We start from the raw sequence: 72,089 nt of genomic DNA on the forward strand, positions 1-72,089 counted from the left end.
AAATTCCTTCACACATACATGTATTTTCTTCTACCCTCATATGAAGATGGCTAAATTCTATTGGAACAACTCAGCTATATCTGAGGTTAGAGAAGAATTTGGCCCATGTTTTCCATGTGCAATTTTTTTTCTTTATAAATCCAGAGGCAATCTAAGCAATTTATTGGCTTCACATTATATATAATTCTGGATTTGTGAATTCTTTAAAAAAACAAAACCTAGGTGAGGAGACAAAACTTTTGTGGGTAACAAACTAGAGAAGCACTCCACTGATTAGCTTTGTGTCTTGGACCTGCCATAGGCTTCCTGTGTGATCCTGAGCAGTTCATATAGGGCCAAATTGTGATCTTATTACTCATATTGAATAAAACCATACATCACAAATGCTCTCACAGAAGTCAATGAACTATCTGTGAATGGCTCATACTACATTTGGTGAACCAGTCTGTCACTTTCATGGAAAGTGAATTCACTCACATTTTTAAGAGGAAAGGGAAACCTCACAGTTTGATGCTTTTGGTAGCTTGGTTGTCTGTTCTATGAGCACTTATAGTGGAAAATGGGTCTCATATTTACTGCTTAGGGTCCCTCACCAGTTTCCTTTGGAGACTCTTTGCAATCTAACATACCTCACTGTTATTAATGATAGCAATATTTTCTAAACATTGACATAGTGCCATCAGTGTGCTCACCAGCTTACAAAATGTAGAATAAGACAGTGGAGCAGTGACTTATTCCTTCTTCATGGTGAGACCGCCATTCCCTCAGTGATTGTGCAGTTCAACCATCCAGTCAAACTCCAAAAGTCTTCTCCTTGAGGTTAAAGGACAAATCTAAAACTGTCACCCCTCTGTGAAGAGACTCACCACCCTCAGTTCAGGGGCTTACAAGTGGTATGTTTACTACTAAGCTTCTTCACACAGCTCATGCCCTCACTAGGTCTCCCAAACAGGCTTTCTATCCCCAATGTCTCTTCATCAACATATTTTCCTCACTTCCTTGGTTGTCTCTCTAGGCATCTTCCCAGACTCTCTGAAATTGACTGATAGCCAACAGTAGGCCATATTTCATCCAGATAGATAGCTCCTCAATAGATCTTGTTTCTTCCCTGGCCAACTTCTTATTTTGGAGCAACGAGCTCATTATTTTGCTACTACACCCTTTCCCAGTGTGCACTCTTTCCAAGCCTACAATTCTCCTAGTCCCTGTGGACTAAAAGTCCCAGTATGCCTTGTCTCGGGTATGAACCAGGAACAGATCTGAACCTTGAACCCCTCTCAAACGGCCAACTCAACCTGTGACACATGGGCATGCTGTGAAGAGGTTACAACCTATGACAGATACGGCAAGATACAAGAAAATGGGTCAAATGGGAGGAAGGTGTGCAGATTTCATTGGTAAAGAAACAAACCACAAGTATTTGTGAAAGGGAGGTTTTAAAGTGAACTTAATTGCGGAGTTTTTCATTAGCAAACAGTGAAGCTGAACACAGGTGAAGCTCAACGAGTGGAACTTTGTTAAACACCATGCACTGTTCTGTCCATGTGGCTCAGTTGCTCCTAACTTAACTCCCCATGTTTCCTGTTTTCCTGGAGTCCCCTCAGTAACATTCCCTCCAGGGAACATGGACCATCTGACTCTAGTTTCTTTGTTCATGTTACAGGGAGAAGGGGCACTTTGAAGAAGACGTTGGAAGTTGTTCCAAGAGTGGCCACCAGCATGAAGGGAGAAGATGCTGTTAAGTTCATGCTATACAAACAGAGAAGTTAGATAAAAACATAAAATAGTATTGCTGGAAGATTGCAGTATATAGCTCCTTTAATTCATAGAATCCAGAACAATAACACACAGTAACCAAACCCTGAGAGAGAGAGAGAGAGAGAGAGAGAGAGAGAGAGAGAGAGAGAGAGAGAGAGCAGGCTGCTCCCTTAGGCAGCGAAGCAGACCCTCACCCCACTCTGTTCTAGGCTGGCTCTTTCCAGGCTGACTCTGATCAAATGCATGCCTGCAGAGCTCTCTAGCCTGCAAGCAGGGATAGGAACCCTCCCCCACCCCTTCTTAAACTGATAGCTTGCAATTCCAGCACAGTCTTAAATACACCATAGGAGAAAAGCTGGAAGATGCATAAGAGAGGAACAGAACAGTGAGAGGATGGGGACGAGCATGAGGGGGAGTGTAAGAAAATAATAGCACAAAAGTAGGCAGTTTGGTGGGATCTTTAGGATGAGGACTTTGAATCTAGAATAGTTAGACACAGGAGGCATGGGAAGGAATTCGCACAAGCTGGCATTGGAAAAGAAGATGACAGAATGTTGAACAACATAGACAGTGGAGGAGTAAGAAGCTGGGAGTCCAGCAAGAAGGTCGGCTAAGCAGGAACCTGCCATTCCTTCCCACTGATCTATGGGCCTCCAGGGAAGACACACAACACATCCCCTTCCCCTGGCCAGTAGGGGCAGAAACACTATGGAATACTACGTCTCAGGAAGTAACCTTACACCTGGAGAAGCAGTAGCCTCATAGCAAATGGAGCGGGAAGAATCTTGAATACAGGGGAGACTGTCAGCGAACCATATGCAGGGCCCAAACCATGCATCAACAGACTATGGCTGTTAAACATCATAACAGCAGTCAGGTCTGTGCAGAACCCATGGTGAAGCAACAGATACTGGTCAAGGAACCAGTGCAGAGGAGCCTCAAGAAGACCCACCACTAGCCTATCCTAACCTGGAAACCTGCAAGCTCCTATTTCTCTCTAGCAGAGGCTGGAGTGGAGAGAGCACCCGAGGCACTCAGCCTGAGGAGTCCTAATCCTCTGCTGGACTGCCTTCCCCAAGGGCCCAAATAGGAACTGTCATTGTTTCACCCCACATGGCAACTACTTAAGTCACCTTCACTTTCTGCCAGCCCTAGTAAAATACTCCTTCATTTAGCCACGTGTCCTTCGGTGCTTGCTCCCACGCCATGGTACTCCTGGTGTCCTGTTAGTACTTTAGATGTCTGGGGTGCCACAGTACTGAGCAGTTGGAATAGCTCCAGATTTTTTTCCTTCCGATTCAGCCTAGATTTTGCTGTTCTCAATGTGTACTGAAAGACACAGTTACAGAATCAGGGCCAGAATCCCAGCTGGTGAAAAGCAGCCAATTATTGCTCCATTTAAAAAAAACACTCACACCATGGAATAACACCAACTTACACCACCTTAGGATCTGACCCACAAACTCTTCAGCTCTGTAGCCCAGCATTACTTTGGAACAATCGTTATCTACTATTTGATTAGCTTACTTTGTGCCGGTAGATGCCATTACATCATGCTGACTCAAAATATTGTCCACTGGCTGTATTAAAAGCTGCTTTTGCAATTCTCTAGCACTTACCAGTTTTGTTGGCGTTAGTATGGGGATAATTAGCATGCCACTCTTTGCCCTTAAGCTTGATAGACCTAATCCAATTTGGGGCAGGGGGTCAGGCAGAAAAGAAAGGCAGCACAACAAGGCAGAATACCCTGGGGTCCTAGACATATCTACTGAGGACGGTGACTGTCTGGGAGCTACAGCTTTACAAGGCTCTGTGACTAGGAAATGAGAGACAGAAATACTATCTCCTGGGTAATGTTGTGAACCAAGCCAAATGAATGCATTTTCCATTTTCTAAATTGTCGTTTTCCCAGATGGGCTTTTAAAGGTACTTTGTAATCCGAAAAAGTAAAAGAGATTCAGTGGACTTCAAAGGTCAATGATATTAAAAAATGCTGAATCCTTTTACACTAATTTCTTAATTGTTTTTATTGCAGGGTTTCCACTCAGACATCAAACTCAATCTCTGCTTTCCCTCTCCTCGGTCACAGATGTTTAATATTCCTGACTCAGACATAACGAACCTTTTTTATTTCTTTCTAATATTTAGTCTCTTTAAAACATGATTAGCTTCATCTTTTATGCAACGGGAGGATGACTAAACATTTTGGTGATGGGTTTCCATTAGGTACATGTTATTACCAAGTCATGCTGAAGAGAAAATTAAACCGGGCTGTATGATTCAATGATCAGAAAGCACTGCCAGCCCACCTGATGTCTTGTGGAGCTCTGTGTAAAGCTTAAAAGCTTGTCTCTCTCACCAACAGCAGTTAGTCCAATAAAAGATATTCCCTCACCCACCTTGTCTCTCTAAAAAGTGTCTCTTTTCCTCATTGTTTGGATTTTTTTTTTTTTGGCTTTTGCTTTGAGAGACTATTCTCCTTCCATTAATAGAGAATATGATTTGCCAATGCCTGGAATTTTATACATTTTCCTTGAAAGCTACCTTCTTTCCAGAGTTGCGAATGTTAGACGACAGCACGTGTTGAAACATAAGAGTGAAGTTTCAGCTAAGGTAACGAGGACGAAGCATCCTGATATTGAGCATTGTTAAAGAGAAGTCTCCAGCCTTTTAGAAGAAGAGAGATGACTGCAACACTGGGGTCGTCCCTCAGCACCCTCAAGGAAAAAGGTAGTACTTGTGCTTTTACAACCACCGCACCGAAAGCATCTGAAGAAGTTCAGTTTTGAAAAGCCCCTCCTTTCTTAGGAATTTTCTACAGCTCAGTTTGCTGCTCTGACGCCCTTTTTTACCACTCACATACACTCAGAAGGATGAAAGCAGACAGGAGAGAGGACAAAAGAAAGAAGAGCAGAGAGATGCTCAACAATCTGAAAATAATTCAGGAGGCAATGAACTACGGATTGCAGAATTCACCAAGTCACACATACCAAGGACACTTATCCCATTTACGCACAGTATTTTGTACTGGCGCTTCTGTTTTCTGGTTGTTTGACATGGCAGACACCGTCCAATCCTCTTGTTCAGGAAATGTTCTCCATGTTGTGCGTTAGCCCTTGAGTCCTGTTACTTTCCCCAGAATGTTCACATTTAGGAGTAGGAGTCCCATTCTCTCACTCAGTATTCCATTTGGCTATGAAAACAGAGCAGGCTTCTGTTCCAAACACACCAATTGTCATAACAAACAGCTACTATCAATTAAAAGAAAATGTCATTAGCAGTACCCAGCTGGAGCCTCTCAATGAGCTTCCTGAAGAGACTCAGAGCATTTGTAACTAAAGCTGAGTTTTTGGTTCATTGGTAATTCTCGTGAAAAACATGCTTTGGGGGGTCAAATTGAAAATGAAAATTTTCAGTGAATCAGAAAGTAAAAATGTGTACCTGGTCAAAGGAAACGTCATTCGACCAAAAAACTAAATCTCCTTTTTCAGTTTCAAGCATTTTTCATGTTTTGATCTTTTAAAAAATGAAATTGAAAGAATTGTTTTTAAACAAAAAGCAGTTTTGAACTGAAATATTGAAACTTTTCATTTTTTCAGAATTGTGTTTTGTTTTCTACATGAACAATTCAGCGAGGCTGACAGACCTGTGAAGTTTTTCAGTCAAAAATGTTTTGCCCAGTTCTATTTCTTACCATCTGATGGTTGTTTAGTGAGGTATGTGGAAGGAGACACTGAACTTAGTGGACATGAGATCGGTTCTGCTACTCCCAATGGAATCTTTCCATTGACTTAATTGGGAGTTGCAATGTGTCTCAAGGACAGGATTTTCCAAAGCACTCAGCACTGGTCTAGCTCTGCTTCCATGGAAGTCAAAAGTAAAACTCCCATTTTATTGACTGAAAAGGAGCAGAATAAAGCCAATATTGATTGGGTTTTTTTTTGAAAAATCCCACCCCATGTCTTCACATCACAGAAACTCCACCACTGTTGGCTCTGTTTTGTACCCTTGTGGACAGTCTCAGCACAAAAGCTAAAATCAAGGGTGCCCAATGGACACTGAATTCTGCCCACTGCACTAAAAATTATGCCTTCTGATCCTGATACAGGCACATGAGCGGGGCAGTTTGGTAGGACTTGAATTTCTACTGGACATGCTGTACATGTTTTGTGAATGAAGAAAGGAATCCAGTCTTTGGGGCTGTCAGGCCAGCATCTTTCATGAGCATTGAATCTGCTTTGAAAAGGAAATAAAAAGGAGAGAGAGAGACAATTTACAAGGTAAAAAGTTACTATTCCTAAAACATATATTGTATTGAAGTTAAAGCACACTGAGCTTGCCAGACAGTCTGGGATTGTGGGGTAGGGCTTGGAGGGCAGTGCACAGTTCCTGCATTGTCCTATTGGTGCCATACTCATCCAATAGATCAGGACCTCTAAGAGGAGGGCTCCCATTGGGTAGTCCTAGTCCCTACAAGTAGCTCTTGAGTTGGATGGCTGAAATCCAACAGAGTCGTTGATAATAGCATGCAAGGTGGAATGTTTGCCCTACACCACATGAAAGAATGAACATGCCCTTCCTTCCAGAACAGAGTCCCACTGAACGTTCATGCATCGCATTTGACACGTGTTAAGTGTCATTAGTACACATTAGTCCTTAATTTATTCACAAAGTGTTTGGAAAATTACTTGCCTGTGTGATGGCCGCCATTTTGCCGGACACCCTGGGGACTGAACAGCGGACCTTTAGAGCAAACAGCATTGAGCTAAAGAGCCAAAATTCTGTAGCTGGTGGCTATAACAACTCACATCCTTTTTTGATCAAAACAGAAGGGGACCTGTACCCCCCTCTCCCCCCCACACCCCCACACACAGTCACACCTGCTCATCAAGGAAGAAAATGGGCTTACTGCTGTGTGGTTCCTTAAAAGGTTTCATGCCATTTGTTTGCTGTACTAACAGTCCTCAAGAGGTTTACGCCATCAGCTATAATAGAGTAACAAAATCTAACTGGGAATCTTTGTTTTGGTTACTTGCCACATATCCATTAATCTGACAAAAGACTGAGGAGTGACTGGCACGGTCTGCGCCAGGCATGGTGTGTCCCAGCTGATACTGCCTAGCAATCCATACACAGCTCTGCTAACACACTTCAGCCTTGAATGGGCAAAATCCTTCTGTCCCCCTCACCTGTCATGGCTGCAGGTTCAGAAAGCTGGAGATGTTATGCAAACAGTGTAATATCATATTTTGCATATAACATGAATATTCATTGCCTTATTTACATAAGCCTCATCATCAGATCCTTCAATTCCTCTCTCTTCCTCCCTGTCAAATCCATTATCTGTCCTCCTCTTGTTTCCCCTATATTCAATTCCCCTTTCCTTGTTTGCTCAGGTTTCCTCCACATCCCCCCATCAAGTTTCTTCTGCCCCCTCCCGGAGTTTGGTTCCTCCCTTTAGTTTCTCCTTGTTTCCTTTTTAAGTTTGCCCTCTTTCCACTTCCACCGGTCTCTCATTTACCTTCTCCCTTTGAGCTTCTCCCCAGGTCTGACCCTCTCTCTGGCATTCTCTCACACCAAGCTTCCCCTGCCCGGAGTATAGTCCCCAACCTTCCTGCAACCGCAGAGCTATAGCTAGCGTGACACCCTACATCACGGTCCTTAGCGTTGTTCTGCTTGTAGCAAAGAAAGACCGACTTGGATCCGGCGGAAGGGTTGATATTAACATAGCGCTAGCTCTTTCAAAAGCCTGTTTTGAGCAATACAGTGCTCAAGCTCATACTGTGTTTCTGCAACACTGTGCAAAAGATGTCAGCGTTCCATATTAAGCTCTGTGGATACTGATCAGATCCAAGGCCACTAACTATCACAGATCACAGAAGGCATAGATGGAAAAGGCCTATTAACTGTTTCAGTCTCTTATTTTCACAATGCAGAATTGTTCCCTACGATTTTGACCAGTCTAATATTTAACATCCCAAGTACTTTCCAGGAAGGCTGTCCTACTGCTAATAAAGATCAGGATGTTTTGCTGATGCTCAGTTTGATTTTTTTCCCTTTTTTTTTAGTTTCATCACATTTCATTCAACAACAAAATTTAACCAGATCCAATTAAGCAGAACTCTGCTATTTGATTGGCTGTTACCCATTCTTAGTCAGGGGACTGGGATTTGCACATTGCATAGATGTTGAGATATATGTACAACCAGAAAACTGCAACCATACTGCAGTGGATTGGGTAACTAGAGGCTTGGCTTTGCCCCCACTGAAATCAATAGGAGTTTTGACATCAACTTCAGCTGGAACAGGATTAGATCCAAGGGTGAGGAAAAACTGTACCGCTATGCTTTAGCAAATCCACAGCACCCAACAGTCTAAGAAGCTGAGAATTGCATTTCTGCATATTCCTAGTCACATAACCTCTGGTAATATCCTAAATAATTCCTCTCCCTCTTGGTGTTTGCAATCTGCAGACAGTTGTAGCCTGTTATCTGCATTGATAAGTTTTAGAGTAGGGCACAATGAATAACAACAGGCCAAGGCTCACACATTTGCATACCTGGGTGCCTAAAGTGAAGCACCTAACTCCACATTTAGGAGCCTCAACACATGGCCCAATTTTGAGAACACCGGCACTTCTCATTAGAGTTAAATAAATGGGAGCTGTGAATAGAAGTCAGGCCAGGAACTGTTTATATTTGTACATCACCTCGCACAACGGGGGCCCCTGTTTGTGGTCTTTAGATGCTGGTGCTATATAAATGTTTATTAATACAAATCATTATCAACGTTAACACCGATCTCTAAGGTTTATCTACACTGGCGGTAGCATCTAGGGTATGTGTTGCTACACATGGCAGTGAAAAGCAAGCTGTGTCCACACTGCAGCATGTAGCTACATGCGGCAGTGAAAGGCTCCAGCAGGAGGGAGGCAGCAGGGAAAGGCTTCAGCAGAGGGGAAGCTCGCCTCTGCCAGGGTCTGTGGCCGGGGTGCACAGCACGACCCTGCTAAAAACAGCAGTGTAGATGGGGAAGGCGCTGCTTGGGTGTGTAGAGAGCCAAGTAAGGTACATACCCTAAGGCAAGGGTCTCAAAGGCCCACGGACTTATTTCCTGCGGTCCACCATAGGCGCTGTCTCCACCGTAAGCCAAGGTCCCCTCACCCCCGCCCTACTGCCTCTCCCCTGCAGCGTGCCGCGTCCCCACTCCTCCGCCTACCTCCCAGCACTTCCCGCCGCCAAATAGCTGTTTGGTGGCACTTAGGACTTTCCAGGAGGGAGGGGGGAAGAGGCGGGGAAGAGGCGGGGCCGGGGCAGGGATTTGGGGAAGGGGTTGGAATAGGGGCATGGAGGGGGAGGAGTTGGGGCAGGGACTTTAGCAAAGGGGTCGGAATGGGGGTGGGGAAGGAAGAGGCGGTACAGAGGTGGGGCCTCATGGAAGGGATGGAGTGGGGGCGGGGCTGGGGGCAGAGGCGGGGGCTTTTGTTTCTGTGTACAAAAAGGTGTCAGTGATGTGGCCCTTGGGCCAATGTACTAGTCCTCATGTCACCCACGTGGTGATTTGAGTTTGAGATCTCTGCCCTTAGGGTTCAGGAATGTTTTTACTCTACTCACCCAAGCAGTGCCTCACCGTCTCCACTTCTATCTATATCTGTGCAAGGGGCATGCAGTGTATGTACTCTGCATGCCGCTCTACGTGTCAATATAGCTAAAAGTAAAGACTCTAGGATTTGACCCTCTGCATTTTCACATGATATCTGTGTATGTCGATTAATCTTGAATTAACCTACTGTAACATTTGGGGCACCTATAGAAATGAATAAGATGAGGCTAGTGAGCACATGTTCCATTTTTCTGAATGTGCAAAAACACTAGACCCAGGTAGTGATAATAGGCCATGCGGATTTTGGTATATATGGTGAAAGTTATAAAATCCTCTATTCCCAATGGGAAAAAAATGTTTTCATTCCTTGCATTTCTTTCAATACGTTATGTGGCTTTTATTCCAGGTCAGTTTCCTTATTTTAAAAGATATTTGAGCTTCTTTTTCATATTAGATGCTCTTTTGTTGGTGGTATTTTTGACAATTGTTAGAGAATAACCTAATTCAGGTACTAGCCCAGCTCAGCTGTGTGCTTGTAACCCTTCTGCCCGTCAGAGTTGGCAGCAACAAGGGCCGGGTTCAATATCTAGGGGTTCCATTCCAATAACACAATGCAAACCGGCTCGAGCCCCCACCCAGTGACCTGGGACAAATATATACCACCCCCGCTGGGCGCCTCCAAGAGGCAATACTTCCCCTCTCGCAAGCACAGAGTCTGAGTGTAGCAAAAGTCTTTTAATAACAGAGAGAAACAATGTGGCATTATGTTGGGGAAACACCACCAACCGGATTCATAACACAACCCATGAGCAAAAACAACCCCACCCCAGGCAAATTGGGGCATGCCCTTTTCCCTTTGGTTCTTGAGTCCAGCAACCCCAAAAGTCCAATGCCCCAAAAGTCTCTGTCCCTGGTCAGGGCAGCCCCAGAGTTCGAAAGTTTATCGGTGGAGCTTTACCTCCCAACCTGGGTGGAAATGGGACGGGGGTAAGAGGCACCTTACGTGATCTGAAGCTGACCGCCCCATAGCTCCATAGCGGCGCTCCGCTCCGCCAGCCGCCCCACAAAACTCCTTCGCGCAGCTGCACTCCGCTCCACCAGCCGCCCCACAAACTCCTTCGCTCAGCTGCGCTCCGCTCCGCCAGCTGCCCCACGAACTCCTTCGCTCAGCTGCGCTCCGCTCCGCCAGCCGCCCCACGAACTCCTTCGCTCAGCTCCACGGCCCACAAGCAGCTCCTGCCATCCACACACTGCTCCGTGTTGAACTGCTTCACCAGCCGTCCCGCAAACTGCTCCACAATATATCTTCAGGCTCCCCCACTACTTAACACAACACTCAGTGATTTCAGCTCTTAGGTGAATTCAGCTTATAATAGGGGAGCCCCAGTGCTGGTGCACTGTCAGCCCAAAGTGAGCTCAGCAGCCTATAACTAGACTTCTAATGAAATCAAAATTAGCTCTGATATTCCACAGTGGAGAGAGGAGGAAGTGCAATCAGCATGTAAGGCCCTCACCAAGGGGCCCATGCCACCAAGTATTAATACTTGTCCCCAGCCTCTCTCCATTCACACAGTTTTGGAACCCATGACCCTTGCCTAGCGAGTGCTACTTAGATGATGGTGAATCCCTCCATAGTAACAAAAGGCCACGTACAGTTCCAAGCACAGTTCCCATAATCAGGGTAATAACAATTTATTCTTCCTGCCCCAATAACAGAGACACTGGGGATCCCACAGCAGCCAAAGTGACCATTTGGGCAGCTATGGTCTCATTCTAGGCGTGGTGGGTGTGCCTATGCAAATGAGATCGGCCCCTGAAGTTCTTTTCCACAACTTGCCACACCTCACCACCAGATGTCAGGGTGGAGCTCATCCTGACACTGCTTACATGCTAAAGGCTGTGGGCCCAGCACAGAGGGGTCCAGGCTGTCGGCTGGTAGGGTTGCCAACCCTCCAGGATTGGCCTGGAGTCTCCCAGAATTGGCATCGATCTTCCAGTGACTATTGAAAGCAATCCAGGAGATTTTAATAGGATATTTTAAGAAAATTACATGACGTCATGTTGGGGGAAAAAATCTCCCAGAATGGCTTCAGTCAGAGTTGGCAACCCTACTGGCTGGCCCAGCAAGCTCCGTTATCTAGGCAGCCAAGCAGTAGGGGTCTGGGGTAGGCAGCTGACCAGCTCCGTGCAGCAGGAGTACGGGGTCAGGGTCTGGGCTGCCGCTGTCCTGCCACCCGGTCCCTATGGCATATGCAGCCCACAATGTATAATAGGTTGAGAGCCACAGTATTAGCGTATAAGTTTTACAGTCAAATGTATTGTATACCATATTCAGTATTTCTAATTTGCTCTTTTTCTCATGGCCCTATGTAAAACTCTTTCTGTGCAATGGGGCCTCTGGTCTCTTTACAAAGAGAGAGAAAGCCCATTCTCTGAAAAACGACTTCCAATCTTAACTACCCATGGACTGCCAGAGAGTGTTTCAGACATCCACATGGGTTGGGGTAAGAAGTGGTCAGGTCACCTTCCTGTAATTGTAAGAAGGCAGGGGTGTAAACCAGTGACACATGGCAAAGGGATGTGATCTTGAAGAGGTATAAAGAATTACTCAAGTATGCACCGCTAGTCTTTGACCTTCATGTAGCAGGAGACAATGAAGCAAAAGTCTTTGATTTAAGAGAGAGATAAAAAAGAATTAGATAGTTTATGAATCATGGAGGGTCTTGATTGTGACTTGAACCGCATGGGTGCACAAGAGAAGAGAGACTGTAAGGAGAGACTCTCCTTGTCTTCTCAGTCTTGGTTGCTAGGCTCTCAGACACCTAAAACTGGCAGGGAGGGGGTATGTTTATATAGTAGCAATAGACACCCCAAAGGAAGTAGTTCCATTTACTTCCTGCACCAGCCAGCAGAGCAAGGCCAGTATTGGAGGAAGAGCGTAAGTATGTTGTGAAGGAGTGCCACATGGTTCCTGCTTTGACAATATTCCTAGAGGGAAATTCCTCCAGGGTCTGCCTCTATGGTGGAGTGTCTTCAGATTCCGCTCTTCTCCCCCACACAGGTAATGTCTGTAAAAGCCAAACAGACGTTTGTTTGCATTAAAACTTAATGCAAATGTATAAAACTCCTTCACACACACAGTTATACATTTTCTATCTCTCCACTGGGAGAAAGAAGTCTGTTACTCCAGCTACAAGCAAAGGATGATGATGATGATCATCAGCTACACTTACTTAAAGTCAGCCCTAGAGGGGTGAGTTAAACCCACCATAATGTCACCGTTAAGGCTGACACAGTATCCTAAATCGTAATGTGCCTAACAAACAGTGATCTTACATACTGTAGTCTCTGGCCACAATGGAATGTATCAGAGTGGAAGTTCAGGAACATAGTGTGTTACCATAGCTGATCAGCCCATTGGTCCCATTCCTGTGGTATCCTTCCTTCAGCTGTGGTCAATACTTTGTGACTCAGATAAAACCTACTCATAAAAGACCTAGGTAATTGTGGAGTGCTGTGCATGGTGGAGCTGAGGGTTCGATTCCCTTCTGAGCCTCTGCAGACAGTGTTTTGCACCCTGAAATATGAGGTGTCCTCATTATTTTACCTAGCACAGTTACACATGCTGCTTTAGTGGCCATAGCTTTACCCAGACTTTAATATCCAGCTGCCATATTTAACTTGTTGACCTCTCCCTGCAAAGAATCCCACTGGTTGACAAACTCTGAATTTCTTAACCTTTAGGGTGGAGATCAGACCCTTAACATCATGTGAACACAGGTTTGCACTGGTTGTGTCAATGCTGGTTTAAAACTTGACATGGAAAGCCTGCTGCTGAACGCACCAACACCCCTTCTCCTTTGGTTCTTAAACACAGCCATAAGCAACCTAGCACATTCAAAACACTGCAGTCAGAGAAAAGCAAATAAATATTTCATCATGCATTAGCTCTTGGAAAAATCTGAGCAAATTATGAATCCCACGTCTCGCTTGCAAGATCTGTATTTTATCTCCTCTCTATTAAGAAAAATAATAATCAGAGAGATGCCGTCAACTAACATGAGGTCTCCCGAGCAACATGCAGCTTGTCATTAGTCTTCTATTTATATCACAGAGATGGCCCCAGAAGTCACAGGGTAAGGAAAGGGCAGGCAATAATTAATACCAGTAGAGTACTGAGTTCACCGTGCAAATGAAACAAGTACTAAGCATCCATATGGTGTCAGTGCTCAAGAACTACAGTCTGACTTGGGACTATTTTGCTGATTTTCATTTCTTCCCATGCATGCCATGGAAAAATAAATGCAAAAGATGAAGAGGCACTACAGTGCAATCTATTACTGTTAATTATTTGTATTACGGTGGTACCAAGAAGCCCCAGCAGACATCAGGGCCCCCTTATGCTAGACACTGTACAAATTAAGTAAGAGACAGTCCAGACATGGGCAAGAGGAGAAGGAAAGGAAAAATGACTTGGCCAAGGTCACACACATGTAGAGCCAGGATCTTCTAAGTCCCAGTCTATTGCACTATAATTCCAATTTTCACTGACTGCTTGCTATTAGTTATACTGCAGTAGCACCTATGAGCCTGAAATGGTCTGGCTGGAACAGCATCCCCTTGTGAACTTTCAGGGTCCCCCAGTTTAGCTGCAGGTCTCTTGGGGAGTGGGGAGGAAGTCTATCTCCAGGGTCTACTGAGGCAGGATCTGGCCCTCCAGCAACTAGCCCCTCCAGTTTTATCCCCTTCTAGGCAGGGGTGAGGGGTTCAGCCCCAAAGTGTTCTACAAAGCAAACATAACTCATTATTAGGCCAGCCCCCATCATCCAGGGACAAGGGAGCATTCCTGCCCTTTCCTTAGCCTTGATTCCCAACAGTCTCTGCTTTGAGCCTGGCTCACTCCTTGGGCTCTTGCTGCCTCTCCCCAGCAGCTGCTCCAGCTATCAGGTGTTTCTCCACACGAGACATTTCCTTCAGGCATAACTCCATTCAATTCCCTGGCCAGCCAGGCCTGAACTGAGCCAGGCCCTGTCTTTTTATTCCACCTCCAAGCTTGGCATTGGCTGCAGGTGTAGCAGGGAGGGGCTATCGGGGCCCAGAGACTTTCCTTAACCCCTGCTTTGCTGGCATGGGGCCTCTCTGTCCCATCACAGTTCCCTAGTCATGGACCAGGATTCCATTGTGTTAGGTGCTGTACAAACAGAACAAAGATGGGCCCTGCCCCAAGATGGTTAGAATCTAAGTATAAAACAAGAGACAACAGACAGAATGATGTGGAGTACAAGGAAATAAAAAGACAATATTAGTCAGCATGGTAGGCAACAGTGTACATAATCTTGCCCTCGCCCAAATTTCTGCTGTCATTCTCCCCTGCTCCTCTTCCCATCCCCTATATTCTTCCCAGTCTTCTTGCTTTTCTTTTCTCTTCATCTCCATGCCCCATGCTCTGTTTCTTCCCTGCTGCCTGAAGTTCCTAGAAGAGTTTCCTGATTCTCATCCACCAGACACCCTCTCTGCGATTTCAAAATCTCTTCTTAAAACAGCGCTCCCAATTCTTCCTACCTTGCATAAGCCCCAGAGCTGTTTGCAATTTAGAGAATAATAAATAATCAATATGGTCAAATCCTGCCCTCAGAAACAAGCATTCATCTTCTGCTCCAGAGAGTGAAGTTACCCAGGTGTAAATGAAGGGACAATTTAGTCCATAACATTATATATTCAAACCCTTTAACAATAGATCTAGACATATTACACCCTACAGTGATATCATCGCATCAGCAAAATATAATGCATAGAGGAATCTGAACAGGATTTCCAAGGGCAATGGATATCCAGCCATGCATTACAAGCATTAATTTTTTCAGTGTGTCTTGGTGACATCATAAACCGGGACGATGGATCTTAAGAGTTTGTCAAAAGAACAGCATAATGGAATTGCATTGTCATTAATTGCATCGCAGGCTTGCCTTATTTTCCCTAAATATAAAGGTTTTATTTGAAAAGTCTCTGCCTGGATTCTGTATTTTAGTTAAGCTAGATACGTACGGTAATTGCACCATAACAATGAGGAGTACATATGGAGCCCAGTCCTGAATTCCTGTGCAAGCAGAATTCCCATAAATGCCAATGAGAGTCTTGGCCTTTTTTTTTTCAGGGTTTTTTTGGAAGACTAGGCAATTTTAATTTTGTTTTAAATGAACTACTATTAGAGGTATCATGAAAACTCTACAGTGGATGAGCAGGGGCTTGGCTGAGGCATTGTGTAATTTGTGGTCTTCAAAGCCATTTCTTAGACGCTTTTAAAGGTTTCACATTTTAATTTATTCCTGGAAAACAGGCCTGAATTGCTGGTGTGTTTCTACGTGGCCTGCTTGCTGTCCCTCAGGCCCTGCCAAGTCTAGGGAGCAAGATGTTTATTTCGCATGTGTTAGCTAACATGTTTTAAATGAGTGTTGCTCATAAGTGTGGTACTGCACAGGGTAGCTGTAATTCCCCAGCCATTGTGTGTCTCCCTCAGTGCTTTACCCACACAGAATATGGGTCTCTTAGCACTGCACAGCCTGGGTTCTTAGAACTAGCTGTAGACACTCCCGCTTTGAGGTCCCTGGCTCAATCATGGGAACTGGACAAGTTGGCAGCCATCACGAGAGTTAACTGCTGGTTATGGTGAATCTTAAGACTCTGCCCTTGGGTTGACCATGGCCAACTAACATGCTTTTAAAGGTGTTAAAAAACCCTTCCTACACTTGCTGCCAAGTGGTGTTTGAAAGTGTGTCAATGAAAATGTCTTAGCTGACATTTAAAATAAGCTCATTTTTCCCTAAGGGTATGTCTACACTGCAGGTGAGAAGAATAGTTGCCAACTCGCATAGCTTATATTTGCTAGCTGTGCTCAAGGTATCACCCTAAGAATAGCAGCATGGCCGCAGCGGCTTAGGGTAGCCACCCATGTGCGTACCTAGGAACTTGGATGGGATTGTACCCAGGTAGCTAGCCCAAGCCTCCACCTGTACTGCTGTGGTCACACTGCTATTTTTAGCGCCCTTCTTCAAGGAGAGCTACACCATGTAGGTCTACCCCAGCTGGGAATTAGACCTGCCAGTGCCTCAATGTTTTGTCAGCTAAGGGCTTTGCTTCTGGCCTTCAACCATTGCGCGCAGCATGGGTCCTGTCCATCTTCCTTGTGCACAGAAAGATGGAAGCACCACACTCAACTGCACAAAATTTAGCACACACAAAAACGGGCAGATCCAGGCCAGATCTTCTACTGGTGTTCAACAGCATATCTCCTTTAACATCAGAGGTCAGCTTTAATTGACAGCAGCTGAGATTTGGCCTACAAAATTCGAGGCTGCCCACTCTCATCTGTATGAGACCAGGTGCCCGTCAAATATGTGGGGGTGCTTCTCATTCCCAGAGGGAAACAGAATTTGTATGCCCCCAGCTATGTACGCTACACAGTATTAAAAAGAAACCAACTCTCAATGGGCACCATGCCCAGAGAGAGTTATGGGACTGGGGGTGGTAGGGTCAGGCTGTGGGTGCACACTGGTCGGTTGCCAAGTTGTGTAGTGGAGTTGGGGTCAAGCTGGGTCAGGATACCAGGAAGTTAGGGTGAGGCACCTGGTTACAGACAGGATGCAAGTACTAGAGTCAGGGGCAAAGTAGCATCACAAGCCAGAGTCTAATGTTCACAATAAGGCAAGGCCTGGAGCAGAAGCAAGCAGACAGTCAGCATCATTGCTCAGACAGTGCCCTTTAATGTCTCCCTGGTTTACATACTGGCATGAGACTATCAGTGGCCTGGGGGAGGCCACCACTCAGGCCCCACTGGGCAGTAACTCCTGCAGCCTCTAGCGTTGCAGGGCCCCCCAGTGGAAATCCAGCCTAAAATCCAGGTGGTGATTTCTATTCTATTAACTTTCTGTTGTCATAGGCTCGAGTCCCTCAGGTGCTTACGGGGAGAGTGGGGAAGAACTGACCAACAGATTCTATGCAGGCCGATGCTGCTGATTAGCAAAGCAGTGAATTGTTCACCCTATCACCAAGCCCAGGAATACAAAAGCCTTGCAAGCTATCCCGTTTACTGCCCTTCACTCAGGGAGATTATTCTCCATTGCCAAGCCTCACTGCTCCCCTTGCTCCCCTTATGCAGGTTGGACTGATCACACAAGGGGCTGAGTCCCCTCAGGCCCCTTTGAGTTTAGTGGGATTTGACAGTACTTGGCTCCACACATGGTGAGTTCTGTATTGAAGAGCAAAAAGTTTTTTGGGGAAAAGTAACTCTACCTGCCCCAAGGCTGATCATTTGCAAGTGCGGGACCCAATAGAGCCACCAGAAGAACTCTAGGATGGAGATTATTGTGTCATGACCGGGTCTGTGTTCAAGAGGTGAGAGAAGTTAGCTAATAGAAGTTAGCATTCCTAAGTGTTTTTTTCCCACGCTGTGTCTCGCTGTGTGCCCCTTGGCCAGTCATGTGCCCACTCTGTGCCTCAGTTTCCCCATCTGTTCAATGGGGATAATGCTTACCTATCTCTTCAATGTGTTTTGGGATCATGGGGGTGAAAGGAGCCACCCACGATTGCTCCACTCTGCCAGAGAGATGAGACTAATGAGCTGGGCTGGTTTAGCCTATCACACTGAATGTTAAGAGGGAATATGATTGCTCATTGTAAATACATCGGGGGGGGGGGGAGTTGAACACCAGGGAGGGTGATGAACTATTTAAGCTAGAGGACAATGCTAGCGCAAGAACTAATTGGTATACATTGGCCAGGAATAAATTTAGGCTGGAAATTAGAAGGTTTCTAACCATCAGAAGAAGGAGGTTCTGGAACAGACTCCCAATAGGAGTAGTGGGGGCAAACCTCTGAACTAATATGAAGCTGGCACCTGATACATTTACGAATGGAATTATATGACAGGATTGCCTGTTACAAGAGAGGATTGGACTTGATGGCCCAGAAGCTCCATTCCGTTCTGCATCCCCATGGTGTGAGGTTCAAAAACCCTCATCTTCCCCTAGTACATGTTGTCCTCACTTGTGGAGTTAGCAAACAGCGGGGCGACACTGAGCATGGTCCAGTATCTCACTCCCGCTTTCTTTTTGACCATGTGGCACTTTCATTGGTTTGAACCTTTGTGTGCCAAGAGCAGGAAATCAGTGGGAAGCAGGATTTTTGTTTACTGTTTGTTCAGGCAACAAGATGCCAATACAGATGGCAGAGAAGCTTGTTTGCACTGAGTGTGCCGGAGATATTGATAAAGGACAGATCCACTCACTGTGAATAACACCCTCTCGCTTGGAATCTTCAGCTGGCACCCGGAGTCCCACTGCAGAGACAGTCTTGACCTGCATGCAACTGACTCTCTGAAACACACATGTCAGCTGTGGGTTTGAAACCTTTATTAATTATTGTTATTTATTTAATTTATTTATTTATGTATTTATTATTGTTATTATTATTTTATTGTATTTTATTGTTTCGATTCATTATGCTTTTCTTGGCTTCCCACATATCCATCAAATATCAGATCTCTAGCCTGGCCTGCAGCCACAAACCCAAGCGACAGATTCTCTGTTGCAGGCCGTGTCACATTTGTGTTAAATCTCCTTCAAAAGGTGGGCTTTCCCACCTCCCATCCCACCCGAGGAATCACATCCTAAGCCCCCACTGCAAACCACTCCTCAAAGTCCACCTACACCATGAACCACTCCAGCCAGAAAGACCTCACAAGTGTCTGATCTATTAATATATTGCATCCGTCTGAAACTACATGAGCCTTTATACTGTAAGCATGCAGCATATGATCTTCATTCATGCCAAACCGTGCGATTTGTCTTGACTTCCCCGCTTCATGCATGACTCTGTTGAAACTGGTAACGGATCAAAGCCAGGCTCGTACTGACAAGACATGGAAGGTTTGTAGAAGCACCCTGCACACTAGTGATAAACTATGCGTAATTCCTTTAGTCTGACCCAGTATGACTATTCTTATGTTCTTTTACCACATGACTGAATGAAGCCCTTGCAAGCCCTATTTGCAAAAGACAAGTAGTGTTGGGCCCATTTTCTCTCCGTGTGTGCAGTGTTTGGTCCGGTAGATCTTCCTTCTTAAGAGATAGAGCCACTGAGGCAGAGAAGTTAGGTGACTTGCCCAGGGCTGCACACACAGCAAACCAGTGTCAGATGGAACCCATCAGCTCCATTGTATGTGTCTCAACTGCTAGAGTCTAGACCAAGGTTTCCTTTCTGTTGTCCTGATAGGAAACGCACTGAAGTCAATGGGAGTCTTTCCATTTGTTCCCAGACCCTCTCGAAATCTCAGTTTTTAACAATTAACACAAAGAGTGGAAAACAATCTGTAGTGCGAACAAGTGAAGTAAATTGGATTTCCCCCCCAGTGAACAGATTTTTACAACTCTCTGGCTTTTTATGTTCCAACTGTTGGCATCACTGCAGAGCTTCTGCTTTGAAACATTCTGGGGCATAAATGCAAGAAACTGAAGCTCCCCAAGGAAAGGTTTGTTCCTCATGTGGTATAGCAAAATGACATCATTTTGGAGTATTTAGCAAAGAGCAATTGTCATGAGAATTTTACTTTGCTCTACAGGGCTCATAGGGGCCTGAAGAGTCATCCTAATGGAATTCATTACTGTTGCTATGTATGTGTATTTAAAAAGCACCTAGACACCTAACTCATTAAATCAACAGAAGTTAGGCTTGTCTACAGAAAGGCACTCAGGAAAATTAATCCAAGCAAACTAAAAAGTGTGAATGTAAAGTGGATTAGTTAAACTGTATTAACCCCCTGTGTGGATACTCTCCTTAGTGAATTAAACTAAACCAAATTAAGCCATTTTACTTCTGAAGGAGAGTGTCCACACAAGGGGTTAATGCAGTTTAAGTAATTCACTTTATTCATACCTTTAGATAATATATAGATTAGCTTTCCTAAATGTCCCTGTGTAGAGAAGCCCTTAGACACCTAGGTGCAGCTAAAAATCTTACTAGGTGCTATCTGCATTCTTAGGCACCTAAATGCATTAAATAATCTTGCCCTGGAACAGTCTAGGTTCACAATGCACAATTATATTTCTCATGGAAACTCTGATGCTAAAATCCAATATTTCTGTGAATACTGTAAATTGAAGCTGAGGGTCTCCATTGGTTGAGAAGGCTGAAGAAAATCCCAAACCTGTTTTATTAATATAGCAAGAAATACAAATTCATCCACAAGTGTGAAAGTGGAGGAATGTACTTACAGGCCCTCATTTATCTTAATGGGCCCTGGTGGTACAAAGTCCAACAATGGGAGCTGTACAAGTGCTTAGATGGACAGCTCTGTGTGTGTGTGTGTGTGTGTGTGTGTGTGTGTGCGCGCGCTAAGGGTGGAATCCTGGCTTCAATGAAGTTAGTGGCAGAACTCCCATTTCAGTGGTGCCAGGATTTTACTCTGGAGCCCCTTAAGACTTGAGAGGGAAAATCTCTCTTTATGTGAGTGGTTCCATCCACCTACATCTTTTAGGATGATGTCATTAGTTTGGAAAGGACAAGAGGGGATTTGATAAGGGAAGATTAAATCTAGAACAGGTGAAGAGAAATTTTCCTTCTGATCATTTTTCACCCAGCACTAAAGCATGTGACACTCCCCACATGAGTGGTGAGGGATCAAGCCCTGCATGGATAAAATTCCCCTAGGTCTCCCATTTAAAGCTATTAAGAACAACTAGGTGCTGGGGGCACAGCTCAGATTAAGGCAGTTCATAGCAACACAATGCACCATTGTCTTTCCAAAACTGCTTTCTTGTTCTCCACAATCTCAGCTTTCATTTTTTTTTTAAATAGTAAGTCTGCAGCTGTTATGGCTTTCAAGAAAACCTCAAAAATGTTAACCAAGTTAACTAATGTCTATGGGAGTCTGCAAGAGCCTTGAACAATAGCTCTGGACGGCCTCATTCATCCCAGGGAGACATTAACTCAGGTGCCTAGTGATTATCATTTTAATGTCAGCATTGTCAACTATTTCATTCCACCTGTCAGAAAGAAAAGGGAGGCTCACAGTTCTGCCCATTTACTGTGAATGATGTCTCCTTTCGGTGTCAAAGGTGGATGATTTTGGGGAAATGCCACCTGTGACGGGGTGTACCAGGCACTTTGAGGACCTCTACTGGAGGCCCCAGGGTCCTACTACACTCGTCCCAGGAAGAAGCAGAAGAGTTGAGGCCTCCAGGAAGCAGCCAATCAGAAACCAGCAGGCTCAGATAAAAGGAGTTGCAGGGCCTGAGCAGGTCAGTTCCTGGCTGGAGCCAGAGAGACAAGGAAGGGTGCTCTGCACTAGCCAAAGGGAGCCAGATGGGCTGCATTTGCTAAACCTAGGAAAACAGAGGAGCTGAGAGCTCTAGCCCTAAGGGAATGGACAGAGGTGAAGATGCCCAGGTAATGCAGCAGCAACCACATAAAGGAAGCTGTATGTGACTGCTGTTTAGAGGGTCTCCGGGTTGGGACCTGGAGTAGTGAGCTAAGGGGTACTGGAGTGGCCTATGCCCTGAAGAAAGGGGGACTTGGCTAGTTTAAAAGCCAAAGTAAAGGACTGGAGTTTAAAGGGCCCAGACACAGGACTGAAGACTCTGGTCAGGGCAGACAGTTTTATTGAACTCTTTGCAACCCTGGAAGGGGACTGAACTTGTGCAATAACCTGGCTGAAGAGCTGGGGCAGTGAGAACCTGTGAAAATAAAGAGACTCCAGGGAGAAAGTCTTGGGGGCCAGTGCTCAGCTAAAGGAGCAAAGAACTCTGCAGGGGCCAGGAGTAGGGACACAGAGCTGGGAACTTCAGTAAATGATGGACTGCAAGAGGGACTCCAGGGAAAGCAGCCTGGAAGTAAGTTCTCTATAAAAGGGAAGGCAGGGACTTAAAGATAGTTCAGAAGGGGCTGAGAACTGAGCCTAGAAAGCACACTGAAGAGTAAGGCAAGAAAAAAAGAATCATTTGTTTGGATGTTTGTCTAGACTCTCAGCTGGACTTTTGTTACCCTGGAAGGGTTTGTCCATTGTAGACTGTGTGACTTGGCTGGAGGGCCGAGACACTGAAGACCTACCAAGCACAGTCAACAACCTACAGGGGGTACCAGGAGCAGTAAAGATTGCAGCACTGCACCCAGCCAACAGGAGGCACTGATGATAGGTGAGTGCCCTGTCATACCGCCACTGAAATGTTTCCCTCACTCAAGAAAGAACTGATCCCAAGGAGCCTATCAAGGCCCATGAGCAAACTCAGGCCGCAATGAGCTAGAACCAAGCTCAAGTTGGTGGAACTATTATGTGGGTGGAGTTTATTTTGTGGGTGGAGCTTGGAAGAGTACCAACAACTTTCCCCCACCTAATTCTACCCCTGACCCGGGAGGGGAAGAGTGAGTTGAGAGAAATCAGAGAGTCCTCCTTAGGAAATATAGAAAAGCTACAGTGCCAAATATATCATAAAAGCTTATTTGGAAAAAAACTAAAGTCTTTTCATGGAAGTGCATTTTATAATAGGCATTTCAAAGATATAAGGACTAAAGGAAAATATTTCTCTCTAAAGTACACTCATCTCTCAAATGACCAGTCAGCATATGCAGACAGAATATTCGGTTACTGTAATTTAGTACACTACAGAACATAGAGTACTAAGAAGCAGAAGTCAATAAGAATATTTAATAAACAAGAGCAGCACAGGAAGAGTACACTGAATTATTGCCAGCTTGTTATCCTTAAGGGTCCTATTCCATCCAATTTACTCTCCTTAAAAACTAATTTTCCTTTATTTCAGTTAGGCACTCAACCTTCTCCGCTATTCACAACAATCACCTCTTCAGAGAAGAGACAGGGGAAATATACAAAAACATAGTCAGGTGGAGGAGGAATAACATAGCTGAAATGAAGTCTGAAATTACAGAAATGGAGATAGAACCACTCAGCCTTAGATCAGTGTTCACCACTGAAATGTTTTTGGTGTGATTCCACTGCTTGCAGCATTCTTTGCTCTGTAGATTTTTCTGATGGGTGAACGGTAAAGCAAAAATATCCATGCCTTCCCCTTCTCCTTGAAACTTTTCTTCAGTTATAATTGACTTTTCTCCATGTTGTAGTCTTTAGGCCTTTAAGTACATCATTATTGTGCTAATGGCTAAGGGTTGTGCTAAGGGTCAGGGTAGGACCAGGAAATAAGATCCATGCAATGTGAAATAATTGGGGGAGAAGATGAAGGATAATAATTTGGACCTGTCCAGATAGGTCAGCTCTACAACGTCAGTTTCTCAGGTATTATGTTCTCCCTGGGGAGCAAGTGTTTATTAAAGATGACTAAGGAACTTGCTGCTAATCACAGTTGGGATTTCCAGTCTCACTGACAGAACAAGAGGTCATGCAACAGACCTCAAGTGCCATCTGTTGCAGTCAGAGGCTTTGTGAATCCAACAGTTCTTGATCTCCAGCCTGCCCGCTCTCTTCATCACGTCTTTCCCTCTGGAGGGTTAGTCAACTCTTTAATAGACACCTGTAGTGGATATGCCAAACTGAAACTGCAAGACAACTCTTACTTGCTTGCCTGAAGGTCAAGCTACTGAGCTGCTTCTTTCTGTTACTCCCGGACTTGCAATAGACTTAACCACTGACATTCCTTTCCCCTCCAACTTCAGCTAAATCAGGTTGGAAAAGTCAACTATATTATGAAAAAAAAGTCATCCTTGATTCTCCAAGCTTGCTACTTAAGAAGGCTTGAGCAAATCACACATTTTCACCTACATAATGAGGAAGTGCACATGCAAACAGGAATTTGTGCAAATCGGAACTACTTGCAGAGGCAGAGCCAATGCCCTGTGGCACAGAATTGCCAGCCCTCTCGTGCTGTGGCAACTACCCTTCTAAGCAGCCTTGCAAATAGTACCTGACTGCATTCACGAGTGCACACCTTGCACCTGCAGTTGTGCAATGACTATTGTGGTAATGCTTTTACGTTTGTGTGGCTGCAACTTAATTGCAAAATGGTGAAAATCTGGCCATTGGAGTTCAATGTCCAGACAGGATAGGTTTGGGTGAATGATCCCTCCCCCAGATAACAGTTTCTCCCCTGGAGATAGAGGGGATGGTATGTTTCAATGTGCATTTCCTGGAAGGGAAAAACGTCCAGCAAAGATGATTTTGCCCTGTGAATTCTCTGAGCTCGTCACAACCTGCTGACTATCTAGCAGAGAAACTACAATCAATACAGTGTTCACAGGCAATGGGGAGAGGACTTTACGTATCCTGGGCTAAATTCAGCCAGGATTAGTGGTCTTCATTCTGAGACTGCCTGTGGCAAATAGGGTTTAACCAGTGACTTCAGTGAGTGTTGAACAGTCTATAAATCCGACGCCTTATGTCTCTCACAGCTGAACATCATCCACCAGTGCAAGTAGTAGGGGCCTGGGCTTTCAGAGTAGGTGGATTGAAGTCCATCCCTTGGGTTGCCATGAGATCCCAGTGACTGTGGTTGCTGTGCAATGTGAGCTGTGAACTCCTGTGTTATAGAGACACACAAGCCTATTTGTATGTAGAGAGAGGGACAGATGAAAAATGTTTGTGGTAAGAAAATCCTCACCTTCCCCCTGACTCACTTCACCTCCCCATGCTGCCACTTTGGTACAGTAAGTATTTTCTTATTGGTTTTTCTTCCCCCACAACCTCCCCCTTTCTCTTTTTTATGACCTGGAGTGTTTTCCCATTACTTTTCCTGGAATTGTCACAGAGGTTTTTCTAGCCCATTGCCCTGGATGACCCGAGATGAAAAGTGAGCTTTGCTGTATGTCAGGACACCAACTGACTGCTAATGGCGCAGACATAAGAAACCAACTCACACTAAAATTGCACTATTGCCTCAGGAGGAAACAGGTCACATTATTGCCCCGCTCCCCCAACTATTATCAAAAATCAACCCTCACATAAGCAGGCATAACTTCTCTGTTGTTTATGGAGATACATGTCCTGACACTAGGGCTGATTTTTGTTTCATCCTCTCTCTCGATGGACCAAATTGTTTTGTTGACGTTGGTGGAGTTATACCAGCAGATAAAGTTGCCCTGTGTACTCACAGTGTGTCTAGTCACCATAGTGTTTAGGGGCAATGAGTATCTCCTAAAGGATTCAATAAAAAAGCCAAAGCTTACATGGACTGGCAAGAGAATATCAGTGTAAATCATAGGGTTAGAAGGGACTACAAGGGTCAGCTAGTCTAATCCCCAGCCAAGGTTCAGGATTTGTTGTGTCTAAAGCATCTAAGACAGAAAGGAGAAGCAGCAGTCAGAATTTTTGTACCAGTTGGTCAAAGAGAAACAGTACACTCTACCAGAAGTGGGATTCAAACCCAGAGGCTCACACCTATTGGGGGATAATGCCTTAACCACTTGACTAGTCTAGAATGAGACATTAGTAGGCTAAATAACCTCTGTTCTCAATGTATAGCCCCTATTCAAGTTAATGGGAAATGTGTACACACATAGTTAAGGATACATCATCTAAGGACCAACTGATTGCAGTTGAGGTTGGTAGACAGCATCCTTTTAAGTTCTGGCAATAATGGGCCATCACCCCAATAAATGCTCCATGGACCTGCATTGCAGAGAGTTATATTAGAGCACGTGAAGGAAACAGGCACTCAGATCAATTTTTATTTTTTAACTGGGACTTTGCAACCATGCCACAAAGTGGGGGTTCTAGACCTTTGCCCTAATTAGGACCAAACTGATTGGTAACTTGCCAGGACTGCACAAACATTACATAAATGGAGCAAATTGCAGCCACTTGCACCCTTAGTATGAAGGTGCATCCTACAGAGACTACACACAGCAGTATGTGCTGCTCCATTGTGATCCAAGTGCCCTCAGGTTATTCCCTATGGGCTTTATCAGGGTTGTCTAGATGAGGGCAGCCACATTACAAAACTCTGTGGGGCACATTTGGCCATGCCCCTCACCAGCGCTTTGGCCATCCCTGCATTCGAAAGATTAAAACCACGTCTGCCAACATCCAAACACTATAAACACTGTCGGAGGAAGACAGGGATATGCTTTCCAGCTCCATTGATTCCGAGAGCTTCCGGGAAGAACAGAATGGAAAGGAAGTAAACACCACTAGGGCTACTTCAAGGAAGACACTCGTGCCGCAGTTACCACAAAGAGGGTCCCAAAGCTGATGCTGTTTCTACTGCTTCAGCAAATGTAGAACTGGTACTTAGATACCATGGGGGCCCAGCAGAGAGGGGGGGAGGAGGGAGAGGGAGTGAAGAAAAATGGAAGAGAAAGAGCGAGCACACAGCAACTCATCTAGCTTAGGGCTCTATTCAGTGACTATTGGAGTCCCATTCACTTCAGTAGCCTTTGAATCAGACCCGTGGTATTTATGTTTTTTAAAAAATAGGACCTGTCCAACATGCATCAGGGTGTCAGTCAATTTTCTCACTGATGGCAAGTAGAAAGAAATTTCTGCCTATCCGACAACCCTCTCCTAATTGCCCAACAGGTAGGCCTTAGCACCCTGAAGCACTTGGTAGTGGTCACTGGAGACAGGATATCAGGCTGAATGGACCACTGACCTGAGCTGGTCTGGCCTTTCCTATGTTCCTGCAATAAATAGTGGGGGAAGGTAGTCCTACGTGGTAAATCACATTGGTAAATGTTTTTAAATGAATGCTCTATTGAGAATGGGGACCAGCTTTTATGCAACTGTCAAATCCCCTTCATTTGTCCATCATTCAAAATCAAATGGTTGGATGAAAGGGAGGCTTCTGAGTTGCTTGCAGTTTTGGGGCGAGGATTTGTTTCCGTCCCCCACCACCACACCCTGGGAATTTGAGTTTCATTATATGAAAAAATGTATTTTTTTATGAGAGGTGCATTGTACTGTCACGTTCCGGACAACAATGAAACACCTCATGCCTCCTGTGAAAATGCGAGTTAAATAGCACTCAGCCTCTGAATAGAATTACCAACCTCACTTTGAAAGGCTGACCTACATTTGAGAATGCAAACGGGGGGAGAAGTATAGATCAGGAATATTAAGAAACCCAAGCCGTGCTTTATACAGTGATAAAAATGCCAAAATAATGGCTTTAATAACTTGCATTTTTTCTCCTGCCATATTTTTTTGCATTTTGTGTAAAAAGTCAAGGAACAGCTGCAATTTTAAGGTCTGACTTATTAAAAGCTCTTAGACTTTGTTTTAAACCCTGTCAATGGAGAATGAGTATTACAGCAGACTTAATCAATTCTGATATAATCAGATTTCTTTTTTACCCCTTTTCTAATCCCACCAAGCTTTATTAAAAGCCTTGTTGGAGTCAGCATAAGGTGTATTGTACTTGGGCTCTGGCAAATGAGAAACTTTATCTCTTAACTTCTCTTTGTCTGCATACCTCTGAAAGGAATCATCGTTTAATGGCAAGGGATGAAAACTGTTTTAGAATGAAAAGGTTTTCCTGGGCCATTCCCAACACAGGAGCTGTGAATCCAAAGAACTGGAGAAAGCGAGACTTAAAGGCTGTTTGAAAATCATTCATGATTTAACCATGCACAAGTGGAAAAATAAATGGTATCCTAGCATAACAGACAAACTGACAGTTTTATATTGGATAGGAGATGAGACTAGCTCTGCAGAAAGTTGAGTAGATGCAAACAAATGCTACCAAACTTTGTATCTCTATACACAGGGGTCTGTAGAAATATACAGATAATCACAAATAAATGCACACTTTAGAGGGCCAAATCCTGACATTCTTTGCTTCTGTACCCCCTCCTCCCCAAAATGGTTTCATGTTAACACAGGAAGACCAATTTATCCATATTCTGTCTGGCTCTGGTTCCTGCATGGATTACTTCAGGCAGGGATAGGGTTACAAAGGTACATTGGGTAATATTTTTAAATATGGCTAAGTGATTTAGGAGCCTAAGTCCTATTTTTTTTCCCCCAGAATGATTTAGGAGTTTAACTTTCATTGACTTTCAAGGCACCTACACTCCTAAGTCCCTTTTGAAAAGGGGATTTAGGCACTGTGACGGGACATAGAAACCCCACAGCAGCATGCAGGGGCTAAGGTGATGCTTTGGCCTGGAGTGGCCTTGCCCCTCTGCACCTGTAAACCATGCCAGGGTTGGAGAAGATAGAAAGAGAGAACTCCACTCAGAATCAGGTGGGGTAATCCTGGGAAGGGAGCAGGCTGTTGACCTTCCCAGAGAGAGGTCTGACAGCCCACAGAGCCTCTGCCCTTGCAAAAGGAAGACAGAGGGAGATTCCCCCCAAGTCTGAGAAGGAGACTGAGACTTGAACTGGAGACCCAGTGAACTTTGATACTTCCAAGGCCCTCTGATGTAAAAGAGCCCACTATCCTGACAGAAAACCTATAGGCAGCTTCATTCGTTTCCTTTGTGCTTTTCTTTAACCTCATTTGCTGACTGTGGGCCGTTCTGTTTGTTTCACTTGTGACCCTGAGAGGGGAAGAAACAGCCACAAGGCCTTGGACAGAGGGTTGAGCGCCAGCTCCACAAGATTGACACACCTTGGAGTGCTCATGGAGGTGGGGGCAATTGGACACACACACGTGCTCTTCCCCACAGAGCTCCTAAAAGGGGTGCTTTGCCACGGACAGTTCTGTGACCGTCACTGTTTGAACATTTCATCCGTTGTGGCTACAGGGTCTTTCCATGATGACCAGACTCTACTTGGTTCACCCTGTGCTCCTTTAGTTACTTTCTCACCAGTGGTGTTCCCCCATGGCATTGTCAAACGCCCCATCCAGCCAATCAGAATACTCACACTTACTACTACTTGCCTACTTCACAGGGTGTTGTAAGGCTTACATAACATTTGTTAAGCCATTTAAGATCTTGGGGTGAATGGTGCTAAATAGAACTCTCTGAAAAATGTTTGGGGGAAAGTGGGGTTTTTTGTGTGTTTGTGTTTGTTGGTTTTTGTTTTGAAAAATGGGATTTCATCAAAAACAGCTTTTTTTTACACACAAAAAATGATTTCCACATTAAAATTTCTAAAATTTTTGGGGAAAACTCTCTCAATATTTTCAAAACAATTTCATTTCAAATTGCGGAAAAATACCCACCTGCCCTCCACTTTTTTACTTTTATCCCCTTGAAAAGTGTGTATGGGGCGGGGGGAGGAATTACAAAGAGAGAAAGTAATATTTTGCTTTATAAAAGAGTTACTTTTCATTTTTAGAAGTCACATTTTCACCTTTAAGTGCCAACACCTAAAAGTGAAAGTGTTCAACGTACATCACTGGCGTGAGATCCCACTCGGATTCACAGGTTGTGAGGAGTCATGCAGAACAATGCCTTTCTCTGCCGACGCCCCATCTCCAACATGCCTCCTCCTCCAGTCCTCATACAGCAGATATGCACAGGCTGTGGCAGAACTAGCTTTATGCCAGTGGCGAATTCCCCTGCACAGGAGGAATTCCCAGTCCTGATCTCTGACATTTTAAGTTCCGTTTACACGGCGTAACCAGCAGAAAGTGAATTTGGTAGACCAGAGCATCCGGCACTTAAAATATGAGAAAGCAATAGGAAAGAGGATTAGATTAATATCTTTAATTCCAAATGCCTGGTAGGAATTTTTTCTTATCACTATTGCAAGTTTCAAAGCATTATTACAGTGTATTCTAATCACCCCTCATCTACTTACAACTCGGGTAAATGTTAGTGCTACTGTTTTGTCGCTATGAATATTATACTGTAACTTACATTAGCACCTGTTATTCTGAAGGATCCCAGAGTGCTCATCACAGTATAAAAGATACGTTCGCGGGTTATTTCAGCCTAGAGGATATATAAAAAGATTATTTCAGTTCAGCTGTCGCTAAAATGCAGCTCTCTCAGGGCAGGATTGGATAATTCTGCTGGGCAATGCTTTTCGTTATTATTAACAACAATTTTTAGGAAAGATGTGAATAATAACTTGTCCAATTGAAACTAAGATGACAGGCAAGTAGGAAGAGTGTAAATGCATATGACATAGAATCATAGAATATCAGGGTTGGAAGGGACCTCAGGAGGTCATCTAGTCCCCCCTGCTCAAAGCAGGATCAATCCCCAATTTTTGCCCCAGATCCCTAAATGGCGCCCTCAAGGATTGAACTCACAACCCTGGGTTTAGCAGGCCAATGCTGCTTTAGGGTACCTCATTAAAATGTATGCCACTCATTTGTACTCCTAAATTTATCAGAAACTCTGTGTTGTCTCAGTTATAACCATGATTTATTTACTTTTTTCATAATTACCTTTTAATTATTACACAAGTTAAGAGTACTAAATGTATGTAATAGAACAAAGTATTCAATTTAAGAGCTAGTACTGGAATGCGGGAGTTCCTGTCTCCTAACTTTGTGCACAGACCACTAAGGATTTATATACACTGAGCAAAAATACTGTAGAGCTCTTTAGACTCCAGGCCCCCTCATCGGACTGTCAGTAAAGGTAAGTGCTGATTGTGATAATGAATGCCTGTATATCCCACTGTTCAGCATGTGTTACATATCGCCTATTGTGCGTCATTCAGAGATTGGGTTGGCCACTGTTACTATATGGGAGGACTTTGGCATTTAGCTCAAACTATAAAGAGTTACGCTTTCAGCTCTACAGGTTCCAGATTCAATCTTCAATAGAGAGAAGGCGTCTCTACACAGGTCTCAAACTCTCATCTCACACCGAGGTGGGCTGGGTTTTTGGGGAGCAGCCTTGGCTGTCCTACCGCACCAATGCATTAGAGTACCAGGGAATTCACGGACTTGAGAGGGCCAGCTTCCTGGGTTCCGCAACCTGCTTCCCTGACTGGCAGAATGGTCTTGACCCAGATTGGTTGGTGACTACATATAAACTTCCTACATCAGTACTGTTCTTGTCTGAGCAGCAAGTCACCTGCTAGATAGTACTTGGATGCATTGACCCTGTCTTCCTGCCCTGCCACCTCATCTGACTGCACTAGGGGCCTTACCATATTTTCCCTAGGATTTGATCCCCTGCCAATCGGACCCCTTGCGTGAACTCTGACTGCTGATTGGTGCTTCCCTTTGACCAGCCTGACTCCTGGACATTACACCTGGGGTGAAATCCTGGTTCCACTGAAGTCAATGAGAACATTGTCACTGAATTTCATCAGGTGAGGATTTAACCCAGGAGCTGGCTGAGAAACAGGAACACAATTTCACCTCCCTCCCCAATTATTAATAATACTGACTTCTTATGTAGTGCTTTTCATCAGTACTCAAAGCTCTTTACAGTGGAGGTCTGTATCATAATGCTTATTTACACAAAGGGAAACTGAGGCACGGGGAGTGATGTGACTTTCTAACAATCACCCAGCACTAAAACCAGGAATTTAACTCCAGTCTCCTCTGCAATAACCAAGGGCTCTATCCACTCGGCAATAATGCTTTCCTTTTTGCAGGGCTCCAAACAGAACTATATATATTTTTTCAGTTGAACATTCAGTTACAGGCACGGTCAACCTGGTTTTATCTCACAAAGGACTCTCTAGACTCTTTGCAGTCCCCTGAGCCATTCAACCACTGCATGCTTCTAAGCTTTGATTTTAAGCATTGTGCTGGGTTTGATTCCATCCCATTTGATGAAACTGCAGGCTATAGGAAATGAAATTGTTTTAGTTCATTAGCTATAAACATTAAAGGAGAGGTTTTGCTGCAGTACCAACTAGGAATAGAAGACAAAGCTAAAAATGAGCCATCAAATCCTCAGCTGGGGCCAGAACATCTGCTGATGTTCCTGGAGCTATGAAAATTTACACCAGCTGAAGCAGTGTCCCTACGGTTGTTTCAATCACAGGGTTCAAAAGATACCAAAAAATCTTATGTATCAATAATTTGGAAGGGCTAACTCTTTAGAGGAAAATAAGAGTTATGGATTCTGAGATTATTAATAATACTTGACACATCCATAGACTCACCATCTAAGGATCGCAAAGCACTTTACAGCCCTGAAGCAAGTTTCACAACGCTCCTATGAGTTACATAATTATTATGACCTCTGTAGTTGAGCCAGCTGAGAATTTTTCAACAAATTGTTCTTTTCATTGAAAAATGTTGATTCTTTGAAACCAAAATTGCAAAACAGGGTCAGGTTCCACAAACTCAACATTTAAAAAAAGTAAAACAAAAGTTTCAAAGTTGTCAAAACAAAATGATTTGTCATTTTAAAATTGAAATAGTTTGGTTTTCCAGTTTGAAATGACTTTTTGTTTCAAAATATAAGCTAATTAGGGGTTAAAGGAAGAGAGGATGAAACATCTCTTGGCTCCTAAACCTGCTAGTCACAAGACCATCCTTTCTTCCTTAACCAGAGGAGTTAAGCAGCAAAATATTATAGTTAGAACTATTCGATGTTGCTAGGATGGTAGGTAGGACTTTATTTAATAAACTCCTCTCCAAATGGGTCACTGCCTTTCCAGGCATTGAATTAAATCCTGCTCTCTGTAACACCAGTTTAAGGGTGGTGATGTCAGTGTAACAGAGGAGAGAACTAAACCAATAATTATCGGGATATTGGCAGGTGTCAGAGCCCCAGATGTTGTGAAGATTTGGCTGCCAGCCTGCACCACTTCACTAATTCTGTAGGTAATCTGAGTAGTGCAGGAATTCTCAACAGGGGTGTTGTGACCAAGAGTCAGGGACCAGCAACCAGCCTTCCCTTATCATATAGTTAAATAAGAGGGGAGTCCCTAGATGGAAGGGAGAGGGGTCTTAAGATGGAGGAGGGATGATATGGAAAAGGCTAAGAACCACTGGAGTGATAATTGTCCCACACAAGAAGCACTGTAAGTTTCTTACTGGAATCTGTATTGTTCCATTCAGCCAGGCAAAGTCATAAGATAAACAATTGTTCCAGCCATCAAGTTCCTCCCACCACACTGTGTAAGAAGCTGGCAATTCCTGTGGGCTGAGTATACTGCACTGTCATCTGCCACCTTGCAGCCTCTCTGGGAGTAGGGTAAAGCCTCAGCTATTTACTCAGATATTATGATGTAATGTGATAGTACTCAGAAGACCCGTTCAGGAATCTGAATCCCATTGAGTGAGGCACATAGGAAAACACAGTCCCTGCCCCAAAGACCTTACACTCTAATCTAAGGCATGACACAACAAGTAAGTATAACAAATAGGAGGGAAGGGAGGTGGGAGGACAGGGAAATATGATATAGTTCCAAGGTTGTATAGGCTAGTTATGGGCCTGATCCAAAGCCCACTTTTGAGTGAGAGTGTCCATAGACGTCAATGAGCTGTGGATCAGGCCCTATGGGACCAGCTAGATGGTTCCAGAAACATTTTGCACCCTTCAGCTCTTTTAATATCCCTTTAAGATCCTCTTAGCTGCTCATGTTTACACCTTTATGCTTACTCAGGTTTATGCTTTTGGCCCTGAAGGTCCCCAATCCAATTTCCATGGTGCTATTTCAGTGAATACAGTCACACTTTGTTACAAAGTGCCCACCCAAGACCCAGGGACCAGCAGAGACCACACAGGGCAGGAGTTGTCCTCTCTACCGAACCCGCAGAGAGGTTGCTTCCCAGGCTGCCTTCAAGAGCATCTTTACAAAGGAGTAATCCAAGGCTGGACTTGCATACAGGAGCTATGGTTCATGTCCTACAGACAACCCTGGTGTAGTGTATCCCTAGTAGGGGTAACTGGGCCAAATTCTTGCCTCTTGTAATTCAGTGTAACTCCACTGAGTCGCTGCCATTGACTTCAATGGAGCTAAGTTGATATACACCAGCTGTGGCTCCAAAGTTCACAGGGAGTCCACACGCATGGGGTACCTGCCAGCTCTAGTATTGGTGGACAGGACTGCTGCCTTTCCAGTGTGCATGTGCCTATTTAGAAGGGTTGCTTTAGGGTCCTGAGACTGTGTGTTTGGTCATTCATTAGCATTCTAAAATAGAAATCCGGGAAAGATGGAATAATGAACCTTCCAAAACCACTGACAAAGAAGGTGAGGGCATATGAGGTTTTTAAAATGAGAATGTTGAGTGACTTATTATTGCTAGGAATATAGCTACCAGCTCATTGGTTTTTTTAATTATTATTATTACCACTACTGTATCTATTGGTCCAAATGTTGCTCTCTCTCACAGGTGTCAATTTGGAGTAAATTCAGTGAATTCAATGGAGTTATAGAGCATAACTAAGAGCAGAATTTGGCCCATTATAATTGCTTTTTGAAATTTTTCTCTGATTTTTAATTACAAATTATAAAGTCAAGCAACTTTCATTAAATCCTTATTTATGAAAACTGCTGCAAACCATGCACACACAAACACTGGATGAATGTTCATTTTGCCATGGTTATGAATACTGGATTAAATGAAATATGACATCGAGTAGACAGAAATTTAGGCAAATGAGCAAAAAGAAAAGGGTCTGGGGAACAGATAACTGAGATGGTAACAAAAATTTAAAAAGAGAGAATAAAAGAGGAAATAAAACACTGACCATTTTAAAAACAAAGAAGGAAGCCTGAAACTAATAATAATGCTCAAACTTTATTTTCTTATATTGTTAGATTATAAAACCTCAAAGCCCAGCACAGTTGAAGAATCAATATATGCAACATGCACCACGTATTGCAAAATAAAAACTGACAAAACAAAAGCACGGTATTACGTAGCTTTCAAGGTTTATAGGTTCCCTTCCCCCCGGTAATTGAGAAAACCCTTCCTCAGACCAATAAAGCATGTGGAGATAAGTAAGGCAGAATACTAGTTGTCGCATTCACATTGCTAACAGAAGGGTAGACACAAAGAAATCAGCAGTGTGTCAGGGCTGTATAATCTTTGGGGTCTTCTGTAAAGTAAGCTTTTTTATGATTGTGGTAGCGGGTAATTTGCCTTGTACTGGAAATTAAATAACAATTGTTTAAAAAATGAGCCAGGATTTACGTCTTTAAAAACAGAACCATATTTTGCAATTCTCTGATTAGTTTTCGCTTTGATTTTTCCAGAATGAATGCATATGTAAAAGACCCTGTTTCCACTCAGTGCTGCTTCCCAAAGCTGAAAGCAAGTCATTCAAGCAATTTATGATGATAAATGCTTAATGGATAGATAGACTCCTTCTTGACCCAACAATCACTTTATAATTTTGCTGCTTCAAATGTCAGAAAAAAGTCCCCTCCTGGTAATTATTCTTTAATTGTGTACTAGCCTGATACAACACATCCATCATCATGTTACAAAAGGCTGAAAAAATGGGTAACAAAAGACATATGAAGACATGCAGGCTGTTAAACAAAATACCTCCTCCAAAGGAAAATAGGAGGATTCAATGATTTCTGAATGGTGCTTAAAAATATAAGGGCCAGCGTGTGAGTTGGTGTAAATCAGTAAAGCTCAAAGGAAATAATCAGGGGAAGGATGGTCTAGTGAACAACTCACTGGCCAGAGAGTCAGGAAACCTGGGTTCAATTTCTAACTCATCCACAGAGTATGTGTGTGAGCTTGAGCAAATCATTTTGCCTATCCTGCACCTCGATCTGTCATCTATAGAATTGGGATGATGCTCCCTTATCTCACAGGAATAGTGTGAGGCTAAAATCCAGTGATGATTGGGAGGTGATCAAATATGACAGTGATGAGAGTCATCTGAGTAGATTTGCAGATTAGAAGGGACCACTGTGATCATCTCATCTGACCTCCTGCATAACACAGGCTGTAGAATTTCCCTGAACTAATTCTTGGTTGAACTAGATCACATCTTCCAGGGGGAAAAAATCCAGTCTTGATTTAAAAATTGCTCATGATGGAGAGTCCACCCCAACCCTTGGTAAGTTGTTCCAGTGGTTATTTGTCCTCACTTTAATTTTCACCTTATTTCCAGTCTGAATTTGTTTAGCTTCAACTTCCAGCCATTTGATCTTATAGATAAATAGATCATGTCAAATATATGTCATCCCTAAAAAGCCAGCACTGATCACTGATTATCATACAGAAACATATAAACTACTACAACTTCTTCCCTATACACTGGTGATACTGGAAAATGTAATTTTAGCTGAGATACATTTATATAGTTACCCCAGTATCTGCGGTATTCCACTGGACAGCCTGTACTTACTATTGGAAATGCCTTGATAATGCCTAATCTCTGTACCTATAGCAATCGGTGAATACTAGGTCTGATTCTCTTCTCGCTTACCTGGGCTTTCTGCCATTGTAACTCCATTGAGTTCAGAGGGCTTACTCCTGCTTTATACCAGCAGGAAGCAAATCAGGCCCTTTGTTTAGGATCAGATTCTACCAGCCTTACTCATGCAAAGTAGTACTTTTCTCTGTGAGCTGATGTAAATTGAGATTTAGCTCCATTGACTTCAATGAAGTTACCCTGATTTACACCAGCCGAGGATCTGGCCCAGTGGCTGAGAGTTTCAAAAGCACTTAAGGGAGGGAGGTGCCCAATGCTCATTGACCTACAGTGGGATTTGGGTGCTTAACTTCCTTACACTTTTGAAAATCCCATCAGGGATGCAACCCCATGCTCTGGATGACCTCAAGCCTCTGAATGCCAGAGGCTGGGACTTGACAAGAGGGGATGGATCACTCAATAGTTGCCCTGTTCCGTTCATTCTCTCTGAAGCATCAGGCATCAGCATGGATGGAAGACAGGATACTGGGCTAGATGGACCATTGGTCAGGCCAAGTATGGCTATTCTTATGCTCTTATCCATTGTCCTTTTTTTTTTTTTGGTGACTGCCCTTCTCTCACTGATGTAATGGGAATTACCATGGATGAATTTAGCTATGATGCAGGTCACTGTTACATAGGAGGTGTTTATAATAGCCATGACAGCCTTATCCATGTGGTTTCCTTCTGATAACATTTTTAGTGTGCATTGTATATACAAACAACTATTTCAACTTACTGGATCAAGAATCAGCAAACTCCAATTCCATTGAGATAACATGGGTAACTATAGATGGATCTCAGCTTTATTGAAGGCATGCTGATAACAAGTGGATTTCAAGCCATGAATAATGTGGATTGACTTGGCTAACATCGACTGAAATCTCAAGACTTTTTTGTAGAAAACAAAGCATGAAGCATATTGTGGACTAATATATACATAGAGATATATAGATATATATGGGGCTTGAGCAAAATCCTCTGATTTTTCTACTGCTCCTACAAAACATCAGCCTTTGCAGGGTGTCAGTCTGGTGAAAATACGAGCATATGTATGAAATTGATTTAGTGCCAGCTAAAGGAACATTAATCTAGCCACAAACTTTCACTGCAGGGACATGCAGTAAATTTCTGCTACTCTAACACCAATGCTGATATCTCATGATATATGACACTTCCATTTAGAAAAGAAAACTTTTCTTTCAAACTTTAATTGACCGTCATATTTTTCTAGTTACAAAGTGTTAGTAGATAATAAAGACACTAACTAGAGAGAGTATTTACTTATTTTTCAGACACAGAAAGATACCAAGTTAAGCTATGCAGTTGACTGTATTCTCTTCATTCCTTTTATAATATCTTGAGTTAAGAATCTTAAGTCACATTGATTTCCTATATGAACTATTCTCTTTACTAATACACAAGCAGGAAAAAAGAATTATATTACTTTAATCCTCAAGATCCTTAAAAATAATCTTATTTTCTTACCAGAAAGTACTATAAGAATTCCAGGACAAAAGGGGTCACCACACTGCATTGAACCTCTCCGGAGTGTATACTCCCATCATGTTCATTAAGGACTATGTACCATGGTGGCAACTGTACATACAGGAAACCTTTTATAAGAGACATATCTTACTTGAGCAAGTAATCTCATTGACTTTGAAAGGCACATGACATGTCCAGAGGTAAAAAATTCATATCAAAATATATAACCATGCACCAAATCATACTGGGAAATAAGCTCTTCAATCCACTAGGCAGGGCCATCCCTAGGAGGGTGCAGGGCCCAGGTCAGAAGTGACGTCACCTTGGGGACCAACCATGGCAGGGACGAGTAGGGGAGGCTGGGGGAGGCGGTGCCTCCCCAAAGAGCCAGGCGTGGCCCTGCCCACACTCCACCCCACCAGGGCCCCAATTCGGCGGTGCCGTTGGGCTCCAGGGGGCTGGGATCACGCTGCCCACCTTCCTGGGGCTGGGGAGGCTGCGGCACCACGCACTCTCCCTCCCGGTGCTCCGGAGCTGGGGAGGCTGCAGCCGTGCTACCGCACACCCTCCCTCCTGGCACGCTCTCCCTCAGGTGGAAGGGTGGGGTTGGGGGTAGCCTACCCTAGCCAGCGGTTCACCTGCCACCCATGCGGCACCGGCCAATTGCACTGGCCTGTGGGGGCCCCCAAAGCACGGGGCCCGGAGCGGTCGCCCTGACTTGCCATCCCCTATGGACGGTCTGCCAAAGGTACTGACTTGCTCCGCCAAGGAGTCCAGCCCTGGAGAGAAGTACACTTGCTTAGTCTTCCCTCTCCCCTCCCCTCCTGCTGGTCACAGTAGTTGGTGAGGTATGTGGGAGGGGAGTAAGTTGCTCCATGAAAAGGGAAGGAACTTAATTCCTTCCCAGAGGAAATGGGAGCGTAATTGTGACTCTGGGACAATAATGTCTTTCAAGTTCCAAATAATGTGCTCCACTTGAATGAAAGCAAATATAGTGATCCCCAAAAGCTTGTCTTTCCTTTCTGGGATTTCCCTTCAGTCCACCTCTCCAACAACGATAGGGTCCAAACCATAAATGCCATTGGAGCTATCTCCACCACACTGGGTTTGTAGTTTCAGCCTTTCCTCCTCTTTACTCTGACTCTCTGTCCTTCTCTCAAGACATTGATTAACAGTGCTGCTTCCCTTGAATGCTGCCCCTTGGCAGGGCCCGGCCCTCTGCAGGAGCTAGTCCTGGCTCCTGCTGGTATATCTCCTTTTCTCCTTTTTCTGAGTCCTTGTCCAGCATCTCCTCCCAGGAGAGGACTTCTACCCATCTTCTCCACTGGGTCTGCTCACTTGACTGTCATAGAATAATAGAATATCAGGGTTGGAAGGGACCTCAGGAGGTCATCTAGTCCAATCCCCTGCTCAAAGCAGGACTGATCCCCAGTTAAATCATTCCAGCCAGAGCTTTGTCAAACCTGACCTTAAAAACTTCTAAGGAAGGAGATTCCACCACCTCCCTAGGTAAGGCATTCCAGTGCTTCAACACCCTCCTAGTGAAAAAGTTTTTCCTAATATCCAACCTAAATCTCCCTGTCATAAATATAAAGGGAAGGGTAAACCCCTTTGAAATCCCTCCTGGCCAGGGGAAAGCTCCTCTCACCTGTAAAGGGTTAAGAAGCTAAAGGTAACCTCCCTGGCACCTGACCAAAATGACCAATGAAGAGACAAGATACTTTCAAAAGCTGGGAGGAGGGAGAGAAACAAAGGGTCTGTGTCTGTCTGTTGCTGGTTTCTGCCAGGGATAGACCAGGAATGGAGCCTTAGAACTTTTAGTAAGTAATCTAGCTAGGTATGTGTTAGATTATGATTTCTTTAAATGGCTGAGAAAAGAATTGTGCTGAATAGAATAACTATTTCTGTCTGTGTATCTTTTTTGTAACTTAAGGTTTTGCCTAGAGGGGTTCTCTATGTTTTTGAATCTAATTACCCTGTAAGATATCTACCATCCTGATTTTACAGGGGGGATTTCTTTATTTCTATTTACTTCTATTTTTATTAAAAGTCGTCTTGTAAGAAAACTGAATGCTTTTTCATTGTTCTCAGATCCAAGGGTTTGGGTCTGTGGTCACCTATGCAAATTGGTGAGGCTTTTATTCCAACATTTCCCAGGAAAGGGGGGGTGCAAGTGTTGGGAGGATTGTTCATTGTTCTTAAGATCCAAGGGTCTGGGTCTGTAGTCACCTAGGCAAATTGGTGAGGCTTTTTACCAAACCTTGTCCTGGAAGTGGGGTGCAGGGTTTTGGGAAGTATTTTGGGGGGAAGGACGCGTCCAAACAGCTCTTCCCCAGTAACCAGTATTAGTTTGGTGGTGGTAGCGGCCAGTCCAAGGATAACGGGTGTAACATTTTGTACCTTGGGGAAGTTTTTGACCTAAGCTGGTAAAGATAAGCTTAGGAGGGTTTTCATGCAGGTCCCCACATCTGTACCCTAGAGTTCAGAGTGGGGGAGGAACCTTGACACTCCCCCACTGCAACTTGAGACCATTACTCCTTGTCCTGTCATCTGCTATCACTGAGAACAGTCTAGAGCCATCCTCTTTCGAACCCCCTTTCAGGTAGTTGAAAACAGCTATCAAATCCCCCCTCATTCTTCTCTTCCATAGACTAAACTTCCCCAGTTCCCTCAGCCTCTCCTCATAAGTCATGTGTTCCAGTCCCCTAATCATTTTTTGTTGCCCTCCGCTGGACTCTTTCCAATTTTTCCACATCCTTCTTGTAGTGTGGGGCCCAAAACTGGACACAGTATTCCAGATGAGGCCTCACCAGTGTCGAATAGGGGGGAACAATCACGTCCCTCGATCTGCTGGCAATGCCCCTACTTATACACCCCAAAATGCCATTGGCCTTCTTGGCAACAAGGGCACACTGTTGACTCATATCCAGCTTCTCGTCCACTGTAACCCCCAGGTCCTTTCTGCATGAACACTTAGGCTTGGAGTGATTGTCTCAGGCTGGTGGGAGTGGAGCCAAGAGGAAAAGTTGTTGAATACAACTTTGCCATGTGAAATTTCCAGCAGTTCTAATGGTGGCTAATGCAGCTCACTGGATCAGAAATTTGTACTGCTCAGTCTGAAGTAGGAGGTAGGACGGGGGAGCCAGTAGCAGCCTGGTTCCTGAGTGCGTGGTGAAGCAATGTGGAAGAGGTCTGCTGGAAGCAGGTGACCTGAGATCAATAAGGGACAGAGTTCCTGGGCACCCGTCTCAACATTGGCATTGCTAGTGTTAGGCGGGAGGTTAGACTAGACAATCATAACGGTCACTTCTGGCTTTAAAATCTATTTAAAAATGCACATACAAGTAACCTGATTCCATCCCTTATATCTAGATCCCAATACCTGATCTAGATGTAATGTTAATACCACAACAAAAAAGTAATGTTAATATCTCTTCCCCTTCCCCCAATTAATTATGCTCTTAGTAGAAGAAACTAAATGAGAATAAACCCAATTTTCTTCATTTCTTTCATACCTTTACTTTTTCTATTTTATTATTATTAAGTCCTGAAAGTAGGATTTATAGTAAACATTTGAAAACAGCTTTTAGGACAGTGCACATTACAAATGTGATCAATGTGCATCAAAACTGTCCGAAGCAGTTTGATCTTTAATTTAAAAAAAAAAGCTGGTTTCCTTAAAAACAAAACAAAAATCAATTTGAACATCTGTTACTCTCATTTGTAATATCCGTAGTTCTGATCCCATAAAGAATGAAGCATGTGCATAACTGTAGCCACCTTGCCGACTACTCACATGTGTAAAGTTGCCCAGGTGCTTAGGTGCTAGCCGGAGCCGGGCTCATAAGCATTCCACTCTTACCCTCATGTGAGTCAACTGGCATCTTGTCACTGGATGCCATGGGTACAGGATTGGGCCCAGGGACATTGGGCACTTCAGTGTCCAGGTTGAGACACCCTCGGGGCCTGATTGTCAAAAAAGTACCGAACACCCACCCACCTTCCAAAAATAAGTCCCTTTTAAGGTCTCTCAAGTTAAGCTCCTGAAAATGGAGACAGGCAAAATCACTAGTCACTTTGAAAAACCTCAGTTTAAGTGTCTCGTCCTTCACACTGGAAACACTGTTATGTTTCCTTCCTATTGTGTTTGTTGTAGTGTTTAACATTTCACATTTGGAGGGTATGAGGGGCAGGAATGGTTGGTCTTTTTATTCCTCCTTTTCCTTCTCCATTTGGGATATAAAGCATAATTGCTCATTTAATTATTTTCCTTAATTAAATTTTAAGGCACCCAGAGACCTTAGTGTTAGGATATAGATATTCAGGCCTGTCTGTACACTCCCACACTGTATACTCTAATTTAGGTGTATTCTTATCACTTAGCTAGTTTTAGAGATATAAAAGAAAGAATCAAAGTCACTGTCTGCCGGTGTAAGGTCCTTCTCTTACTGTGACAGTCTGAGGCCCTGTTCTTAGGCTAAGGCCTTTGGCTAAGCAGCAGAGGCAGCCATAAGCTGGGAAGCGACCGGTCACATCCTCACATCCCAAACTAGTCACACTGAAAGAAGGTGCTATTGGGCTGTTAGGAATACAATCCTGTCCTGATAATGCCTATCGCCTCCAGAGAAAGGAAGTGCCTGGAAGATGTAAAAGGAAACTTAGTTTGATAGCATCCTATCTGGCAAGAACTCACTTATCAATAGATGTAGTTATGAAATCCTCACTTCTGTATCGTTTTGTCCTTATAGTTCCCACTTTGCTATTGTTTATTTGCACGGTCTCTGTCTGGTTCTGTGATTGGTTCTGTCTGCTGTATAATTAATTTTGTTGGGTGTAAACTAATTAAGGTGGTGGGATATAATTGGTTAAATAATCAGGTTACAATATGTTAAGATTGGTTAGTTAAATTTCAGTAAAATGATTGGTTAAGGTATAGCTAAGCAGAACTCAAGTTTTACTATATAGTCTGCAGTCAATCAGGAAGTAAGGGGGGAAAATGGGAACAGGGAATGGGGGTGGGGAATTGGAATCATGTTTTGCTAAGGGGGGGGAATGGGAACAGGGACACAGGTGTAAGGCTCTGTGGTGTCAGAGCTGGGAAGGGGGACACTAAGGAAGGAAACTGGAATCATGCTTGCTGGAAGTTCACCCCAATAAACATCGACTTGTTTGCACCTTTGGACTTCGGATATTGTTGCTCTCTGTTCATGCGAGAAGGACCAGGGAAGTAAGTAGGTGAAGGAATAAGCCCCCTAACACTTAGTACTTTTGATAAGAAGACTATCCTACAGCTCTAACGTAATGAGAAATAAAAATGATGGCTGGAGTGTCAAAGCAGGTGGATGGCTGAGAACTATTTAGACTGGTCTTCTTAATGACCCATAGCAAAGAGACTCTACAATGGAAGTAGCTTGTGTCCACGGTTTCTGTGAACCCTTTTCATGCTATCCAAAGACACAACCAAAATAACTGTTTATTAAGCCTGTCTTCTCATTATTCCCTATCCCCCACTCCTGAATACCCCAATATCGATGCAAAAGGACTGATTTTTTTTTCTTTTCACCATCTGTCTGCTGTGAATGCATCTGAAATTCCCAGCTCCATCGACTGAAATATACTCTGCAACTCCACATTTGTGTCCTCCTCTAATTATCCTTTTAATTTGCTTCTGCTCAACTCCCACTCCTCCGCCCCCTTGCCAGATTGTTTATATTATTTGAAAGGGTGGCTGACTGTTGCTTATCCTGCTCTTTCCAACCCCCACATCACCGTTTGGACTCTCTTGCCCTTGTTCCTGTTTTGACATCTACAGGGTGGGTTTGGATTGCAGCCTCTCCAGCTGTTTCTCAGATATTCTCCCCCCCCTGCTGCAGAGGCACCTTTCACAGAGCCCCCCCATTCTGTCTGCATGCATAGGGACACCATTCACTCGACTGCAGTCAGGTTTGATATAATTCAGTAAGGAAACAGATAATAGTTTGTCTCCTTGCAGCATCTTTCAACCAAGTGCTTTACAGACAGTTATCAGTTCACAGCCCCCATGTTAGGTATTTTATAGAGGAAGAAACTGAGGCACAGAGCGTTATCATGACTCCTCCAGGGAGAAAGATGTTTATGTCAGACACACGAGTAGAATCCATGTTTCGCAGTTCCCAGGCCCACACTTGAGCCACAAGATTACCCTTCTTCCTTAAATGATCTGACTATAAAGTTACCGTCAGGGTTATCTTCAGGGTAACTAAAGGAAGGAGTGGCTAAGTGGTCTAAATATGTCTGAAATACCTTGATTCTCAGGGACCAATGGCTTGAAACCTGGCAGGACTGACTCAGTTCTTCATCTTTGTCCCACCTCTGCATCCTTGTTACCAAGGGGTTAGGCCTCCCTTAAACCTGTAAATCTCCAAGAGCAAAATGGATCATCTGTAGAGGCCAAGGCTATGCATACAGAAACCTGGTGCTTCTGCATTGTTTGTGTTCTTTACGCCTTTCATAACCATGGTGTCATTGCTTCCTGCCCTTCCCAACTGCCAAGGCACCCTGTCTCCATAAAAAACAATGTCACAGAGAGTTCCCATGATCCTGATTGCATCTCTTTCCATGCACGAGCCTGATCTCCAATGTGCACTCTCAGTGGGCTATCTGCAGGATCAGGGAAAGGGCACAAAACAGTGAAGACAGCATCCCTTTCCTGGTCCCCCAAACCAGATCTGCCCAGTCTAACTCCCCTTTGGTCATCAGAGTGTTGGAGATCATTACACTTCTTCTTTACCCTCCCACACCCTCAGGTGCATAAGACAGCCACCAATTTCTGCCATTTATTTCAGTCTTGTCTGCTCTGTTCAGGCTTCTGAGTGTCATGTTGATGGATTTGGCTACTTTCTCTATTGTTCTGCATAATGTTTCCCTAGGCCACCCTCTTCTTCTCTTTCCAGTGATGTCCATATTATCATTCGCCATGGAAGTTGTGTTGGTGGCATCTTTAATGCGTGTCCTAAATATGTTCAATGACACACGTAGGTCCATGTTCATGCAAGGGATGTCAATCAATGTAGAGCCCTTGATTTCAACCAGCTGAGGCTTTCACTCTTACTTAGGGTAATCGGCCACTGAGGGGTTTCAATAAAGACATCTGTGCTGTATGGACAGTGTGTAGATTGCCCACTTCCCTGAAGCAGGTGTCTCAAATATTACACATTCCTCAGGGAGGCTTTATATGTCACTTGCTGTCCTCCTAGCAGAGATGCTGCTCTCTCCTTACCAAATGTGACATCCTTCAGGGGGGTCTTGCCCGAGGCACTCCAAGCTTCATTTTTGTTTGAGCAAGAGAGGCACAAATATGGGCCAGCCTACCCAGCAAATTGTTCTGCTCTTGTGAAGCCACAGCGGCTGCTCCCAACTTTCCACTGATGCTCGTTGAGCAGTTTATTCTTTATTCCAGCGTTTGTGCCTGGGAAACAATTAACTACCGCGTTTCTTGCTGTTACTATTTTTCTGCTGGTGGAATCATGCCCTCCCAACATATCGACTGATATGCAATAATGGAAGCACCAAAGGGTGTCTGTATATGGGTCCTTCTTTAAAAAACACATCAAAGGAAATAGCTCTCCTCTTAAACAGCCCAAGATGCCCACTTTGGGCCTAAATCTGCTCCCACTGAAGTCAATGAAAAACCTAATTCAAAGGGAATAGTACCAAAACCTTAGTTCCCCCTGCATCAAATTATTCTTCTCTGCTAACCACCGAGGAAGGCCCAGATCTTTGCTGCTTCTGCTGTCTCAGGGCCACGGGACATACTCAGCCAGGAGTGACAATAAGCCATCTCCATATCACAGACGTAGAGAGGTATTAAATACACCTGGTCAGAAAATGGCTTTTTCCTGCCCTCTAGATATTTTTGATTTTTCATCACAAATACCAAAACTTTCATCTGAAAGCTAAGAGTTTCCATGAGGAAAACAGAAATGTAATATTTGATTTTGGGTCAATCCACATCCAAAGAGCTCAGCTTTTGGAACCGAAATGAAACATTTTGTTTCAGGACAGTTGGATATTAAATTGCATCCACCGGCATTGCCGCAGTGCCTCATGGGCATTGTAGTTTGGTTGTTTCAGACCCCCATTCTCATCATTTGGGCTGGACTCCCTGAGCAGATTACATCTCCCATTCTACACGAGGATCTCCCACTGGCTGAGCTGTCAGGCTGATTCATGGTAGACACATGTTCTGACATTTCTGAATTGAAAATTTTGATTTTTGGCCAAAACATTTAGGTTTTCAGGGGTTTCGTCTTTCAACAAGAAGTTGAGAGTTTCCACCGAAAGCAGACACCTTTTACAAAAAGGGTTGTTTAATCCTGAACCCGATTTTCTATTGAAAAACGGTTTGGATGGAAAATTGTAGACCAGCCCTAGCATTCAAGTGCAGGGCTGTATTTTGCTGTTATAAATGCAAAGTAACTCTATTGACTTCCATTGTCTTAATCCAGAGTTATGCCAATGTCACAGAGAGCAAAATATGGCAGCTTACAAAAGTCAAAAATGATCCTTCTTGCTACGTAAAGCAGTGTGTGTATAGAGGAAGGGATGACTGAGCTCTTAGAGGAACAGCAAGGGGAGGCACTGGACGAGGAAGAAGCAATGTGGCAGCTGAGCCTGCTGCCAAATTTTATTACAGTCTAACTGACCCTGAATCCTCCAGCCAGCCAGGGCTGCTGCAGCCACAGGATTTCAGCACAGCAGGGACCCTGACTGCACAGTTAATCAAAGAGGCCATCAATCAAGTGATTCACATTATGTACTTAAACCTCCTGCCCAATGTCAAGGTATAACTCATATGGCTGACAACCTCCCAAAGCAACTGCTTTGCATTCAGACATAAAGCGGAGACTGCAAAGGGAGATGAAGCAGCAGTAAAAGAATCTGCCTATTTGGTAATATACATCAGTGTGGTTTCCCCCCACCGTTTGGTGTGGCACGCACACCTACTAAAACCATTGATACGAGCATTTCCAAATAGCTCAGTCATGCATTTATACTCATGCAAGGCACACAAAGATATTAAAGAGATATTTAGACTTGGAAATTGCTGACTGTGCGAATAGCATGAATCAGCCTAGGTTTAAAGTAGAAGGAAGTGATGTCCTCTAGTTAAATGTGACTGGGTGTTGGCTGGTTGACTCTCTTCAAGGAGACTTTAAAGGAACGTTTCATGCTAGATTGCCATCATCTTCCATTGTGAAAGCATCACAGAAGGCTGTGGCCTACTCATGGATGTGATGGACGTTGGCCATGTTTCTCTGCTTTATGATAGGTGAGAAGCTATTAAGAACGGCCAATTAGCCACAAGCCTGGTACAAATTCCAGTTATCCATGAAACTGTTACAAATCATGAGCTACTCGGCCAAATTGTGGTATTAGAGGGGAAGATTCACGGGGGTCATTGCACATCTTTCTGTGGACTTCAGTGGGCGTTGCAGCTGGCCCAATGTAAATCTAGAGTAAATTGATTGGCATGATATTACACCAGATGTACATCACTGTCACCAAATCAGAACTGGGCTCCATATGTACTAACCAGGCTCAGACCAGAAACTTCTCATCTGCAAGAAGGGTTGGGGAACAAGGATACTTAAGCTGAAGCTGGGAATTGGTAAAGGAGGAAGGGTAGAGGGCTGAAATATGGAGGGAGGAGGAGAGCTTAGTGTGTTTAAGTTTTAAATCAATGAAAAAAACTCCACCAAACAAGTAAGTAGCAAGCCATGTGCCTGTCTTCATCTGCATTGCTTTGGCCCCGGTTCAGCAAAGCATGTAGCATGTGCTTAACTTTAAGCACATGGGAATTCCCACTGATGATGTACTGACTACTAATTGAAAATTACATAGCGCTGCCCATCAATAGATTTCAAAGTAGTGTACAAAGGAAGTCAGTGGTATTAGCCCTATTTTATAGATGGGGAAACTGAGGCACAGAGAGAGACATGACTTGTGTCATAAAATACCACATTCACCCAACAGGCCCGTGGCAGAAAAAGGCCTACAACACCAGACTTCTGAGCCCTACCCCACTATGTTACCAATTAGGCTGTACTGCCGTCAACCGGATAATACATGTTTCAGAATGGTAGCCATGTTAGTCTGTAACAGCAAAAACAACGAGGAGTCCTTGTGGCACCTCAGAGACTAACAAATTTATTTGGGCATAAGCTTTTGTGGGCTAGAACCCACTTCATCAGATGCATGGAGTGGAAAATACAGGAGCAGGTATAAATGAATGAAAAAATAGGAGTTGCCTTACCAGTGAAAAAAGAAAAGGAGTACTTGTGGCGCCTTAGAGACTAACCAATTTATTTGAGTATAAGCTCACGAAAGCTCATGCTCAAATAAATTGGTTAGTCTCTAAGGCGCCACAAGTACTCCTTTTCTTTTTGTGAATACAGACTAACACGGCTGCTACTCTGAAACCTTACCAGTGAGTAGACTGACCTCACACTTGGTAAGACAACTCCCATCTTTTCATGTATTTATACCTGCTCCTGTGTTTTCCACTCCATGCATCTGATGAAGTGGGTTCTAGCCCACGAAAGCTTAGGATAATATATGTGCTTAAAGTTACACACATTCCTAAGTGCTTTGTTGGACCAGGACATTTATGTGTATGTTTTATCCCTTTTCCTCCCAGCCTTCATCTGTCTGTCATTTTAGAGTGTATGCTCCTCCGGGCAGGGGTTTTGCCTTCCTCTATGTTTAGAAAGCTAATAGCACATTTGGAGTGTTACAGCAATATAAAGAATAACTGCTATTATCTACAATGGGAATCACACCTGGTCTGGTTGCTAGAAGTCTGTGCCTAGCGAAAAAGAAGAGGCATTAACTTGCCGCAGAAATACACGTGTCTGTCAGTGTTCTGATGGCTCTGCTGTACTGGTCTCAGGCTTAGCAGAAGAGGGTAAAAGGATGGTCTGGTGGTTGGGGTACTAGCCAAGAGATCCAGCTTCGGTTCTCTGCTCTGTCACAGACTTCCTCAGCGATTGTGGGCAAGTCACTTTAGTCTCTCTGTGCCATCTGTAAAATAGGGATATGGCCCTGCCCAGCCTCCCAGTTGAGTCGTGAAGATAAATGGGTCATGAGGTGATCAGATATTAGAATGAATCAGGCAGGCTATAAATGCCATAAAAAGCCGACTGCAGTGTTGGATTAGAGAGGATATTTTATATATAGTTGTACAAGCACTTTCTGTATAAATAAAATACCTAATTCTACAGGCCCCATTACATTTTGTCTGTCCTTCAATTCCTGGGCTGAGATTCTGTGCTCTGCCTCCAGGAGGTGCAGCACAGAGGGGCAGTCTAGGGGAAGTATAACTTGTGACATCCTAATACTGGGGCTGTTCTGGGAGCTGAAACAGTGCCTGGCGTACCTTGAGCAGCCTGCAAGGCTGCTCTAAGTTACGTCAGCCTCTGAGGGCTGCTTCTGGGCTGCAGCACAGTCCAGAATGGCTGTAGCAGCATGTACTTCAGCCATGCCTCATTTGGCTCCTGACAAATCCTCAACATGCCATTTACACCAGGGGATGCGAGGTAGGGGAAGCATGAGACTGCCTATGGCAGCCCATTGTGGTACCTTTACTGGGGGGATCTTAACCCTTATGAGCTATTTGTGTCATCAGATGTGGCTGCAAGGGTGCAGGTGTGTAGGAAGGATGGTCTAGTGCAGCAGTTCTCAACCAGGGGTCTGGGCCCCTCTGGTGGGCCACAAGCAGGCATCAGGGGATCCGCCAAATATGGCTGGCATTGGACACACCGGGAGAAAGCCAAAGATGAAGCCTGGGGCCCTGAGCCCTGCCACCTGGGGCTGAAGCTGAAGGCTGAGCACCTTAGCTTTAGGGGGCCCCCTGTGGCGTGGGGCCCCTGGGCAATTGCCCTGCTTACTACCCCTTAATGCCGGCCCTGGCTTTTATATGCAGAAAAACAGTTGTTGTGGCCCAGGTGGGCTGGGGAGTTTTTATAGCGTGTTTTGTTTTTTGTTGTTTTTTTTTGGGGGGGGGGGGGGCTCAGAAATAAAAAGGTTGAGAACCCCTGGTCTACTCGATTGGGGTCAAACTGGGGTTTGAGAAACTTGGTTTTATTTTTTGACTCAGCCATAGATATCCTGTGTGATCTTGGGCAAATTACTGAATCTACCCTGTGTCTGAGTGTTTCATGTATCAAATGGGGATGTTACAGCAATGACTGCCAGATGAGTACCTCGACAGATACGTGGGGTGGGGGAAGGGGAAAATCCCTCCCTTTGGGAGTTTCTCCGAATGAAAACTGAGTAGAGACTTCAGGAGTTTGATATTCTGCTCCTAGGTCCGGTAAGCGCAATACATCAGGATTGGATAACTGCCGAAACTGATAATAGCTATCACATCCAAAATAAAGTTTACTTTTAAGAACTCGTGGTCATATCAGATCCTATCACTATGTCAACCCTGGGTTTCCAGCTGTCATTAAATGTACTGGATGCCAGTGAAAAAGAAAACCCATCAAAATTGGTTGTCAGTAAAAGTCAGTGGAAAAAAATGTATATGTCAGTAAAGATGATAAGATAATTTGGAGATGGAGGGAGGCATTTTGTCCTTACGCTGGTTTAAATTCCTGGACTAGATGAATATTTTTAAAATGTAATCTAGATTTACAAGCTTTTTTGATGGTTCAAACAGTGGAACACGCACAAACTGGCATTTACTGTATCATCATAAAGAGAGGTGAAAATCCAAAATTGCTTTCAGATTGTAATTTTCTGGGCTGTATAAGTACCATTTAATGTAGGATCTGTATTTATTGTCATTTTATTATGTCTGAAATTTTGTCAGGAAAAAAAGTTGTAGTGCAAATAAAAAAGAAACCCAAAAGTTAATTTGGTCAGGAAATAGGCTTTGTTGCTGTGTTTGGAATTGCTGGGACTGATTCTTTCCTTCTGCTGCCTGTAAATCAGAAATAACTCAGATCAATTCAGTGGAGATGCAGTCATCTATAATTGGTGTTCGTCTTCACGGCCGTTTGTGGTTTATCATGTGGTGTGCTGACACATTTATTAAAAGATCTAAGCAAGTTAAAGCTATGTCCCCATACTAAAAATTAATAATACTTTGCATATATAATACCTTTCCCCTAAGGAGCTTAAGGCACTTTATACAAGTGGATAAGCACTGTGTGATAATCCCCATTTTATAGATAGGGAAACTGAGTTATGGAAAGATTAAAGAGAGATTTTTAAGAGCATCAAAGTGATTTGTCTACAGTAGTAGAGTTGTGAGTAGAATCCAGGGTTCCTGACCCGCAGTTGCCTGCTTGCTAAATAATGAGGGGGTTAGTACATTCTTTGAGAATCAGAATTTAATGGATAAAGGGCATAAATCTATGCATCAACCTTTCACACTAATTGTTCATCTCTTTCCTTTGTTTTATGGCTGTCTAGATTAGAGAGGGGCATTCTTATAGCTATCTGTTTTTTACAAAATAGCTTTAAGGCTGAGATGTTCAAATTTCCACAAAAATCCCATGCTTTGCCAGAAGCTGGAAATGAGCAACAGGGAATGGATCACTTGATGATTACCTGTTCTGTTCATTCCCTCTGGGGCACCTGGCCTTGGCCACTGTCTGAAGACAGGATGCTGGGCTAGATGGACCTTTGGTCTGACCCAGTATGGCCGTTCTTGTGTAGTGTTTAACTTCTGGGCAGGTGTGGATTAACTCATCATGAGCCTAAAATTATCACCACGTGCATGAGTCCTGGATGGGTCCTGGATAAAAAATTGTTTTGACTTGGTACAGTCCTAGCCCTTTACAATCCTGGGATTCCTTGCCCTGCAGAGTGAATCCCATTACAGGATATTGAGCTCCTATAAAATACAGGCATTCCCTTCCTGCAAGTCACATGGGATGTCAAAGGGTCAGGATTGTTGGTAGGAAAACAATATGAGTCGGACGTGGAGTAAATCTGATGGTTGAGAACTGTACCTACATTACACATGATACATCCCCTGGCTAAAATACAGTGACACATAAAGGAGAACGTTGACCAGTCACCCAATATACACACAGGCAAATGAAAACCTTGCAACCACTTGGCCCACTGGCTAATTTGTAAATTGATTCCCTGGCACAGACCCTGCTGAAGGGCATCCACCATAGGAAGGCTGGGACTCTGCAAGGTGACTGAAACCTCCCTACCGCATAGGCAGCCAGCCTGGTTTAAAAACTGGGCTCTGCTGGCTGGGGACCTGAGCATCTGGGGTGATGCTCTGTTTTGCCTATTTTGCAGTAGCACCTATATACCCCAACTGAGACCAGGGCCCCCCTTATTAGGCACTAACAAACACACAGTGTGAGACAGTCCCTTCCTCATGCAATCTAAGAGATGAAGTGACTTACCTCAGGCCACAGGCATAGCTGGGAATGGCACCCTGATCTCTGGGTCCAAGTCACACTGACTCTCAACTGCAGTGCATGGAAACATGACATGAGTCCCAGGAGGAGCGAATCCATCTGTGGTTCAGCAGATGGTGGCGTCTCCATTGGCACCTCCTTTTGCCACTCGGGGTGGATCGTGCCCAAGTTCAGGTAAAGAAAAATCCAGGAATGTTTCATAAATCCAAATAGTTCTTTGCCGTGATGGGTCCTATTGAGAGAGACTATCATATAAACCATCTGTTCTCATATGCCCCGTGTAGTTCTGGGGCATTTTGATCCATTTTTAATACCCATATCATGTTTCCTTACTTCTAAATTGCAGGAACTTTGCTTAGCAAGTTCTCCTTAATTGGTTTTGATAGGCCAAGAAATACTTGTCTCTTCTCCTTTCAGTCTTGAGTCCCATTAGCTGCATAAGCTCATGTTTCTTGTGTGTTGTGTTAGTTTTCAAAAAATGCTGTCTCTCTCATTTACTGATCCTGAAGTCACCTAGGAGGATGAATATACAGCTAATCTCAGGTGAGGTACTTTTGATGTCCTCTTGTATAACTGCATTAAAAAAGATCATTTCAAATTTAATCTACTTTCTTGTCAGTTGCAACTTCCTTTTCAATTCCCTACTTTAATGCCCTAATTTCCTTCTTGATCGATTGAGTTCTTTTGTTGTTGTTTCAGAGTAGCAGCCATGTTAGTCTGTATCCGCAAAAAGAACAGGAGTATTTGTGGCACCTTAGAGACTTCTTGCTATATGTTCCATTCTATGCATCCGATGAAGTGGGCTGTAGCCCATAAAAGATTATGCTCTAATAACTTTGTTAGTCTCTAAGGTGCCACAAGGACTCTTGTTCTTTTTGTTGTTGTTGTTTCCTTTGTTATATGGGGACGTTCTGCAGTCATATAAGAAGTGTTACAAAGTCATATAAATTGGTGGAATTCAATTTGGGGACACCTTGTGACTATCCTATTAAGTCAACAGCTCACAGCATTGAAATCTAAAAAGGTGAAACATTGGAAAGTTGATCACCCAGGAAACTCTCACTGCCACAAATACACAATGAAGGCAACTGTATGAGCAATTGTGCACAGAACTGTCTCTGATTTGTAAATCCCCATGAGGTGCTGAATGCCTTCAAACCCCACTGAGTATGGTAACTTGAAGGACTGGGCTCGTTAATATAATTTGCTTGGAACGAGTTTTTATGTAAGGAAGAATGTTCCAGTGGAACTCATTGCCACAATATATCATTGAGGCCAAGAGATTAGCAGGATTCAAAAAAGGATTAGAGATGTCTGATGACAACATGATTATGTAGAGTTGTAACAGTATAGGCTTTTTTTTCAAACATGAGTTTTAGAAGGGATGTAAACTATAGTGCTGGTTAGAAAAAGAAGTTTCCATCCTGCAAAAAAAAAAAAAAATAAATCAAGATTTCAACAAAGGATAAGACTAAATGGTCAGTTTTCACAACAGAGAGAGGTAAATAGTGGGGTCCACCAATGATCAGTAATGGTACCTATACTGTTCAACATATTCATAAATTATCTGGAAAAGGGTAAATATTGAGATGGCAAAGTTTGCAGATGATACTAAACTACTCCAGATAGTTAAGTCCAAAGCAGACCTTGAAGAGTTACAAAGGGATCTCACAAAACTGGATGACTGGGCAACAAAATAACAAATACAATTCAATGTTGACAAGTGCGAAGTAATTCACATTGGAAACAATAATCCCAACTATATATATATGAAAAGAGGGGGTCTAAATTAGCTGTTACCGCTCAAGAAAACAGTCTTGGAGTCATTGTCGATAGTTCTCTGAAAACATCTGCTCATTGTGCAGTAGCAGTCAAAAAAGCTAACAGACTGTTAAGAATAATTAGGAAAGGGATAGATAATACAACAGAAAATATCATAATGCCACTATACAAATCCATGGTACGCCCACACCTTGAATGCTGCAAGGAATTCTTGTCACTGTATCGCAAAAAAGATATATTAGAATTGGAAAAGGCACAGAGAAGGGTAACTGAAATTATTAGGGGTATGGAACAACTTCCACACAAGGAGAGATTAAAAAGATGGTCTGCTCATCTTAGACAAGAAATGATTAAGGGTGGATGTGACAGAGATCTATGAAATCCTGAATGATGTGGAGAAAGTGAATAAGGAAGTTTCAGAATAGCAGCCGTGTTTGTCTGTATTCGCAAAAAGAAAAGGGGTACTTGTGGCACCTTAGAGACTAACAAATTTATTTGAGCATAAGCATAAGCTTTAATGAGCTACAGCTCACTTCATTGGATGCATCCTATAAAGTGAGCTGTAGCTCACGAAAGCTTATGCTCAAATAAATTTGTTAGTCTCTAAGATGCCACAAGTACTTCTTTTCTTTTTGTGAATAAGGAAGTGTTACTTTTGCCTTCATATAACACAAGGACCAGGGTCACACTATGAAATTAATAGGCAGAACATTTAAAACAAACATGAGGAAATACTTCTTCACACAATGTCCAGTCAACCTGTGGAACTAGTTTGCGGGGGCCAAAAGTATAACTGGATTCAAAAAAGAATTAATTAAATTAATGGAGGATAGGTCCATCAATGGCTATTATGCAAGATAGTCAGGGATGCAATAACTCAGTGTGTTCCTAGCATCTGTTTGCCAGAATCTTGGAGTGGACAACAGGGGATGGATCACTTGCTACATGCCCTGTTCTGTTCATTCCCTCTGAAGCATCTGGCACTTGCCACTGCTGGACGACAGAATATTGGACTAGATGGACCATTGGTTTCATGACTATGACCATTATTATGTTCTTAAACCTTAATTCATCATGACATAAGCCAACCTTTAAATAATGGAAATTTGGAGGAAACTTTATCTGGAGATAAGTTATCCCATAACTGCCTACTGAAGAGTCCTCTTGAAGACAGGATACCAGGCAAAATAGGCCTTGGTCTGATTTAGTACAGAAATTGCTGTATGCTTTCTTCTGAGGCTGCTAACTATAGTTAAGGTTGCCTAGTTCTTTCATTATTGATTCCATCCACTCACGATTCTCTGAATCTTTCGCTTATGATTAAAATTTCCAAAGTATGCTCTCTCTACCAGAAAGTGAAATTTTGGGGGTTACCAAACAAGTTCAGCTATTTTTATGTACAAAGTGTAAGTGCAGAATATATAGAGACATTGCATCTGTTTTATCCATCCTCTCTTCTAGCATTATTTATTGTGGCTTCATGTGAGGTAGCTGCCATTATTTACGGTTAAATAATCTTTTTGTTTTCATGTGCCCACACAGGCCTTTTTACTAAGCTGCCCTGTGTGAAGTCTTACATTTTTGTCTTGTTTGTATTCCATTCTCTGTTTAAGATCAAAGCCAATTTGATCATATTTGTTTAGCACCTGGGCTTTGGCTCAATCTCTTTTAAAATTTGTTTATCTCCATCTCCTGGTGATAGGCTTACATCAAATTTCAGCATGGACCTTTCCCAGCCAAGTCCTAGAATTTGTTGTTCAGAGCCCACTTATTCTTGACATTCTTGTTGACTTCATGGCATAGATGCAAATGGTGCCCCTTCATCCAGAGGAGGCTGAAAATTGCCTGGGGAAAAAAATCACTGCTGGGAAAAAAGGGGTAACTACACAGAAAATATATTCACAGGATGTAGGAATTGTCCTATTAGATCAGACCAGAGGTTCATTTACTCCAGAACACTGCCTCCATTAGTGACAATTCCAAAGTCTCCAGATACTGGTTCAGGAATCTATGTAGTGGACAACAATGGAATAACCTTCCCATAGGTGAAGTTTCTTCCTAACCTCCTTCAGTTAATGGTTATGCCTAGAAGCATGTTGGTTTATATCTATTATACTTCTAGGATAGATAGATTTAAAAAATAAATAAATGAAGAAAAAAACAATCTGTTAAAAGGGTGAAAACATTAAGGTTGCAAAGTAAAGCACTCAGAAGTTGGGAGATGGCAGAATTAAGGTTGCATTTGTAACCTTGTGTGTCTGCATTATGATCTCCCAAGATGTGGCACTAGCCTCCTGCCTGATGCTTGCTACTTAGAGTAGCATATCCCCTCTCCTCATCTAGGTTGCATCCTGGGTTCTTTTTTGTGAGGCCTGGTGCCTCCACCCAAGGTGACTCCTCATGGTGTCTGAGACACAAGGGCGCCTTCTATGATGAGATTACTGGTTCTGTGGATGAAGGGAAAGCAGTGGATGTATTGTTTCTTGACTTTAGCAAAGCTTTTGACACTGTCTCCCACACTATTCTTGTCAGCAAGTTAAAGAAGTACAGGCTGGATGAATGCACTATAAGGTGGGTAGAAAGTTGGCTAGATTGTCGGGCTCAACAGGTAGTGATCAATGGCTCCATGTCTAGTTGGCAGCCGGTGTCAACTGGAGTGCCCCAGGGGTAGGTCCTGGGGCCGGTTTTGTTCAATATCTTCATAAATGATCTGGAGGATGGTGTGGATTGCACTCCCAGCAAATTTGCAGATGATACTAAACTGGGAGGAGTGGTAGATATGCTGGAGGGGAGGGATAGGATACAGAGGGACCTGGACAAATTAGAGGATTGGGCCAAAAGAAATCTGATGAGGTTAAATAAAGATAAGTGCAGGGTCCTGCACTTAGGACGGAAGAACCCAATGCACAGCTACAGACTAGGGACCGAATGGCTAGGCAGCAGTTCTGCGAAAAAGGACCTAGGGGTGACAGTGGATGAGAAGCTGGATATGAGTCATCCGTGTGCCCTTGTTGCCAAGAAGGCCAATGGCATTTTGGGATAAGTAGGGGCATAGCGAGCAGATCGAAGGACGTGATCGTCCCCCTCTATTCGACATTGGTGAGGCCTCATCTGGAGTACTGTGTCCAGTTTTGGGCCCCACACTACAAGAAGGATGTGGATAAATTGGAAAGAGTCCAGCGAAGGGCAACAAAAATGATTAGGGGTCTGGAACACATGACTTATGAGGAGAGGCTGAGGGAACTGGGATTGTTTAGTCTGCAGAAGAGAAGAATGAGGAGGGATTTGATAGCTGCTTTCAACTACCTGAGAGGTGGTTCCAGAGAGGATGGTTCTAGACTATTGTCAGTGGTAGAAGAGGACAGGACAAAGAGTAATGGTCTCAAGTTGCAGTGGGGGAGGTTTAGGTTGGATATTAGGAAAAACTTTTTCACTAAGAGGGTGGTGAAACACTGGAATGCGTTGCCTAGGGAGGTGGTAGAATCTCCTTCCTTAGAAGTTTTTAAGGTCAGGCTTGACAAAGCCCTGGCTGGGATGATTTAATTGGGGATTGGTCCTGCTTTTGAGCAGGGGGTTGGACTAGATGACCTCCTGAGGTCCCTTCCAACCCTGATATTCTATGATTCTATGATTCCCTTGGTGAATCCATGCTGACTGTTCCTGATCACTTTCCTCTTGTGTAAGTGCTTCAGGATTGATTCTTTGAGGACCTGCACCATGATTTTTCCAGGGACTGAGGTGAGGCTGACTGGCCTGTAGTTCCCAGGATCCTCCTCCTTCCCTTTTTTAAAGATTGGCACTACATTAGCCTTTTTCCAGTCATCTGGGACTTCCCCCGTTCGCCACGAGTTTTCAAAGATAATGGCCAATGGCTCTGCAATCACAGCCGCCAATTCTTTTAGCACTCTCGGATGCAACTCGTCCAGCCACATGGACTTGTGCACATCCAGCTTTTCTAAATAGTCCCTAACCACCTCTTTCTCCACAGAGGGCTGGCCATCTATTCCCCATGTTGTGATGTCCAGCGCAGCAGTCTGGGAGCTGACCTTGTTAGTGAAGACCGAGGCAAAAAAAGCATTGAGTACATTAGCTTTTTCCACATCCTCTGTCACTAGGTTGCCTCCCTCATTCAGTAAGGGGCCCACACTTTCCTTGGCTTTCTTCTTGTTGCCAACATACCTGAAGAAACCCTTCTTGTTACTCTTGACATCTCTTGCTAGCTGCAGCTCCAGGTGCGATTTGGCCCTCCTGATTTCATTCCTACATGCCCGAGCATTATTTTTATACTCTTCCCTGGTCATATGTCCAACCTTCCACTTCTTGTAAGCTTCTTTTTTATGTTTAAGATCCGCTAGGATTTCACCGTTAAGCCAAGCTGGTCGCTTGCCATATTTACTATTCTTTCGACACATCGGGATGGTTTGTCCCTGTAACCTCAACAGGGATTCTTTGAAATACAGCCAGCTCTCCTGGACTCCTTTCCCCTTCATGTCAGTCCCGCAGGGGATCCTACCTGTCCGTTCCCTGAGGGAGTCAAAGTCTGCTTTCCTGAAGTCCAGGGTCCGTATCCTTCTGCTTACCTTTCTTCACTGTGTCAGGATCCTGAACTCAACCAACTCATGATCACTGCCTCCCAGATTCCCATCCACTTTTGCTTCCCCCACTAATTCTTCCCAGTTTGTGAGCAGCAGGTCAAGAAAAGTTCCCCCCCATTTGGCTCCTCTAGCACTTGCACCAGGAAATTGCCCCCTACGCTTTCCAAAAAGTTCCTGGATTATCTATGCACCTCTGTATTGCTCTCCCAGCAGATATCAGGAAAATTAAAGTCACCCATGAGAACCAGGGCGTGCGATCTAGTAGCTTCTGCGAGCTGCCGGAAGAAAGCCTCGTTCACCTCATCCCCCTGGTCCGGTGGTCTATAGCAGACTCCCACCACTACATCACTCTTGTTGCTCACACTTCTAAACTTAATCCAGAGACACTCAGGTTTTTCTGCAGTTTCGTACCGGAGCTCTGAGCAGTCATACTGCTCCCTTACATAGGGAGTTGTAGTTGTATTGTTCAACAATATTATTGTTAATATTATTGTACAACAATATTATTATATTGTTGTAGTTCATAGTGTAGGACCCCCAGAGTCTTAGTCCAGATTTCCAGAAACTGGCAAACTCCAAGTTGGGGTTATGCAGTTTTAACTACATGATCACATACTACTTTTCCCTTGCCTCATTCAGTGCACAGGGTAGACTGTTATCTGCAGATGAGTCAGAGCTGTTTAATGAAGGAGGCTGTTATTGGTAGGACTCCTGCCCCATCTGGAAGGGGTGTACTGAGAAAGTGTGGGGGGGATTGGAGGAAGAGAAAACTGTGTTAAGGTGGAATAACTTCCCAAATGGATGGAATGTGTGATAGACAGTTGAGCTGCTCTGTTGATATAACCAATAAGAAAGCATATGAGGTCGTTCTGAAAATTTTGCATTAGAGGGTAAGTTTGATGAAGCTGGGCTTTGTACTGCTTTTTGGTCTGTGCTGGAGGTGGATGTGAAAGCTGCATGGAGTGTTGGACTACATTAGTGGCAGTGTCATGGGCAAAATGAAGGTGGAAAGGAATGCACGTGTCTTTCATCTTAACTTATTACCATGCTTCTAAGGTTTTTGTGTGGATGGGATGTGTCCTGTCACAACCTTCACTGCCATTAAATGTAGCTTTTGCTTCCAATATACATAAAATATGGCGCAAATCTGTGCTCAGACAGGTGAACAGTTGTGAGTATGGACTAAAGGCATCTCAGACAAAAAGCTTGGTTAGTGTTATTGCTGAAGGTATTTAATGTTGTCTTCAAGAATCAGTGACTGCTGCTGCTTCTGCAGAGGCCTGTTATTCTCACAGTGCTGCCTTGTGAGGAACACATCACAAAGCAGGGTTCTTGTCTGCAATGGAAAAAAATAATCAGTCCAAGAAAGCCAGACTACTCTTCTGTTGAAATTACAGTAGTCAAGATGCGGCCAGGATGTTCAAATAACGAGAAGGATTATTTGGATGTAGACCTTGCTACACCACTACCCTTTTGGATGTAGACCTTGCTACACCTACTTTTGGTGCACTGGAATCAGGCGGTTTTGATGCAATCAATGAGTCTACACCTTGAGACCATTCAGATGCCAAAGTTACTCAATGGCAGCCTGCTTATGAAGCAGAACATTTTGTTGGGAGCACTTAGAAATGGTGTCCCATGAGCTGCACTGGTTACTTGTAAGCCTCTGCAGGGAATCCAAGTTGTCGGTATTGGCGTTAAAAATATATGTGTTACCTGAGAGACCATCTGTCTTGCTCAACCCTGTTCTGCAGCCGCACTCAGCAATGGCACAAAGTGGAAGTTCCCCTGATATAAATGACAAGGGTTGGTTAGCCGGGCATCTCTGTGAGGGCTGCTTGACTCTGGAGCCATTTCCCTGCTTTGTCCACCAGATTTGCTCACCTCTAGGACATATTGGACAATTACTGGACAAGGTACCCTCTCACAAATAATCTACAAAAGAAGAAATCAGTGGCTGGGACATGTGCTAAGAATGGAAAAAGAACGCTTACCAAATACCACCCTTGAATGGAAGCCAAAAAATGCAAGAAGAGAGGAAGGCCACAAATAACATGGAAATGAACAGTTCTGAATGACATCAAGCACCTCAACCTGAAATGGGAAGATTTCGAGAGAAAGTCAGTTGACAGGCAAGGATGGCAAGTGTGGGTAGCCCGGTGTGCAGCAAAGCACGGAATGGACTAAGGTCTAAGGACATACTACAAAGCTCATCATTGGTCCCGGGCATTTGAGGAGGGGCAAGATTAAGTTAGGTTTGAGTTACATATTAGCACATAGGAAGGACATTTTGGGACCAGAGCCACTTGTGACTGTGGGGCACTAGCAGACCGTTTATATGGGTTGGGGGCGGGGGTATTGTTATGAATTCTAAGCATGATCAGAGCCACCCAAAGCTTGGAGTGGGCACAGCTCACCTCAACTTTTATAAATATACATTTATAAGTGACTGTCCCACTCGAAACCTGGCTTAGTCCCTTACTGACTGCCCCTTCATCCAATTGCTGGCAGGGGTGAAACACATTTTTAGGGATGTCAGTCACTTCTTGAATTATGCAGTAATTATTGTATTTGTCCAGGCACAGAAACAACAGATCATGGTATTGACACTTACAGGAAATGCCTTCCAGAGTTCGAGCAAATTACCTTCCCTTAATGTCCATCTCTCCTGGATGCCTTTTTTTCTTGTCATTTTTTTTGTGGGGTGTCAGCTTAGTGCTGGTGAATAGTTCCTGTTTCATCGCTTTGGAGACTGAAGTCCTTTGTCCCATGGGCAGGTGCAACATGGTTAGTGGCACTGCAAGGACCACGCTCAGGAGTTAGAGGACAGTTCCGCCCTCCCCACCCCCCACTGTTCCTCAGATGTTCTTGTCAGCTGCTGGAAATGGCCCACCTTGATTATCACTACAAAAGGTCCCCCCCCCCACTCTCCTGCTGGTAATAGCTCACCTTAAGTGATCACCCTGGTTACACAGTATGTATGGTAACACCCATTGTTTCATGGTCTCTATGTATATAAATCTCCCCACTGTATTTTCCACTGAATGCATCCAATGAAGTGAGCTGTAGCTCACGAAAGCTTATGCTCAAATAAATTTGTTAGTCTCCAAGGTGCCACAAGTCCTCCTTTTCTTTTTGCGAATACAGACTAACACGGCTGCTACTCTGGAACTGACAAAACTGTCAGAAGAAAGCTAGAGAGAGGTGCTCCAGAATGGTAAGCCTGCTACACACTCCTTTCCACAATTCAATCACTTTACCTCAAAGAATTTGATTCCATGATACATTAGAATCCATATCACCTCATCAACAGCTCAACTAATTTGATGAGGGAAATGGAACTGCTACAGTAGAAATTTAACTATAAAAGAAAGAACTCAATGAAAAATTTTGTCTCACCAAGTTTAAGTCCATTTCAATTAAGCTGTAATAAGTTCAACCTCTCTTAGTTCATTTCCACTTACATCTGCATGGCTGAGTGGTATCAGGAGATTATTCATAGTAGGGTGCTCTATGAAGGGTTTGGTTCTCAGTATAAATAAGGAATCTTTGCTAACTGCAATGCTGCATATCAGTTTATTGTCACAAGCACAGCAGACTCTGCTGGCCTCACAAATTTTTGAATTCCCTGTCTTCAACCTCTTGCTTTTCAAAAGATGCTAAAAAGTGTATAATTAATTCAGCACCAATAATTATTAAAGTAAGAGGAGGATCTGACACATGCTCCTCTATTTCCCTCCAGGGATGTTTTGGTTCATGAGCCACAAATCACAACTATTATAGGAAAGCAAACTCAGGGGAGGGAGGGGTGTCGTGTGTCAACTTCTCTCTCTTAGGCTCTAGATACATGTACAGATAGCTGGGATTTAAAGGCCTGAAAATCAATGGCCACTGAACAAAGTAAAAGTAACATGTGAAATGAGCGCAGAGAAATTGCACTGTAGCAATCAATGTTAGGATGGAGGGACTGATCACATTAGGAGGCTGCCATTTAGATAGGCAGCAGGTGCTTAAATGGTGAAGGACTTTAGAAACAACTACACTGCGACAGCAGCAGCCAGTGCTGCCCTTGCTGTTGTGTAAGAGACACAGACAAGAAAGGAAGAAGTGTGGGGAGGGAATGCTGTGTTAATTGCAGAAGAGGTTCCTTAGCAACCATTTTGCAGCAGATGGGTACCACAGAGGCTGTGAAAGTAACACCATGTCACTCTAAGTGGGGAGAGGGAAGTTAGAACATCTCCATGGGCAGGACAGCAGAAATCTATCAAATAGTCCTTCTCCAAACAGAGTAGACATTTATAGGGATAAGAAGATCATCCACAGGGGTGCAAGGGGATTGAAATTCATGAGGGACATAAAGCCTTCTGCTTGAGGGCATAAACCAACCACTAACTCTATCAGGTGAGGAAGAAGTTTCTCAGTTAGAGTAGTTGCTATGTAATTGTGTGTTATTGGGTCTCTTGCACCTTCTTCAGCAGCATCTGGTAAAGGCCCTTGTCCGAGATGGGGCTCTTGACTAGACCGGCCACTGCCCAGTTAAGTATCAGAGCTCCTGTGTCCCCCTATGCATGTATCACCTTACATAGTACTTTCCCTGATACCTTCTGCCTTCCCTGTTAATATCTTCTTAACCATCAATGAAACTTCATATCTCATTCCAAGAATTAAATCCAGGAAGCGGCCTGAGTAATCAGGAGTCGTTGGAGTATCTCAAAGACTGTGGAGCATCCTTGTGGTCCAGTTCTCATCTGCAAAAGCAGACAGGAGCTTGCTCATGTATTCTTGTGAGTCCAATTTACCCACACAGGTGGGTTCTTACCCCTTGTGTCTCCATTCCCTTCTGTTACTCTAAACTTTGAGAGACATTTTAATCACTAATGTCAGTGAAACAAATTATTAGAAAAGGGAAAACTATAGATGAACCTGAATTTGCTCCCATGCAAGTCAATAGGTTTTTGTCCCCATTGATTTCAGTGAGTGTATTACGAATAGTAATGGTATTTAACATTTATATCACAGCAGCACCTAGATGCTTCAACCAGACCCCACTGAACTGGCTACTGTACAAACATAAGAAATGGCGTGTCCTGCCTCAAAGAGCTTATGACCTAAAAGGTGAGATATGACAGGTGGATGAAACGTAGCCTTTGTATGTACAAAGAGGAATTGCACTGGTTCAACCTAAACCAATTTAGTTAAGCCAGTGCAAACCCCTGTGTGGACACACACACTCTGGTGTAAGAATGATTTCTTTTGATTTAGCTTGAACTTGTTTCTAATCGATGTAAACTAGCCTGAAGCAAACCAAGGTATAAACTGAAATAAGAGTGTCCCCGAAGGGATGGGCACTAGTTTAACTAACTCGGTATATAAATATGTCTTAGCTTGAACCAGTGCCTCTTCTGCCTGTAGACATGCCTAAGGCTAGGAGGCAGGTACTGGAAGGATGGAGGAACAAAACCAGCAGAATGATTTTAGCACTGACCAGTGGTGTGTGCCATTTTTAGCAAATCAGTAGCAGCAAACACAACTCACCACCTGCCTAGCCATTATCAGATGGCAATTTTCTAAATGAATTATGGGCAGAGATGTAGAGGGCAGCAGGCAATACACGTATGCCATATCCTTGTTTAGCTACTGCTGTTGCCAAGGAATCTAGTTTTTTGTGTGTATTTAGTACTTCAATGTCAATTTCTCCCACCGCCCAGGAATAAGCTACTACTGACATTTCCAAGGGGAAATTATATTTTTGGTGTTATTTGTGGGGTTTTCCCCCTCTATCCCAGTCAATTCATTTAGCTGGTAGGAAGACCAACCCCACATTTCATATAATATGCTTTTTTTTTAATGTAAGGCATTAGCAGGAATGATGCTTCAGCACTGATCTGGAGAAAAAAGCCACTGAAAAGTGTCTTTAAGGCACGAGAAATCCAGTGTAGCATGAATAAAAGCATTTCCATCACATTTCTGTTCTGATTACACACCTACTCAGAAATCGAGATAGCTTGTTTAACTCATCAATCTACTGGGTGCAGTGTCACGGAAATTACAAGGAAGCTGTGCAAGACCTTCTGTGCTGTATTACATTGTACGGACTGGCATACTTATCTGTTGTGGGGGGGGGTTTGAATGTCACGTTTCTGTATGGCTCATACCATGACTCCTCCAAAGCTGACTTTCAACCTTCAGTTCACCGGATTCAAACATAGTGATTTTCAAAAGGATTTTTCCCCCTTCCTTCAATAGTAAATCTAGCCTTTAGGAAAAGAAAGGTTCTCTGTCTTATTAATCATTTTTGGGACAGAGCCCAACGCTGCCTGCTACACTGGCAAGATCCCACCTTAAAGTAGGAAAAGTGGTGGGAGGGCTGCATGTCTTGGTTTGGCTCTTGCTATTTCTTAGTAAATCTATGGTTTTCAGTTAGGGCCCTTTAACAGTAAAGGGAAAATGTAGCTATCATAGTACAAAGGAAAGGAGGACTTGTGGCACCTTAGAGACTAACAAATTTATTTGAGGATAAGCTTTCGTGAGCTACAGCTCACTTCATCGGATGCATTCAGTGGAAAATACAGTGGGGAGATTTATATACACAGAGAACATGAAACAATGGTGTTACCATACACACCATAACCAGTGATCACGGGTAACACCCATTGTTTCATGTTCTCTATGTATATAAATCTCCCCACTGTATTTTCCACTGAATCACTGAATGCATCCAATGAAGTGAGCTGTAGCTCACGAAAGCTTATGCTCAAATAAATTTGTTAGTCTCTAAGGTGCCACAAGTCCTCATTTTCTTTTTGCGAATACAGACTAACACAGCTGCTACTCTGAAACCTATAATAGTACAGGCAGTCATCAGACAGCACTATGAAAGTTTGAGCTAGGAGAAAGCCTTGTTCTTAGTGGTGGTGAAGTTATTTTTGTCACTACCAAAGTTGGAGATGGTTTTTTGGTGTGTGTCTCTTCTTGACTAGACTCCTTAGGTGCAGAGCTGCTGCTTACGGGTTATGCTCACTCAAGCCAACACAACCACAATGTGATATCAAAGCTATTACAGTAGCCATCCCTATTGTTAGTTTTCAGGGCGGGCATGGGAATCGTGATACACATTTTAAATGCTCAGACACTTAAAATATTGTCGGGGAGGGAGGGATGAAGATAGCTTTGTCAGTGTAGGGTGTATAAAAGGGTTCCATTTTATACAGAGTTTTTTTCAAAAACAAGGGGGAAACTCACAAACTTCCTCTGGACATTTTCTTGCCCCTTTTATTTTGAAATAGGGAAAATGTCAAATTTTAAAAATTCAGTAAATCTCACCCAGCTCTAAGGATGGTCAAAACCAGGGAACATCTTTTGCAAAAACAAAAACAAAAAATATTGAAATGTTTCTCATTTTTTTCCTTCAAATTTCAAAATGTTGTCAATGTCAAAGTTCAAAACCTTTCAACCTGCTCTAATTTTAAAGCCTGGGAGACCCCGATTGCAAGACCACCTCCTGTAAGAGCTGCTGTACATGCAGGCAATGGTTTTTGTAGTGACAACTCTTATTTCCCCAACCCTGTTTTCCTCGATGCAACGAGCATGCCGTCAACTCCAGGCAGCAAGAGCAGAAAAGCAGCTGCTTCCTGTCTGACAATGTCCTCTTTCTTGCAGGACCCATTTGACGGCCACCATAAAGTCAACAGACAGCGCCACAGCTCATCCAGTGTGTGGTGTGGTCTTCAAGGAGATACTGCATTGGAAAGGTGGTTTCCAGGGAACCTGCATCAGCTCTGAATGGCCAAGAGTATCTGTTCCAGGCAAGATAAATAGTCCTTGGTGACAGCTATGCTCTAGTCAGGTGTGTAACACCAGGCCTAGAAGTTCTCTCTAATGGCCCGAAGACTACACTTAAGGAACATTTAGCACTACCTACAGGTAGTGCTAAGGCTGACTCATGGGACTGTAGATGAAATATGATATACAGTTTTCATCTTCTGGTTAATTGGCTTGCATCCAGACCAGGTTGGTATCAGGCAGTTTTCCAGTGACCTCTCTGCAATGCAAAAGTCAGTATGGTTTCCTTAGGAAATCCCAATTGGAGTCGATCAATAATACCTGCCTCATTAGCAACCTCATCTGAGAGATCAAAGATTGAATGGGCTAGAAGAATGAACCATCCTCTCCCTCTATAGCTGGGCTTTCCAGATCAAGATCCAGAGGAAGAGTGAGACCTGAGGGAAGCTTGGCCTGCTGCTGCCTCTGTTGTGTCTAGCATACATGCATAAACTATTCCAGTCTCCAGACGGTCTGTCTTTTCACCAGGAATAAGGTCACTTTTAAAAATAAACAAAGCTTCTCCTTGGTAGACGAAAGTGACTTTATTGGATGTCTAAGTAAACGGCATCTAAACAACATTAAGACTGTGACACAAGTTAACCAAAGATGGCAAATATAGGCTGACACTTTGTCCTTAACTTGAACTGTTCAGCAAGACAGCCTACATTTAAAGCAGAGATTTGGACTTAACTTGCAATCTCCTGGGCTTTGTCACTTTGTTACATGCTTAATGCATTTTAAGGCAGCTTCTGAATTGTTTTGTTTTAGCACCGCATGGGTTAAAGATGGGACAAAACCGTTAGTTACTATTGGTATAACAGGTACCTCCATCAGGGCTCCCTTGAACTAGGTGTTGTACAGACAAATCGAAGAGACCAATCTCTCCCCAGACACTTCAGAATCTCCATGTCTAACAGGACAAATCAGACAAATAGGAGGGGAGTGAGTGGAAGAACGACCTAACAAAACAAACCGGGCTGAATAGAAAACCTTTACAGATTTTGTCAGGGAGTTTTACCAGTACATGGGAGGCAGTGTGTGAGAAATCATAGAGGTGCTTAAAGGATGAACAGACAGGCAGATTAGGTCACTTGCTTCATCACTGGTGACCTAGGATTGTCCCCTGGTGTTTATTGCTTTGTCCAGTCAATTCAGTTTGAGTTAGTTGAGGTGGGCCTGAACTAAAGTCATGGATCTAATCACCTCAAAACTATTTGAAAATTCCACTCCAAATCCAGAATTGGTGGGTCAAACCCATCTCTGGCTAGTTTTAGATTATTCAGGTGATGGGGCTTCTGCCACATCTCCTACAAGACTACTCCACGCTCTGTGATCTCAGACAGGACTTTCCCCTCCACCACACTGATATTCAGCCTAAGTTTTCCCTTTCATATTTTCACTATGTTGTTCCTAATTATACCCATCTGTACCACTTTACATAATTCCTACACATCCTTTTTGACTAGGGATGGCTTTTCCTGCTCAGAAGCAAAATGCCAGATAAAATATCCCCATTTAAACTGGGCTCACATCCTAAAATCCACTCTCTAACCTAACCTTTTCTAAAAATCTAAAATGTTCTACTAATTTTTATCTTCTTACAATTATATATTGAGCTTGTACGTTCTGGCTGGGAGCAAGACAACAAGTGTTGGGTGCCATGAGGGAGACTGTCCTAAGATCTTCACTTTAATCTAGCTGGCAGAGGTATAATAAGATCTTCTGGCTGAATGTTGAATCTAGACAAAATTCAAAAGGGAAATACAATCCAAATTTTTATCATTGAGGGTAACATTGAAGGAACTGGTGGATTCTTGATCACCTGAAATCCTTAATTCAAGACTGGATATCTTTCTAAAAGAGATGCTCTAGGTCAGCCTAGCGGCTTGTAGTTTAATTCAGAAATCACTGGTCGACGATCTAAGGTCTTTCTTTATGAAGGTCAGACTAGAAGATTCTAATGGGTCCTTCAGGCCCTAACTGTATTAATAAGACCTTGAGCCTACTTTGAAGTAGGAGTTGTGTTCTGAATATTTTTATATTTGCCTTTCAATAGCATTACTCATTATCCTTCTAGCGCTCATATCTATCATCTTTTATTTTCATTAGTATTTGTATGAATATAGTCCCTAGGACTCCAGTCATGGAGTCACGTGCTAGGTGCTGTACAAACAATGAACAAAATGACTGTCCCTGTTCCAAGTGCTGACAATCTAAATATAAGGTAGAGAAGGACAACAAAACAGTGAGTCAATACTGGTCAGCATGAAACTTTAACAGAGGAAGTTGGCATCCTGACTTGATCAGCTGTTGGAGTCGACATCTTGATAGTGTATGAGAGATATAGGTAGGATGGGCTAAGCAGTTTATGTTTGATAGAATAAAGAGTGAGCCAGTGCAGCAATGCAGAGAGGGCTGACATGGTCAAAGTGACAAGCTAGGAAAATGATCTTTGCAACAGCACTCTGCCTGGATACAGGTGGGGCAAGATTGCATTTGCCAAGGTCAGAGGAGGATGTCGCAGTAATCGAGACGTCAGATGATGAGCCTGTAGCTGTGTGGATGGATAGGAAAAGCCAGATCTTAGAGATGCTATGTAGAAAAAATCTGCAAGATTTAGACATATCCTGGATGTGAGGACCCTGGAGTATTGACCTCAGTGTGTCAATGTGAAAAATTAAATCTGAACAGCCTTTTAGGATGGTAGAATTTGATTCTGCTTCCCTTCTGAATATGCTGGTCATTTTATTAAACAGTGTATGCTCTCAATAAAATTATTATCAAAAGTAGTGTAATTTTAGACCAATGCAACAAAACCAGCCAATCTGTAGGTAAATTCTCCTGTGAATCATTATTACCTACAGGCTCTTTCATTTTCTTTTGGTTGAACAAGAAATTATGGCTATTCACTGGAAGTAATTTTCTGTCCATTTTGGTCCCTTTGAGTTGTATTCGGAATGTAAGATGCTGAGCTCATCCCCACATAGTAACACTAAAACTAAGTGGCATTCAAGAATACCAAAGGTAGCATCTCTCTCCCTGATTGAGCCCACAGGGTTACCTGTGCAGAGCATGATTACAAGGACCCAAGCAAAACATTGTTAGGTAATGAGTGCTGGTTCTGAACTCCATGAGAAATGTACCCCATGATTTCACAGAGGGGGACACAAGCTCATTAAGGGTGTTGTTTCCTTAAGAGTCAGCAGAATCGGAAAGGAAACTAATTCCCATAAAGGTGGGCCTTGTATACAACATTATTTGATCTGACAGGAACAGCCACACCAAACTGATTGTACAGCTACTCTTGCCACAGACAGACTCCCTCGAACACCTAGCCCTGGAGAGAGATTTAACGCCTAGCCAGAAGTGCCTACATTGTGCTTCATAGGCCATTGGTGATCCCTGGAGCACCTGTAGAACAAGTTGGTCACATAGTGTGCCCTCCTTATTTCCAGCTGCTAAGTAGCATTAAAAGACAACTAAAAACACATTAAAGACTTCCCTGCTGCTATCCTGCCCTCAAAGCAATCGCTGCAGAAGCCACAAGGATGTTACGCAATCTGAAAGAGAAAGGGCCTGGGGCCAGAGCCTCAGCTAGGGTATATCAGCCTAACTCCATCGGAGTCAATGGGGATCTAGCCCATTAACTCCAATGGAGCTATGCTGATTTACTCCAGCTGGGGATCTGGCCTGTAATGTGTTGGCTTGTCCCCAGCCAACAAAGGACTCACAGCCACTTCCAGAGTCTCTTTCCAAGCAGTTTTATGTCCCTAACGTGCAAAAACACAAGATAGTTCTTCAGCCCACCCTGGGCTACAGCTCCTGGGGAATTTTCCCCTTTGTCTTTCAGTCCCTCCTCCATCAGGACCTATGGCAGGATTCTTGTGTGCTCTTTTAGCTGAGCAGCTTTCTCCCTGGAGGTCCTTTCCTCAGCCACTCTCATGACATGGCCCATTCATTCCTGTGGAGCTGCATGGATTTAAACCAGCTGGGGGTCTGACCCACTGACTACAATGTAGCTAGACCCATTTAAGCCCCCATAGGGATGGTGGGTCATGGGAGAAGAGGTGTCTATGGGGCAATTGGTGTATTAAAAAGGGGTCTATCACATTATGCAAGTCCACTGCTGCAAGGTGGAGCGTGGCTATCTACCTCTAGACTGTAGCTAATCATAAGAACAAGAGGCAGGTCTCTCTCCCAAATGGCCAGGGAAGGGGGTGTATAAAAAAATCTCTTTGTTTCAAAGATATGAAAAGGAGAAAAAATGGGTAAATACAAAAGACAATCACAACTTGTTTGAAAGAAATTTGGGGGCAAGGGTGGCATGGAAGGGGGTGTGGGCAGGAGGAGGAATCTGTAAACTGGCTGCAATGAACCAGGGGTGGGGACAGCAAGAGGCATAGAGGGATGCATAGGAAGGGTGAAGGCAGTGCATGGTACTGGGGTAGCCTCGAGTGGCGCATGAAGAGGGATAAGGGACATGGAGGTGGGGGAACTTGAGAGTCATGAACTTTGCCATTCTGGTCCCTGTGCCAGCCTCCCTTCAACTCTAACCCCTGCAGCTGAAATGAGCTCCCTGCCCCCTGCACCATCCCAATTCAGTCAGAGGATTCAGAGCAAAGCATGGGGGTTGCTACAGAGCATCCACTGTTTCCCTCTGTGCAAAGGTTCTCTCATGAAGTCAGAGAAGAAGACAGTGTCCTCTGACTCAGGTGACCGAGCCCATGCCAGGGGTCAAAGAGTCAAAGAGAACTCCCACAAGGCGAGAATTTGTCAGGGGAAAAGGGGCTGCATGCACTGGATAGCTCCTTCTGACTTGGCTAAGTTCAACACCCCAGCTTCTGATACTCTGGTTGAACAGCTACAGGGCAGCGTAACTAACTCACTCACTCAAAAGCCCTTACGCAAACATGAAACCCAAAATGTGGTTAATTCAGAGTTCATTGTTTCTTTCTTCTCCCCACAAGTACTGGGCCACAGTAAGATATGAAGAAGCATCGACTCTATTAGGTTTTAGCTATTCACTATATTAATCATAATCCAGCTCACCTTTCAAAAAGTAAATAACATCTTTAAGATTATCAGACTCAGTTTTGAGCAACATTTTTCTTATTAAACAAGCACACAAGGCTGGGAAAAATCAATTGGCAAGTTAGGCTGGGCTGAGTGTAGAAGGTGTTTGTTATCACCCATGTAGTCACTGCAAAAGATGACAAAGCTGCCACATTATGAGCGAACGTAATTTTGCAGGGCTCAGGATGGATTCAGGTTTCCAGCTTCTTCCCTTTTGTAAGGGAGTGCGCTGTGCATGCATATTCCTTCCCAGCAAAATTCAGCTGCTTTCATGTCAGACTATTTAAGACTCCCAGGGAAGATGCGGTAGGTACAGCATATGACAAAC

Source organism: Lepidochelys kempii, chromosome 2 (genome assembly GCF_965140265.1).
Source record: "Lepidochelys kempii isolate rLepKem1 chromosome 2, rLepKem1.hap2, whole genome shotgun sequence".
In the NCBI taxonomy this organism is placed as follows: Eukaryota; Metazoa; Chordata; order Testudines; family Cheloniidae; genus Lepidochelys; species Lepidochelys kempii.